The following is a 72,089-nucleotide window of genomic DNA, read 5'->3' on the forward strand; positions in this document are numbered from 1 at the left end:
GACGGTACATATAGGTAGTGACCTATATGTAGTGCGCACGTGTAATGGTGTCCCCGCACTCACAAAGTCCGGGGAAATTGCCCTGAACAATGTGGAGGCACCTTGGCTAGTGCCAGGGTGCCCTCTCACTAAGTAACTTTTCACCTAACCTTCACTAAGTGAGGGTTAGACATATAGGTGTCTTATAAGTTACTTAAGTGCAGTGAAAAATGACTGTGAAATAACGTGGACATTATTTCACTCAGGCTGCAGTGGCAGTCCTGTGTAAGAATTGTCTGAGCTCCCTATGGGTGGCAAAATAAATGCTGCAGCCCATAGGGATCTCCTGGAACCCCAATACCCTGGGTACCTAGGTACCATATACTAGGGAATTATAAGGGTGATCCAGTGTGCCAATAAGAATTGGTAAAACTAGTCACTAGCCTGGAGTGACAATTTTAAAAGCAGAGAGAGCATAAACACAGAGGTTCTGGTTAGCAGAGCCTCAGTGATACAGTTAGGCACTTCACAGGGAACACATACAGGGCACACTTTGTGAGCACTGGGGTCCTGGCTAGCAGGATCCCAGTGACACAGGCAAAAACAAACATACATACAGTAAAAATGGGGGTAACATGCCAGGCAAGATGGTACTTTCCTACACCTCCTGCCCACTAACGGCAGAGGAAGTGGAATGCTGGTCAATGGACTGGCTAGTGGTAGGGGCCCGCTGGTATGCTGTTGCCTCCCTCATGATGTTGGCCATGTCTGCCTGCACCCTGCTATGGAGGTCAGGGTGGTGTTAATGTCTCGCAAGTGCTCCCTGATCCCCTGATACTGTCCCTCCTGCAGCCGCCTGTTCTCCTGCTCGTTGTCCAGGATCTGGCCCATCGTGTCCTGGGAATGTTGGTAGTTTCCCAGGATCTCGAATGGGCCTCCTGGAGAGTTGATTCCCTAGTCCTGTCCTCCCCATGGAACACAGCAGTCCTCCCAATGTCCCTGTTGGCCTCTGCCTCTGTCCCCTGAACGGTGTGCCCACTGCCACTGACCCCAGATCCCTGATTGTCTTGGGGATGAGATATGGCCTGGGGTCCCTGTACAGGTGGGCACACTGCTGATTGACGTGTCCTGGTGGCAGAGGTGTGGCTACGCTGGGTGCTGTAGTGTTGGATCCTGATAGAGGAGGCTCTGTGGTGGTCAGTGAGTGGGTTGGGGTGACCGACTGTCCAGATGGGTCAGATTGTTGGTCCAGATCCTGAAGTCCAGAGTTACTGTCATCATTGGGGGCATCTTCTCTTGGGGGACTGGATAGTTGCAGAACCTCCTCTCTACTGACATTGGCTGGGGAACCTGTGGGTATGTAAGAGATGTATTATGCTTCATGCCTGTGACATATTGTACATCCCCATCTTCCCCTCTATGCTTGCTTTTGCCCTGCCACCTTTGATTGTGTATGGTGATGTATTGTGGGATTGTTTATTCCCCTACGCTGTGCATGCTTTGGTGATAGGTGTCCATGCAGGGCTGGGAGGTCTGTCCATGCATTGGTATGGCATGCAGGGCTTGGAAATGGGGTTAATCATCTGCGTTGGTGCAGTGTGTAGGATGGGGTGAAGTGATAGGAGTGAAGGTGAAGGTGTGAGATGGCTTGCAGGTATGGGGGGTGATAAGTGGTAATTATTGACGTACCAGTATCCAGCCCTCTGGCTACTCCAGTGAGTCCCTTAGGATGCAGTATTGCCAAGACTTGCCTCTCTCATGCTGTGAGCTGTGGGGGAGGAGATGGGGTTCCACCTCCAGTCTTCTGTATGGAGAGCCGGTACCTTGCTGCTATGGAATGTACCTTCCCCCGTAGGTCGTTCCACCTCTTCCTGATGTCGTCCCTTGTTCTTGGATGCTGTCCCATGTCGTTCACCCTGTCCACAATTCTCCGCCATAGCTCCATCTTCCTTGCAATGGATATTTGCTGTACCTGTGCTCTAAACAGCTGTGGCTCTACCCTAACAATTTCCTCCACCATGACCCTTAACTCCTCCTCAATGAAACAGGGGTGCCTTTGTGGGGACATGGGTGTTGTGTGGCATGTGTTGGTGAGAGTGTGTTGAGTATTGTGGTGGGGTGTGTAATGTGGGGTGCGTGAGGTGAGGGATGTATGGGTGTAAGTGGTGTGTGTCTAGTTGTCTAAGTGGTCCTGGTGTCAGTCTGGTGGCAATGATTTGTAATCGTAAAGGGTTGTGGGTAATGTGGGTGTGTGTTTTATAGTGCTTTGGGTAGGTGTGGTGTGTGTGTGTGTGTGTGTCAGGTGTGTGTTTTTCGTATTGGCCAATGTAGTGTTCTTTTGTATGTGGGTGTCCATTCTGAGCGCGGCGGTATGTATCGCAGGTTTACCTCTGTTGACAGTCTGCTGTGGTGATTCGTGGGTCATAATGTGGTGGGCTTTGTTCTATTGGCATAACGGTATGGGTGCTGAGACCGCCAATGTTGAATTGACCTTTGGGCTGGTGGATTTGTGTATCTGGCTGTATTCTGTTGGATTTGTGTTTGTGTGCCATAATATGGTGAACGGATATTCACCACCGTGGCAGTATGTTGGCAGCCGTCAGTGTGGCAGTAAGCAGCATTTCTGTTATTCCAAAGTTATGGAATGCAAATATGGACATACAGTTTGTTGCAGATAATTCGATTGCTGTTGCTTGCTACGACACTTTATACATCACAAAATCAGAGAAAGTGCAGATGTAGAAGTCCTGAGAGTAGATTTCTGCAGAAAATTCCCTCTCAAAGAAGTTATACAGTGTAAGTTTTAAAATGCTCTCACATAGGGAGATAAGTTCATTTGAGTGCTGCGATAGGTTGAACTCAGCAAGCTTGTACTCAAAGTATAGAGGAATTGTTTGAGTCTAGAACTTGTAAACACAAGAAAAAGAGTTTTAAAATATTTCCCAGAAAATCAGTATCTGTCAGAGTTTGATCCTGAGAGTACAGATATTATGAAATGAACATGTTGGACACCTACTATCCAAGAAGAAGTCCAAATCTTGAAAAGTTTGTCTTTCAGAAATTCCACAACAGCATATGTGCAGAGATAATGGGGGTCATTCTGACCCCGGCGGTCATGGACCGCCGGGGCCAGGGTTGGAGGGAGCACCGCCAACAGGCTGGCGGTGCTCCACAGGGTATTCTGACCGCAGCGGTTCAGCCGCGGCCAGAAAGAGAAAACCGGCGGTCTCCCGCCGGTTTTCCGCTGCCCTGGGAATCCCCCATACCGCCATCCTGTTCCTGGCGGTTCGCCCACCAGGAACAGGATGGCGGTATGGGGTGTCGTGGGGCCCCTGGGGGCCCCTGCAGTGCCCATGCCAGTGGCATGGGCACTGCAGGGGCCCCCGGAAGAGGGCCCCACTTAGTATTTCAGTGTCTGCCTTGCAGACACTGAAATACGCGACGGGTGCCACTGCACCCGTCGCACCTTCCCACTCCGCCGGCTCAGAGCCGGCGTCCACGTGGGAAGGATGATTTGCACTGGGCTGGCGGGCGGCCTTTTGGCGGTCGCCCGCCAGCCCAGTGCAAATCCCAAAATACCCTCAGCGGTCTTTCGACCGCGGAGCGGTATTTTGGAGGGGGGAACTCTGGCGGGCGGCCTCTGCCGCCCGCCAGGGTGAGAATCACCCCCAATGTGTTAGAGTGTATTGATGTACGCAGGTATGCTGTTGCCGAATGTGATGGTTGCTTGATATGGCATGCAACAGGTAACTTAGTTATCAGTAGAAAAATTAGGCCCAGATTAAAGAAAATGTAGTGCCGGTTTTGTGCCCTTTTTTTTACATAAATGTTTCACAGCATATTTAGATTTGGATGCTAGAGCAGTCTACCATCAAATTTTTAGACTTAGCATAATTTTTTAGGAGCGCCACCTCACCTTGCGTCAGTTTACGACAAAGTTATGCAAGGTAGAGGCTCCCTCCTAAAACATGTTGGTAGGCCGCTAGCGCCAAATTTACAACCAGATGGGAAAACGAGGCACGCAAAGGATCGGCTCCAAAAAAAGTCAGATTAGTGTCAACATTTTAACGCCTGGTCAGACCAGGCGTTGAAATAAGACCCACACACTACTACATAAGGGAAACACAGAATGAGCTTTGGAAAGCAACAGGACACCATGGAAGTGTTAATCCTACAGCTTGGCACCTGTAGAATATGACAGCGATGATTCCAAGTGCTACCAGCACCACCACAAACACCACCAGAGCACCCACAAATGCAGAGTAGAAGATGGGAGAGGATCTTTTGCGAGTTTGGAAGCATCCTGGCCCTCAGGGAAGAAAAGGCACCTACCTGGTGCAATAGTCTCAACATGAAGGATGCCATCGATAGACTGTGTAGGATAAATGCCAAATGTATGGTGCAAATCCTGCGCAGCACATGGGCCCACATTTAATGCAATGGTGTGCCCCATTTTTATGTCTGCTCTCTGCAGGTGTCAAAAGTACCAGCTAAAATATATGCTTTGGAACCTCTTCTATACCTCTGCACCATTTTAGCTTTAGCCCAGTGGGGGACACACTCTGTGCATACATGATGTTTTGCACAGGCAAGGTACACAGCATGGTTAGTGGCTCTTTCTAAACATGGAACAGTGATTATTTGCCTAGTTGGCCCACAATAGTGTCTACAAAAATTAGGATATTTTGGTGCAAGAGGTTCTAAGGCCTTGTAAATTTGGTCCACTGGCTTAAACATAGAGAACCCCGCACACATTTGGCATGAGTGAACTGTCAGACCAAAAATCCAATTACAATCACCATGTACCTAAGCCACAACCCATGATTGGAAAGTGCACCACCACAGACGAATGCAACCATACATACAAACAGTAATATACACATAACAGATTTAAGTCTGATACACCTCTCCACTCAAAACAAATATGGGCCATGGCACCTAGCGCTTAACTAATGTGCATGATTGACACATGTTCTCACATTCCTTTGCAGCTGACCAAGGTTACGGTATCTAGCCATGGGTCATGACAGTTATAGGAAATCCTACAACACATGCACAGCGGGCCTACAATGAAGCCCACATAAGGACCAGAAATGTCGTGGAGCGGACATTTGGCCTCCTTAAGTCAAGGTTCAGGTGCCTTCATCTTACAGGAGGAGGACAGTTCTATGCACTACCCCTTGCCTGCAAAATTATCCTTGTGTGTGCCATTTTGCACAGTATTTGTTAGCGCACACATGTCCCCTGGGATGACCAAGTAGATGTCCCCAATGAAGAGGATGAAGACAATTGTGTACAACTGAAGGAGAGAAAACAACAAAATACTTCTGCTGGAGTATGCAGAAGAGAACTAAGGGCTTCATTACGAACTTGGCGGAGGGGATTACTACATCCCATATATCCCGCCCACCCTTTTACAAGCTCCATAAGACATAATGGAACTTGTAATAAAGCAGACAGGATATCGGTCACGGGGTAAAGAAGAAACATACCCGGTTAACCCCTGCTCACTCCCTTCGTAGCTTGGCATGAGCAGAAAGATTTAACACAGAGGCCATGCGTTTAGTATTTGTACCAACATACACAGTAATACCATGAAAATACTACACAATGACTCAACGCCAGGTTAGAAAAAGAGCCAATATTTATCTGAGCAAAACAAGACCAAAACGACAAAAATCCAACATGCACATGCAAACTTATGAATTAAAAAAAAAAAAAACTTCAATATAGCACATAGAAACATAAACGCTCTGAAATGGTGGTATCACGGTGTCATGACAGAGTCATTCCCGTCAATCCAACGTTTAGGGTGCTGGTCACGGAGAACATAAACCCTCAGGTACAGTACCTTGTGAAAATGAGGAAACAAGCTGGTGCACGGAGATGGGGATCGAGGCGTCACTGGATCTGGTGGGGCTTCGGTTCCGGTGCTGTGGAGCTAGGGAGCAGAGGCATCACGAAGAGGTGTTGGGTCCTTGCTGCAGATCGGTGGAGGTGAGGCAGCTTTGGTACAAAGCATTGGACCCACGCACTTTCAGCAGGGTCGACATCCGGCGATCACAGCGCTGTGTGGGAAGTCAGGTGTCACAGACGTCGGTGATACAGCACTTCGGGACTCAAGGAGTCGTGGACTTTGGCGAGGCTTCTGCGGTGTCAGGCCTGTGGGGTCATCACATTCCAGTGAGAACCATGGCTTCATTTGCAGGTGGCGCGGAATCCAGCAGCGCATCAGTCTGTGGTTGTCCAAAGTTGGTGCACTTGGTTCTTTTTGGTTTTCCACCAGCTTATCATTTCAAGGGCCCAGGGACTGGATCAGGCACCACTTGACAGGGTAGGAGTCTCAGCAGAGAGTCCAGATGCTGACAGAGGAAGTATTTAATAGCCCTGAGACTTCAGAACAGGGGGCAAGCCCAGTCCAATCCCTTGGAGATACCTCTCAAGCAGGAATATACCACAAAGTCCAGTCCCCTTTCACAGGCAGAAGCAGCAACTGTAGGATAGCCCAAAAGAGCACAGTCACAGGCAGGGGCAGCACTTCTCCTTCAGTTCTTCAGCCCTTCACCTGGCAGAGGTTCCTCTTGAATCCTTAAAGTGATCTGAAGTCTGGGGTTTTGGGTCCTATACTTGTAGCCCTTTCTGCCTTTGGAGCTGCCCAACTTCAAGGAAAAGTCTTTGTTGTTTTACAGGATCCTGCATTGCCCAGGACTGGCTCCAGACACACACCAGGGGGTTGGAGACTACTTATGTGAGGGCAGGCACAGCCCTTTCTGGAGTAAGTAACCACTCCTCCCTCCAGCCTAGCCCAGATGGCCCATTAGCATATCCAGGTTACACCTCACCACCCTTTGTGTCACTGCCTAGTGTAGATGCTCAAACAGCCCAAAAGTCAGCCTGACTCAGACAAGGAATCCACAAACAGGATGGTTTAAGCAAGAAAATGCCTACTTTCCAAAAGTGTCACTTTCAAACTAACAATGTAAAACCCACCTTCACTATAAGATGTATTTTTAAATTTTTAAATCTGCTCTCAAAGGGAAACTGCATTTTAAGGATACTTAAAGGCAATCCCCATGTTAACTCATGAGGGAGATAGGCCTTGCCACAGTGAACACCGAATTGTGCAGCATTTCACTGTTAGGACAAGTAAAAACACCTTAGTATATGTCCTACCTTAAAAATACACTGCACCCTGTCCATGGGGCTACCTGGGGCCTACATTATGGGTGTCTTACATGTAAGAAAAGGGAAGGTTTAAGCCTGGCTAGTGAGTACACTTGCCAAGTCGAATTGGCAGTTTAAAACTGCACACATACACTGCAGTGGCATCTGATTTAGAGGCCCTGGGCACCTCTAGTGCACTTTACTAGGGACTACCAGTAAATCAAATATGCCAATCATGGATAAACCAATTACACACACATTTTGTATAGGAGCACTTGCACTTTAGCACTGTATAGCAGTGATAGAGTGCCCAGAGTAACAAAACAGCAAAAACAGAGTCCAGCACACATCAACAACCTGGGATACCGAGTTTAACAACTAGGGACTTACTAGTACATCAAATATGCCAATTATGGAAAAGCCAATTACACATATAATTTCACAAAGGGAGCACTTGCACTTTAGCACTGGTCAGCAGTGGTAAAGTGCCCGGAGTAACAAAAACAGCAAAAACAGAGTCTAGCACACAGCAACAACCTGGGAAGCAGAGGCAAAATGTTAGGGGAGACCACACCAAGGATGCCAGGTCTAACAATACCACATGAATGTGATGGTGGATTGTAGGGATTGTCTCTAGCTAATACAATTTACTTTTTCACACACATATCACACAAGTGTGTTGGCTTGACATATGATTGTAGCAATCTAGGGAATATACGTGAAGATTGCTGTACAGATATATGGGCTAGGTAGGAAAAGGTTAGCAAATAACTATAATGGCAGCTTTGTGTCTGTTAGGGAACCTAGCTAGTCTGAATGACAATATCGTACAAGAGTACTGAGAACAAACTTCTCAGTGCCACTTATATGTATTAGCAGGAGAGTGACATACAGGGGCCAATACACACACATGTCTAGGTGTATTACACCCAGTCAACTCAGAATGTCCATGTAAGTCAAGCAATGTACTAACAAATCACAGGCCCTTGCCGATTGTATGTGTGACGAATGGCATATAAAGCTTGATTGTGTCATTCCCTCTACTCTGACATGAGTAATCACAGTACCAAAATACACTCATTGGGGATTTTACATAGGTTGTGGAAAGCAAATGTGAGGATGTGACCATTTATTAAAAATGATGTGAAGCCACAGTAGAACAGTTGTGAGAGAAGTTGGAAGACTTGGAAAGCTGGTCCTGGTAAAATGATCTATGGATACTAGTGGTGCCTAAAAATACCAAGGGTCCAGCCATGGGCATGTTTGTGTACGATTTCATCCTGAAACAGCTGCAAACAAATGGACTCCAAAAATCTTTTAGGTGGAGGGACCCCAGGAAATCCCAGGTGCACCATGAAAGTCTGGAGCACACCCTTCGCCAATCTTTGCAAGACTAACAAACATCTGATACTGGGAAATGAGTTACCAAGCAGTAACCATTGCATAGAGGTAAAGCTTGGGTTTCCTTCATCCAGAGTTTCTATCTTTGAGTCCAGAGGCTGCGTCACAGTGTCCTCTCGATAAAGAAGGCTCTGAGGGAATAAGATCACAAGTAAACAATGACTTATCCGGAGAAGCTTTGATTAGTGGCAGCATGCAAAACTCACTTTTTAGCAAGCCCAGAAGCTGGTTGTGATTGGATGGACTGAATGTCAGGTGGCAGGAGGGTAAAGACACTGCAACTGCCCTAAGAGATGCCATGTTGGCTGCATGGCACAGGAGTATAGTGAAACACTTGAAGTGGAGGTGCGGGTCAAAACATATAACACCTAGCCTGGGGCACCGTCCAGATCACCCAAACAGATCTTGGGACCCATGGGGAGATGAGAGGGAGTCATGGGATTGTAAATGTGGCACTGTATATGCACCCAAAGCTACTTTTTGGTGGACTGGGAGCAGGCTGTGATGGTCCTAAATCTGTAATTTGGAGAAAGATTGAGATAGAGGATATGGGAGACCAACTTGGTAAAGACATTCCAGTAAGGGGCAGGGTGGGGGCCGGAAGGCAGTAGTGACGCATTCTAGTTAGCAGCATGTTTGGTTGGGGCAACAGGTGCTATGCACAGTTGGGGAGATGGGCAGTTTAGCAGGGAGGGGGGAATGATGATTGCAGAGGGTTAATTGGATAGTTGTAGTTAATGTTCAAGCAAGATACATACGGCAAATCAACATAGCTGAGGCACACATGATATTCACTCTCACAGTCTGAACCCCAACCATCTTAAGGCCAGCACCCCTGTGTGTGGCCCTTTAACCATACAGTGGGATGTCCAAAGTTAATATGCCAACCCTAAGGATATCATCCTGGGTGTCAATGGCCTACTCGACAAAGTCAAACGGGGAGTGGTGTTTCAATACATTTAACCAGATTCCTCTGAGATGGTTTTCCTACAAGAGACTCACCTCCTAGGTCATATTTGTAATACCCTTTAGCACCAGGGAAATAAAAAGGCTGCTAATGTGGGCCATTTCACCTTCTCTAGAAAAATAGTAATGTTTGTGAAGAGAACCCTGCCCCTGGTTGTTTGGCAAATATGACCTGATTCCCTGGGATGGGGGCATCTTAAACATACCTTCAGTAGATATCACAACATGACTTCATGACTCCGTACTACAAGCCTTGACCACTCTGCTACACAGTCTTCCAGATGGGGAACTGAGCATGTGAGGCGACCTCAATACAACGTCGAGTAATAGCATTCATCAAAATCCCCCCCATACTCCTGGACTCATTCAGACGACCATAAGCAGACTTCCTCACTTTGCTGGGACAGGCATATGCATGGTGTAACCCTTTACCCAGCAAGCCAGCACTTCATCCTTTTACTTGGGGGTACATAGTAGTCTCTCCTGAATTGATGACTTTCTCATGCTGACTCACCAGCTGTTAAAAGTCAGTGAAGCCACTAACTTAACCAGAGGTATTTCTGATTATTCTCCCCTGTGGCTGGTGTATGGTCGGGCCGAAACAACAAACACTACTCGCTTCATATTGAGCCCTTGGTATCTTAAAGAACCAAAAAATAGAGAATGTATGTTAGCCACAAAAGACCATTATTTTCAGGGAAACAGCAAGTCTCCACTTGCGTTGTAGCGGGCCTATGCAACAGTAGTCAAAGGGGTAGATCTCACTATGATGGCGCAAGGGAAATAACTAAAAAGTGACAAAAAATTGAAGGCTCTTGAATGTGAGTTTTTGTCCTTTGAGGCTGGCTTACCTGATGAGGAGGTATCAGAGGGAGCCCACATCCTAGTCCTGAAGAAAAGTCAATATTGAGAAGTGGCCCAGGAAGCTGAGAATATGCAACACAGCACAACATCAATGTAATGGGGGACTTAACAGGAAAAATATTGACCTGGCTGGACATATATGAGACAGTGGGTAGATGGGGCCCTGGCATCCAGAAGGAATCAGGGAAACTTGCTAGTAGTGGACAAACCATGGACCAAATGTCTGGCCACTACTCGATTATGCAAGGTATTTTGCCACAAAAAACAAAGCAGGATAGCTCCTGGGTGACATTCCCCACCCAAGCCTCACTACAGAGGATAGGGAAGACTTTCACTGGAGGAAACTGTAAGAGCCATCAGGGATGTGAAGCCTGTCAAAGCATCCGGGCCCAATGGGGTAACAATGGAACCCTATAAGTTGACATCCACTTAGCTTGCCTCACATCTGAAGCAAATGTATGAGAAGAGCCAGAAGTGGTGAGTACTCCCGTTAGACCAGTGCCAATCTTCCATAGTGGTCATCCACAAAGAAGGGAAGCCCAGATAGGACAGTATCTGTACCCTGGGTCTACAGACAAGAGACACTTCCAAAAAATATAAATGACCTAACAAAGCATCTAGGTAATAACCACATTGATTCTTGGCAAATCATGTGATACAATGGGACTGATGAGACATGTCCTACACAAACAAGCTGCCATCTCCTAGTATATGATAGGGCAAGCCTGACATCAAGTACCTCAAAGGCAACTGCACATACTTGGCCATGGGATCACAAATGTGCAGGTGTGTGTCTGCAGGGAACTGTGTACCGCAGTGCAGATGATCCATCATGAGAGACCCCTTAAACTCATGAGTAGTCTACAAGGACCCTTGACATGTTCAGGGGCCTGCTGAGCTGAGCTGAGGTGACCACAGTCAACTGATTTTCATACATTCAACCATGGCCCTGTAAGGCCATTCAAATTGCAACAGGAACTCTGATGACTAGGGTGCCATCATTGCATGACAGTATCCGAGTCTCAGATTGTATTCAATTTCTTCAATCTGCTAATAACATATATAATTAACTAAACTTAAAAAATGTATGTTATTAACACAACATACCTAATGTATCCACACATGTCCCAGCTAGGTGTACCAGGCTTTTTGTCAATTTGCAGATGGACAAATTAGTACAATTACATCCTAACATGTGTATGTCATATGATTACTTACAACTTATTATAACCAGTACAAATGTCCCCCCATTGTGAAACATGTTTTACACAGATATGAGTACACAGCTTTGGAACAATGGCCTACTTATGAGATAGCTGTATTTGAGATTTGGTATGTGTCCAATCCATAAAAACCCCACTGTATCATGCACCAATTATCAGACATGATACATATTAGCACACAAAATACATGTTGCCTATATAACTAACATGACACATGTCAGGACACCATCTCCAACATTTTGTATGCATAGGGAACCATACGTTACAACTCTGCTCATTACAACACAACAGAGTGTGCACATACATGCACACACATTTAAATGCCTGACAGGAGTTTAAGCTGGCCTTAGTCAACAGCATCCTTTGCTGAAGATTTGTTAGGGGTATGATGTGCCTGAACATGTATTTCACATGGGCCTTCTGATCTTACGTTGTGTGTAGTATTATGAAGTCAGAATTCTGACATGACAATGTGGAACACCCAGAACATAAGTAGCATCCCATATGTACACTCAGTTCACGTGTAAACGTATATGTGGCTAAGACTCTTCATGCACAGGCACATTTGCAAAATGTATCAGTCCTCACATGCATCACACACACATACATACATATGGTAAAGCATTCCTGTTACCAGTACACAATAAAATGCTCATGCAAACACATGTAGCCATACCATACAAACTACATAGATGCAAAGCTCCTGTAAAAAGGAATGTGAATGTGGGTGCACTGACAGCCTTTCCTCTAAAATCCATGTATGGACGTTATGGGTCAAAACGTTTGATGCATATGGTCTATCTCCATACAGCGCAAATCACTAAAATTACACCTGGCACCATGCGCATCTGAACTGTCTTCCAGTTGCAGCCTTCCTCAAAAATCTACGCATGTCGGGTAAAAATTTGGATGCATACCATTGTCCTACAAACATTGCAAATTCTAAAAATGATGACTGGCCTCTGGGCGATACAACACTTCCCTATTATCTGCCTCTAAGCTTTACATAATTAACAGTGTCCTGTCACTCAGTAAGTGTGACATATGAATCAGAGACATGTATGTATGGGTGAGTCACATTGCTATGTATGTTTTTGGGTGCTTGTAGGAGGCCGGCATGGTTTGTAGTGGGTACCCTAGGTACTTACACCTTATACCAGGTCCAGTTATCCATTATTAGTGAAATGTAGTCAGTGTTCTAGCAGCTTAGGCTGCTTAGAGGTATCTGTAGTAGAGCAGTTTAGGCTGAACTAGGAGACATGCAAAGCTCCTGCAATACCACTATAGTTACACAGTACTTATACACAATAAGACAATACCCAGTGTTACCAAAAATAAATGTACTTTATGTTAGTGACACAAGGCCAAAAATATCTTAGAGGCAATACTCCTTCAGGAGGTAAGTATTTTGCACAATATATACGCTAGAGACCAAAATCAGGTAAGTAAATAGTCACAGAATAGTGCAAAAAGTAGAAACTACAATAGAATGCAATAGGATGCAATAGGCCTAGGGGCAACACAAACAATATACTAAGAAAGTGGAATGCGAATCACAAATTCCCCCCTAGGCAAGTGCAGTGGGTAGAGGGGTGCTCGGACTGTAAGAAAACCACAAAGGTGAGTAAAATACCCCACCCCAGAGCCCAGGAAAGCGGGAGTAAAGTACTGCAGGTTTCCTCAGGTCACTCTATAAGTCGTGATAAGAGTTATTGCAAGAACTAAGCAAGGCTGCAAGCAACAAATGGTGGATTCCTGAACCTGAAGACCTGTGAAGAGAGGCAACCAAGCCCAGAAGTCGCAGAAGATTCCAGGAAGGACAGGAGCCCCTGCCAACCTAAAAGATGGTGCAAGCGAGGATTCTCTGGTTGGAAGAAGTCTGCAGAAGAGCACCAAAGAAGATGGCTGCGGGTTCCTGCATGATGCAAGAGATGTCCCATGTTGAGATGTTAGATGCAGGCAACCTGCAGTGCTGGATTTGTCCAACAAGCCTTGGTTCAAGCAAGGTTGCGTTTTGCGTCAAAATGGCACTGCCTGGACCCAGGAGGGACCTGGGGAGCTTAACTTGGACTGAGGAGGCAGAGTGGGCTCCCAACACTGGAGAGAGCCCACAGATGACCAGGCAGCACCCACCGGAGTCCCAGGACACGGGGACAAAGAAGGTGCAAATTGCAGTTGCTGCAGCACTACAAAAGAAGGTCCCAGCGAGATGTGCATCTCAGGATGGAGTACTGGGGACCTGGGCCACACTGTGCATGAAGGATTCTTGCAAAAAGTGCACAGAGCCCCAGGAGCTCGAGATGACACAGTACACAGGGGTACTGTCGCAAACCGGGAAGGCAAGCTCTTACCTCTGCCAAATTTGGAGAGATGGACCTTGGGACAATCCGGGTCAAAGGGGTCCACCACCTGTGTTCCAGGGAGCATGCTCATCGCCAGGAGAGGAGTCCCAGAGAACCGGTCGTCGTCTTTATCACTCCACAGGAGATTCCTTCGGTTTTTGTGGTGCAGGGTGAAGGCTGGGAGTCCTCAGAGCATGCACACCTTGGAAAATGTTGAAGTTGCTGGCTGGAACTGAAGTTACAAGGTCACAGTAACCTTCCTGGATACTGTGTTGCAGTTCCTGGAACAGTCTGTGGTTGATCTGATGGTCAGACGCTGAAACAGAAGTTGCAGAGGATTCCTAGAGGAAACTTGCAAGCTGAATCTTAAGAGGAACCCACAGGAGAGACCCTAAATAGCCCTGAGAGGGGGATTGGCTACCTACCCAGGTATGCACTTATCAGGATTGTTCTCTGAGGTCACCTTCTGGCACTGGCTACTCAGAGATCTCCATAGTATCCCCACACCTTGGAAAAAAGATGGCTAACGCCAGGGACACACAGGAGGAGCTCTCAGAACCACCCCTTGGGTGGTGATGGACTGGGGAGGGGTCACTCCCCTTTCCTTTGTCCAGTTTTGCGCCAGAGCAGGGACTGGGGGTCCCTGAACCGGTGTAGACTGGCTTATGCAAGGAGGGCACCATCTGTGCCCTTCAAAGCATTTCCAGAAGCTCTGGGAGGCTACCCCTTCCAAGCCTGTAACACCTATGTCCAAAGGGAAAGGGTGTAACACCCTCCTCCCAAAGGAAATGCTTTGTTCTGCCTTCCTGGGACTGAGCTGCTCAGACCCCAGGAGGGCTGAACCATGTCTGTGAGGTGGCAGCAGCTGTAGCTGCAGTGCAAGCCTCAAAGAGCTGGTTTGGCAATACTGGGGTTCCATGGTGGAGCCCTCAAGATGCATGGGATTGGCCCCCCAATACCAGATTTGGAGTGGGGGGACAATTCCATGATCTTAGACACCTTACATGGCCGTATTCGGAGTTACCATTGTGAAGCTACATATAGGTATTGACCATGTGGTGCACACAAGTAATGGTATCCCCACACTCACGAAATCCGGGGAATTGGCCTTGGACAGCGTGGGGGCACCCATACTAGTGCAAAGGTGCCCTCACACTTAGTAACTTGGCACCTAGCCTTCAGTAAATGAAGGTTAGACATATAGGTGACTTACAAGTTACTTAAGTGAAGTAAAAATGGCTGTGAGATAGTGTGTGCACTATTTCACACAACCTGAAGTGGCAGTACTGTGAAAGGGTTTGTCTGAGCTCCTTATGGGTGGCAAAAGAAATGCTGCAGCCCATAAGGATCTCCTGGAACCCCAATGCCCAGTGTACCTGGGTACCATATCCTAGGGACTTTTAAAGGGGGTTGAGTGTGCCAATTGGAATTGGAATATGAAGTCACTAAACTATAGTGACTAATTTGGAAGCAGAGAGAGCATAAGCACTGAAGCTCTGGTTAGCAGAACGTCAGTGACACAGTTAAACACTACTGACAACACACACATTAGGCCACAAACTATGAGGACTGGTGTCCTGACCAGCAGGATCCCAGTGAGCCAGGCAAAACACACTGACAAATAGGGGTTTAACTATGAACACTGGGGTCCTGGCTAGCAGGATCTTAGTGAGACAGTAAAAACACACTGACACACACACACAAACAGGACAAAAGTGGTGGTAACCATGCTAGAAAGAGGCTACTTTCTCACATAACCCACCCAAACAAAGGACAGTAAGGCTAACCTTGGCCAGTTGAGACTTTATTGTCTAAGTGGTGATAAGTGGAGAGTAGATCTGCAATAGAGTGGTTACTCCATCCACTGTATGGTTACTTCAGTGTGGGGATGTAAGTCACCCTATCTGGAGATTTTTACCTAACCAACAGTGTGAGTGTGTCGTATTTGGACTCTTGCTCTGGGCAAGGCTGCTGGTTTAAGGATGACAGGACTTATGTTTGTAGGTTACTATGCGCATCCTACAACAAGTCTCAACTGTAGTCCTAACCCTTCCGGCTCACTAGCAGTACCTCACCAAAAACCCCAAACAGTTAAAGGTGATTTGTGGTAGCCTTTATGCATGGACTCAAGAGTATGACATCTCAGGGAGTGTTGTGGTTAAACAGAAATTACCCCTTTCTCACAGATACATCATGTCTCAACCAAACACAGGCAATAACAAAGATGCAGTAAGGTTTCAATAGCTTTTATTCTACACAATCTGCGATAAACAATGATTATGATAATGAACAGTGCAAGATACTGATCGTAAAGACAAAAGTCATGAATGTAAAGACCTCCACCATCTTGCAGTAATACAGAAAGACATAGAATATATCATATGTCCTAATACCCTATCATAATAGGCCTAAACGTCTACCTAGAGGAGAGCTTGGTATGTTAAACCTAATCTGCCAAAGCCATGTCCCTGGAAGGAGCCGCCAACCCTTGTTTCCTTGGAATGAGGTCTCAAGCTCAGACTCTCTAGGAACGCGAAGTCCGGGTCAGCATCAAGGCGACGTGCAACATCGATTGCAGCAATGGTATCTGGTCGGAATACCTCTGATTATCTGTCTAAAGTGAGGTGTATTTATACAGATCTACTTGGACCCCTGAAGTAGGTTGTTCCCAAACAATAGATAACACAGCATGCTTGGGACGGTAATTTATATAAACAATTCCCTCAAAAGCGTGAAGAGGGAAAATACCTAATGTGAACACCTACATTTTGTTTGTATTTGTTGCTTGATTTGATGCCTTAGCGCAGTGGCACTGATAAACAAGGCAGCCATCTTAGAAAAATTAATTAAGTAAATGGGCTAAGATAGAGCAAAATAAGTACCTTAAAGGTCACTAGGTGACGGGGGCACGAGTCTGCAAGCCAAAGGCTAAGCTAACTCCTGTTATCCCATTAAACCAAACTAGGATTCACTACACCCTCCCCATTGCCGTAACAAGTATGACAGCCATTACTGGATGTCACCGAAGGTGAGGGAATCCAAAAAGCTAAAAAACTGCTCTGGACTAAAAACGAAGTATAAAAACAAAGTTAAAAAACATAGTTAATATTAATAGTTTAAAAACCATACAAAGAGACTTAGGCCCTCATTACAACCCTGGTGGTAAATGCCACCTACCACTGTGCTGACGGCAGCCAACATACCGTGACCGCGGCGGTATTGCGCTACGGGTATTATGACCCACACTGAGAAATCCTCCAAAATACAGACACCCACACAAGTCCGCCACACCAAAGTCAGTGATGAACTGGCGACAGCGAAACCCACACTGTTATGCCACCAGGAATAAGCCCACAGTATCACAACCCACAAATCAATGCGGTGGTCTTTCAAATGCGGTAAACCATTGGTGGTACACACCGTCGCGCTCAAAATACACACACATTTACAAAACACCACCACATTGGACAATTCAAACTACACACACTTGACACACATACACACACCACACCCACACACTCAGACCACTATAAAACACACACCCAAATTACCCACAACCCTTTACAGTGAAAAAAATGATAGCACAGAGAGAGAGACAAGGTAGGAGCACTCACTCAATCAGAGGCAGAGAACACCATTAACCATACACCATCCACCCACATCACAGCATACACCACAACACATCACCCCACACATCTTCACACATTTCACACACACAACATCCATGGCACCCCAAAGACACCCCAGGAAGTACTGAAGAATAATATTGGTTCTGTTGTCAACATCTTCTTCCTCTGCCTCCTCTTCCTCACTGTCCACAGGCTCCACCGCTGCCACAAGACCATCTCCAGGCTCATCCTCCGGCAGAAAAGGCACCTGGCGGCTTAAGGCCGGGTTGTGCAACATGCAACATGCCACGATGATCTGGCACAACTTCTTGGGTTAGTAGTACAGGGATCCACCTGTCAGATGGAGGCACCGGAACCTGGCTTTCAGGAGGCCGAAGGTTCTTTCTATAATCCTCCTTGTACGCCCATGTGCCTCATTCCTCTGCCCTTGTCCTGGCATTCCTCACAGGGGTCAGTAGCCATGAGAGGTTGGGGTAACCAGAGTCACCTGCAAATATCGAGGGACAACAGTTAGACACACACTAACCCTTAGGGACAACCCCATACCCAGTCACTTACTCATACTGAGTGGGGACCTTTGGCTCACCTATTAGCCACACCCGGTACCTCTGGAGTTGGCCCATCACATATGGGATGCTGCTGTTCCTCAAGATATAGGCGTCATGCACAGAGCCAGGAAATTTGCCATTCACATGGGAGATGTACTGGTCCGCTAAACACACCATCTGCACATTCATTGAGTAATAGCTTTGTCTATTCCTGTAAACTTGTTCATTTCTCCGGGGGGGGGGAAATGCCACATGTGTACCATCAATGGCACCAATGATGTTGGGGATATGTCCCAGGGCATAAAAGTCAGCTTTCACTGTGGCCAAATCCTCCACCTGGGGTAACACAATGTAGCTGCGCATTTGGTTTCAGCAGGGTATACAACAATCTGGTCAACACGTTAGAGAACATTGGCTGAGACATCCCTGATGCCATGACCACTGTTGTTTGGAAGGAACCACTTGCCAGGAAATGGAGCACTGACAGGACCAGCACTAGAGGGGGGATACCTGTAGGTTGGCAGATAAAAGACATCAGGTCTGGCTCCAATTGGGCACACAGTTCTTGGATTGTGACACAATCTAGTCTGTAGGCAATGATAATGTGTCTGTTCTCCATTGTTGCTAGGTCCACCCGGGGTCTGTACAATGGAGGATGCTGCCATCTCATAATCTGCCTCAATGGTTGAAGCCTATGGAAGAAAATGGTGAGCAGAGGGTCATATTCACACCTATATTGCACTAATGATGATTTGTTGACTTTACAGAAACAGTATGTGAACTCGAAAGTCCGTTGATGTGCCAATGTCTGCTGTGATGCAGTTAGGTGCCATGCCCTGTGCCCACCTGAAATGGCGGCTGCTTGACCTGTGAGGAAGGACAAGTGGAAATTAGGTAATTGCGCTGGCATTGTGCGCCGTCGCTGTAGGCGGCCGATGACCGCCACGCAAATTCGCATTGGCTGTCATTGGGCCCTAAGGGTTCCAGAGCCAATGGTGATGTACGCCAGCAGTGACAGTACACACCGCCGCGGATGTCACTGACATTTTCTATCTAATCACTCACTTGCTACCTGGCCTTCAACAGGAGAGGACCTACACTGCAAGTGCTGCTGTGATCTGTGTCTGGAAGCTACAATGGCTCATGTGTCTGGAGAAAGGGCCCCTGCCTTCACTGCGGAGGAGTTGGAGAAACTGGTGGATGGGGTCCTACCCCAGTACACGTGACTCTACAGTCCTCCAGACAAACTGGTGAGTACACTGTGAGCATGATGCGTGGGCCATGAATGTATGGAGTGCTGTGTGTGTAAGCCACATGTAGGGGGGGGCAGAGGGGTCCTGGCCAGAGTGCAGCATGTAAGGTGGTCAATGTATGTGCGTCAGGGGATGTGTGGGATCTGGTGGGCAATGAGTATGATGTCCGAACGGGTGAATAATTCCCTTTTCTGCTGTCTTTTCCCTGCAGGTCAGCACCCACCAGAAGAATGGTATTTGGCGTGTCATCGCCAAGGAGGTGTGGACCCTGGGGGTCTTTGACAGGCGGAGCACCCACTGCCGCAAGAGGTGGGAGGACCTGCGCCGCTGGGCAAAGAAGACGGCGGAGGGCCAGGTTGGGCTTCCTCCCAACGAGGAAGGGGTGCCCGTCGCACCATGACCCCCCTGATGTTCCGCATCCGGGTGGTGGCCTATCTGGAGTTGGATGGGCGCTTGAGGGCATCAGAGCAGCCACAAGGGGGTGAGTACAGAATCTGAAACATGACTTTGAATGCGTTAGAAGGTATCTGGGTGGGGGATGTGGGCTGTGGGTTCCCCTAGGCCAGGACGAACATGACAGGGTAGGTCCCTTTTTGGGCAGGCTCAGTATCACTCCTACCCAATAATAGTGTTGGCGGTCATCTACTCCTGGGCAGGGTCCTGTGGGTTTCAGGTGTGCAGATAATGGCGCTAGGCATTGAACCCCACGGGCTGGTGCCCGTCTTAGTAAATGGTTGGGCATGGCCTAGTGCATAGGGCTGCTCCCTGTGTGTTGTGTACGCCAACGGTAGTGATGTTGCTGGCATTGACCAACTGTATCCTCTGTCTCCCCCCCTTTTCTGTTTTGTCACCCTGTCCTTGTGTGCATTAGCATCATCTGGCAGACAAGCAGAGGCACCGGCAACGGAGGGAGCTGCATCCCACATGGCACATGAGGCCGAATCCACCTAGGGTAGGGCACCAGTGGGACGGAGGGCGAGGGGTGCACCACAACGGGGACAGGAGTGGAGACCACAGACAGCGACTCCTCCGATGGAAGCTCCCTGGCGGTGGCTGACACCTCTGTGCCCACCCCAAGAACAGGTACAGCCGCCACCCCCTCTACCAGCACCGTCCTCTAAGCAGCCCCTCAGTGTGTTTCCCGTGCCCGCTCACCCAGGAGGGTGGGCATCTCCTTCGCCCCAGGCACCAGAGGCCATGCCCCGGTCAGTCCCTTTGCCCTGAGTGAGGAGGCTATTGACCTCCTGAAATCCCTCTCTGTTGGGCAGTCAACTATACTGAATGCCATCCAGGGTGTAGCAGGGCATTTGCAACAAACAAATGCATACTTACAGGGCATTCATTCTGGTGTGGCAGCCCAACAGAGAGCATTTCAGGCTCTGGCCTCAACACTGATGGCAGTCCTTGTCCCTGTGTCCAGCCTCCCCTCCAACTTCCTCTACCCAGACCCAATCCCCTCAACCCCAGACTTTCCCAGGCACACCTTCAGACCACCATTCACCCAAATCAACACACAAAGGTGGCTCAGGCAAACACAAGCACCACACTTCATCTCACAGACACTCACACAAGCACCATACCCTTGCAGATACACCAACATCCACTGCCTCCACTGTGTCCCCCTCCTCCTCTTCGTCCACCTCCCTCCCAGTACCGTCTCCACTTACACCTGCATGCACTATATTCTCATCCACTACCTCCATCACCAGCACACTCATCACAACACACCCCTCACTGGCAGTCACCACCCCCACAACCATGTATACGTCCCCTGTGTCCTCTCCCAGTGTGTCTGTGACCCCTCCTCCCAAAGTACACAAACGCAAGCACCCACCCACCCAACAGACATCCACCTCACAACAGCATACAGCCCATGCACCTTTACCCAAACTCAGCAGAAAGACACCTCCTACAACCACTCCCTCTTCCTCCACTCCCACACCCTTTCCATCTTCTCGCCCCAGTGTGTCTAAAAAACCTTTCCTGGCAAACATTGACCTATTCCCTACCCCTCCCCCTTCGTTCTTCCCCTCGGGCAAGGGTGTCTAGAACCCAGGCCAGCACATCAGCCACCAAGTCGACGTCCGCTGTGGTACCTGCAACTCCCAGGGGCTTCAAGGGGGCACCAGTCAGGCCAGCCAGTGTGCCACCGACCCCTGCAAAGAACCATACCATACCTCCACCTGCCAAGGTGAAGAAGGGGACAGCATGCACCAAGGGCAAGGAGCACGACCCACCCAGCAAGGCCTCCTCCAAAACTGCAACTGCCAGAGCCAAGGTCCCAACAGCAGCTGCCAAGGTGAAGAAGGGGAAGAAAAGCCAAGTTAAGGCATCTCAGGCGTCGGAGCCTGCAGGTGGGGGCCTGGTGGCCACCATTAGAACCGACAGCCCAGCCACCTGCACCGCGGACAGCACCACCAGCATCCCCGCCGCAAGCACCGCCACCTGCACTGCCACCTGCACCGCCGCTGCCATCACTACTGTCAGCGGCAGCATCCACAGTGGCCAGCCGTCAGAGACTGCAGGAGAAGGGCTGGTGCCTCCCTTCACCACTGGCAGCACCAGCACCTGCACTACAACCAGCACTGCTAGCATCCCTGCCGCAAGCACCGGCACCTGCACCGCTGACAGTAGGGCCAATAACAGCAGCAGCAGCCCCAATGTGTGTCCGTCCGAGGCTGCAGGTGACGGGCTGGAGCCTCCCACCACCACTGGCAGCACCCCCACCAGTACCGCAACAACCACCAGTTTGCAGCCTTAGTTGCCGCAGGATGGAGTCTGTCCCTGCCTCCATGGACTTTCCTGCTACCTGTCCTCTGCAAATCTCGTAACTCAGACACCCAGGTGAGGGAATGTGAACTGCCACACCCCATGTGCTGCATCACTGGGCACCAAGCTCACTCCAGACCCAGTGGAGAAAGGCATCCACTCACCCAATCCTTGGCAGGATGAAGCAGACTGGGCACAATGCCTCCTCCAGAACCTTTGAAGAAAGGCATCCAATCACCCAATCCTTGCCAGGATGAAGCAGACTGGGCACAATGCCCCCTCCAGAACATGTGGAGAAAGGCATCCACTCACCCAATCCTTGGCAGGATTGAAGCAGATTGGCACCAAGCCCCTCCAGAACCTATGAAGACAGGCATCCACTTGAGAGACTGTGGCCTTGCACTCCCCAGGACCACGCAGTGGGCAAACCACCCAGTTGAGAGACTGTGGCTTTACACTCCCCAGGACCAAGCAGTGGGCAACCCACCCACTTGAGAAACTTGAGAGACTGTGGCTTTGCACTCCCCAGGACCACGCAGTGGGCATGGAGCCCCCTCGAGGAGCAGTGGCATTATTCCATCTTCCGGCTCAGGTGCCCCCTCTTCCCCTTCCCCCTGAGGTGCCTGTGTGTTTTCGTCCTGATTCCCCTGCAGTGTTCTCTCCGTATTGAGGCAGGAGTCAAGTGTGGGCTTGGCCCATGTTTTTTGGCCCAGTGGGCCACGGACATTTGCAAAGGACAATGTACGACCTCATGTACATATTGTATATTTTTGTAAATACTGTTTTTTGAATCGTTACGTATATCTGACTATTTATAAAATATCACTGCTTAACTCTCCTTGCGTTCTTCCAGGGTGTATATGTAATGTTGTGTGTATGGTGTTGTGGGTGAGGGTGTTGTGTGGTGCGTGTGTGTGTCACTCTCTTTTTCCTCCTCCCTCCCCTGTGTGCGAGGTGCAGTACTCACTGTGGTCGTCGCCACCACCTTTGATATTCCTGATGTATGAGGAGGTATACCAGCATGGGGAGGACCTGTAACTCGGGCTCCATAGCGTTCTGGTTCTTCATTGAGTGACAAGAGGTGAGTGGTTTCCCTTCCAAACACTGTTTCCGCTGTTCTTTTGATGGCTTTGGTACCACCCTGGGAAAAGCTGGTGGATTGGCGGGTTGTAATGGGGTGGGAGGTACATTGTCTTCCGCCTGTCTGTTGGAGGTGGCCTCCGCGGTGTTGGTCGCTACTGCTGTGGCAGTTTGAGTGTTAAAGTGGCTGTCTATGATGCCATTTTCCGCCGTGGTCTTGATCCCATTTCTTTTACCACCGGCCTGTTGGCGGTATTACTGCCGCTTTAACAACGACCACCAGGGTTGTAATGAGGGCCTTAATGTCGACCATGAGAAGCACAGCAGGCCAAAGTAATGAAAAAAAGCACACTTTGAATTTTAGGGCCACATGTATCAAGCGTTTTTGCATTCGCAAACGGTGCGAATGGCCATTTGTGAATGTAAAAATGCCTTTCATTATGTATGAAAGGCATTCGCTATGCAATGTTAAGGAATCGCTACAATGGCAATTCCTAAAAATTGCGAGCCCATTTAGAGAATCGCAAATTGCAATTGTCTAAATAAGAAATCACAAATAAGGAATCTTTATTTGTGATTTCTTAAGCACATCTATCAAGCTTTTCCTTAATGCGAATTAGGCATTAAGGAATCACAATTACCACAAAGTAAAACTTGGTGGTAACCATGTGCAAATTTTAAAAAAGTATTAAAAATGCATTATTAAAATTGGCATGTAGCGCACACATGCCCCTTTGACATGTGTGCCTTACATGACCTGAAATATTTTTTGGGGTGCAGCAGATGGGACCTTTGGCCCCCAACACCCTGGGGTTTTGCATTTCCTAAATTGCAAAATCCAGTTAGGAATTCGCAATTTGGGAAATGCAAAAAATTAGCAAATATGGGCCTACAGACCCATAGGTGCGAATGGGCTCAGAATCGCGATTTGCGATTCGGTAATAGCATTTGTGATTTTTAAGAAATCGCTATTACCGATCGCGAATATGATACATACCATTTTTCGAATCAGAAATTCTTAAAAATCATTATTAGAGATTCGCATAGTGTTTTTTTCATACATCTGCCCGTTAGTTTGGTATAAATCATTATTTTGGGGAACTATAGTCATGATCTTGAAGAGTAGCTCCGAAGTCACCAACTAAAAATTCATCAAAAAATGAGACCAAATCATCAGGTGTAAGGTTGATCATACGGGGGGATGGATTCAGGGCGAAAAGTGTGCAGTAGTCTCTCGTGCAGTTCCACCTACATGGAAGGGAGTGCAAAGTTCCCTAGAGTAAAGAGCCTACTCATTCAACATTGAGTGTTTGTACGTGGCCTCACGGATCAGCCTTAGTCTCATGGGGCACAACCGTGTATGAACCCACATCGGGGACATCAACAGTTCTTGGTCCACAGGAGGCACTGTTGTGACAGCAAGACACATTGTCGGCAAATGTTCAAAGAAGCACCATACGTAGCGAAAGACATGCTGCACCCACCAGAGAAGTGGTCGGAATGACAATTTACCAATCCCACTCTAGTTCCACCAACAAGGAAGCATCGAAGATCTGAACCATGCGGTCATGGCACAGTTGTGCTGGTGGCAACTGCTCCATTGCTCCATGTAGCTTTGAAGAAACAACCACTGCAAATCAGAAAAAGCAGCAGTATTCCGCCAGTTAATGCCAAAATTACTGGAAAGCCACCAAACACACTTGAAAGAGTGAATGGATGGCTGACGGGGTCACCCTGAAGATAGTCTGGAAGACTGATACAAATCCAGACCCTACAGCCTTAAAGAAATAGACAATCCCAGTAGTGCTGGAGGCATTGAAAATTCTGGATACCAGCTCACCAAAGTGCTTGGGGAAGTTGGAATTTATTAGGGATTGTATCTCGGCTGATGATCTCGCAATCTGGAGAGCATACATCTCTCTAGCGGATGTCAACGTGACCTGTTTTTGAAACAGTAGGCCCTTTAGTCTGCTCAGCTTGTCAAAATTTACATTAATAGTATCAATGTGGGGTCACATTTCTGATACCTTTATCTCTTGTGTGTGGGGGGGGAATAAAACATGTCCACAACACGTCACAACCTTAGAGACTGAAATTGTGTAGGCAATTCCCGGTTGCATACCGCAACAGCTTTTATCGCTCAGCACAGCATAACTGCCATTGAAAAGTACATGAAATGCTGGTCGAATCAAAGAGATGGAAGTACCCTTCAGAAAACAGGCCAACTTCGTGACCCACGCATTGCAAGGGCCGTGAAGGGACACCTGCTTGCAGATTATTGAATGACTAACAGTAGTCTCACATTCGCTTCCGCTAAGAATAAGCTCTGTTTCACTGCAAGATGTTTCAGGCATTTCAAAAAATGAAAAGTGGATATTGGCAGATTAATGATGCCATGTAGGAGCCATACTGTCGAAGGACTCTCTGCTATTGTAAAAGCCAACTTTTCTATCCTCTCTATATGAAGCATGGTGCAAATTGCTTCTTTTTTAGCAATTGTCTGTTGTTCCCTGGATAAATTAAAAGCAGTGACCAACTCACTACTTTTAATGTACCTCCATGGAATAAACCATTTTTTAATGTTTGTAACTTCCAACAAAGCTGCATCATAGAACGCAGTTGACTTTGTCCATGGTATAAACGGGACCTGTCTGTCTGAATGATATCAATCGTGGATGACACTATGGCCCTCATTATAACCCTGGCGGTCGGTGTTAAAGCGGCGGTAATCCCGCCAACAGGCCGGCGGGAAAAAAAATGGAATCACGACCATGGCGGAAACCGCCAACATAGACAGCCACTTTAACACTCCGACTGCCATGGCGGTAGAAACAAACACTGCGGCGGTCACCACCAACAGACAGGCGGAAGACAAAGTACCGCTCACTGTATTTCAAGACGCTATCCGCCACCTTTTCCGGGGCGGAACCAACACAATCAAAAGCATGGCGGAAACACTACACAGAAGGGAAAACACTCACCTCTCGACATCCAACGAGGAACCAGGGCGCCATGGAGCCCTAACTACACGTCCTGCCCATGCTGGTGTATCTTCCAATCTACCAGGAGTTCGAATGGCGGCGACGACCACGGTGAGTACTGCACCTACAACACAGGTGGGGGAAGAGAGTGGCACACACACACGTAAAACGCAATACCCCAACCCCCACCCTCACCCACAACAACATACACACAAATACATGCAGCAACATTACATATACACCCCCTGGAAGAACGCAAGGACAAAAGGAAATGATTGTAACCAGTGTAATCATGAAAAATCAGATAGTCAAAAATCAAAATTCAGTATATACAAATATGTACACCAACTACACAAGTCCGGATAGTGTACCAATCATTGTCCTTGGACCACTGGGCCCAAAATGCATGGGTGAAGCCCACACTAGATACCTGACTTGAAATGGTGAGAACACTGCTGGGGCATCAGACCGAAAATATACAGGCACCTCAGGGGGAGGGGGAGGGAGAGCACCTCAGCCAGATGAACTCACTACACCACTGCTGCACGAGGGGGCTCCATGTCCATTGCTATATCCTGGGGAGTGCAAAGCCACAGTCTCTCAAGTCCTTCCAGTGGGTGGTTTGCCCACTGCTTTATCCTGGGGAGTGCAAAGCCACAGTCTCTCAAGTCTTTCCAGTGGGTGGTTTGCCCACTGCTTTATCATGGGGAGTGCAGAGCCACAGTCTCTCAGGTCTTTCCAGTAGGTGGTTTGCCCCTTTCCAGTGGGTGGTTTTCCCACTGATTTATCCTGGGGAGTGCAAAGCCACAGTCTCTCAAGTCTCTTTAGTGGGTCGTTTGCCCACTGCTTTATCCTGGGGAGTGCAAAGCCAGTCTTTCAAGTGGATAACAGTCTCCACTGGTTCTGGAGGGGACTTTGTGCCCAGAGTGCTTCATCCTGCCAAGGACTGAGGTAGTGGATGTCATTCTCCACTGGTTCTGGAGGGGGCTTTGTGCCCAGAGTGCTTTATCCTGCCAAGGACTGAGGTAGTGCATGTCATTCTCCACTGGTTTTGGAGGGGGCTTTGTGCCCAGAGTGCTTCATTCTGCCAAGGACTGAGGTAGTGCATGTCATTCTCCACTGGTTCTGGAGGGGGCTTTGTGCCCAGAGTGCTCCACGTGCAGTGTGGCCAGTACAATTCCCTTACCTGGGTGTGTGTGCCACGAGACTGGCAAGGTACAGGTAGCATGATACGCCATGGAGGCAGAGACATACCCCACACTGCTGCGGCTTCGCCTTCCACCTGCAGGTGCAAATAGTGATGGAAGTCATGCCTCATGGAGGCTGCCCAGGGTCCAGGAACTGTCAAAGCCCAGCTCACCTGAGTCCTTGTTCAGTTCTGATGGAGGTTGAAGACAATCCGACCCCACCCTGAAACTGCTTGTTCCAGCACACTAGTTTTTAAAACAGTGCACTAAGAACAGAAGCTCAAGGGAAGGGGGGAAGTGGATAAAATAAAATAAAGAGACAACAGCGTTCTTGCGTTTCCACTGTTGAAGTGCTGCACAAATCTGCGGCCCTCTCTGACTTCGGTAGAAACTGGTGCCTAATGAAACATAAACAAAGAACAGATAAGTACATCCTATTCCTAACTGGGTCCCTGACTATCCCTTTATTTATTAGAAATTTTCTTCTAAAAGTACCTCTTGGATCCTGGTCTCTAGTTTCCAGGTTTGGAATGTGTTACTGCTCTGGGATGTGCTTTCTATTACTCTAAAGCTTCTAAAACATTAAACAAATACCGTTATCAGAATTATCAATATCAAACATTCATCTTAATATAACTAAAGCCTAAATTGCCAATAGCAGACTCACTTTTCCCATATTTCCAGAATCTTTTATAAAACAAATACTGTACTTTTACGTCAAAATACAGCATGTAATTTGTGCAAGTCCTTGATTTACTGTTTGCCTTGCTGTTAATGGTTTCCACGGTTCGATTCTTAAAAGTTCCATAAAAAAATGTTTGCTTCACAAAGTTCCGCAAAGTATTATTGTAACAAAGAGTTTGAATCACAATGTTCGTGGAAGGTATCTTGTTTCAAATTGTTTATACATGAATCCAGAAATTGTTGTCAAAGTTCTTTCAGGTAATAAAAGTTTTGCACTTACTTGTTGCTGGCAAGAGATACTGATCAGTCTAACCTTGTCTTGTTTCTCTTTTGCAGGTTGCTTGTAGGAGAGAGGCTGAGGCAAGGAGGAACCGGAAACCGGAAGAAGGAAGAGCCAGCAGCTGCGCCCATTGAAGCCAATGAAAGTCTGTAGAGAGCAGGAGTGCCAGCGCCGAGGGATCTGTCCTCAGGTAAGCGGGAGGTAGACGAGCACAAGCACTGGGCGAGGCTCGAGGGCTGCCTTTTATAGACAGGGCTGGGTGTGGTCCTCACATGCTGCACATGTTCTTGAAAGGTGTGCAGAGCTGGGTGTGGTTTGAAGAGCTGGGTGTGGTCCTCACATGCTGCACATGTTCTTGAAAGGTGTGCAGAGTTTCAGTTATTATGCAAATGAGTTAAATTAACACATGGCCTAGAGAGGAGTGTTTTAAAGAAGCCTTGGTAAAAGCAAGGCCCAATGTGTAAACAAAACAGCACATTAAACAACATACACAGAAGCCTAGGGGGGGGGGAGGTGAGATAACAAGAAAGGCTTTCAATAGTAAGTTTAAAAGGGAGCTATTACAGAACCCACTAGTGCAGTGAGAGGGGACATGCTCTTTGCTGTGCACAAACCCTAACAGGAACTCTCCTCCAGCCTTGGACGACTGACTACTGGGGATGGTAGACATGTCAGCAGTGGTGCCACTGTCCGAGTACGTCGCGGGGCCGGTGGCGGTGCTTGAGGCGGTGTCTGTAGCGGCGGTGCTTGCGGCGGTGTCTGTGGCGGCGGTGCAGGCAGCGGTGCATGGGTCAGCACCTGCTGAGGGACACAGCTGGACGTCTCCTGCAGCCTCGGACGGCTGCCCGCTGGGGAAGAGGCTGGGGACTATCGCTGAGGCTGTAGACGTGCCAGTGGCGGTGCAGGTGGCGGTTGTGGTGGCGGGGCAGCTAGCGGTGTTCGCTGCCGTACAGGTTGGTGTGGTCATGGACAGAAGTTGTGACACTGGTCCCTCAGTCGCGCCACCATGACCTCTCCTGGCTCTTCTGCTTTTGGCCCTTCCCCACCTTTGATGGTGCCGCAGTTGTCTTGCCACTATCCCCTTTTATTTTTGCTGAGTCCTTGATGGCTGGTAGTTTCGGCTTCTCCCTCCGGGATGTGGGCACCTTTTTCACCTTGGCAGGTGGCGGAATGTCCTTGCCCTCACTACGTGGCACACTGGCAGCCCTGATGGGTGGCGCACTCGATGACCCCGCAGTTGCTGGCACCACTGTGCCTGGGGATTTGGTGGCTGAGGTGCTGGGCTGGGACCTGGCCCTAGGGGAAGGACTGGGGGGAGGTGAAGGGAAGAGGTCAAAGTTCGTCAGGAAAAGTTTTTTAGACACACTGGGACGGGAAGATGGAGGGGGTTTGGGAGTGGAGGAATAGGAAGTAGTTGTAGGAGGTGTATGTCTGCTGAATTTGGGTGAAGGTGCATGGGCCGGAGGCTATTGTGAGGTAGATGGCTGTTGGGTGGGTGTGTGCCTGTGTTTGTGTACTTTGGGAGGAGGGCTCACAGACACACTGGGAGAGGACACAGGGGATGTGTGAATGGTAGTAGGGGTGGTGAGTGCACCTAAGCGGAGTGTGGTGATGGGCGTGCTGGTGATGAGGTAGTGGCTGAGGATGTAGTGCATGCAGGTGAGAGTGGAGGTGAGACTGGGAGGGAGGAGGAGGACGTGGAGGAGGGACACAGTAGAGACAGTGGATGTTGGTGTGTCTGCATCGGGATGGTGCTTGTGTGAGTGTCTGTGGGATATGTGGTGCTTATGTTTGCCTGAGCCACTCTTGTGTGTTGATGTGTGTGCATGCTGGTTTGATGGTGTGCTTGGGATAGGCTGAGATACAGGGGATTGGGTCTGGGTGGAGGAAGTTGGAGGGGGGAAGGCTGGACACAGGAACAATGGCTGTCATCAGTGCTGAGGCCAGAGCCTGAAATGCTCTCTGTTGGGCCGCCTGCCCAGAATGAATGCCTTCCAGGTATGCATTTGTTTGTTGCAAATGCCTCTCAACAACCTGGATGGCATTCACAATGGTAGATTGCCCAACAATGAGGGATCTCAGGAGGTCAATAGCCTCCTCACTGAGGGCAGCAGGGCTGACTGGGGCAGGGCCTGAGGTCACTGGGGAGAAGGAGATCCCCACCCTCCTGGGTGAGCAGGCACGGGACACACGCTGAGGGGCTGCTGGGAGGTCGGTGCTGGTGGGGGGGTGGTGGCTGTACCTGTTGATGCGGTGGGCACAGAGGTGCCCGCCACCGCAAGGGAGCTCCCATCAGAGGAGGAGTCGCTGTCACTGGTGTATGCTCCTGTCCCCGTCGTGGAGCTCCCCTCGCCCTCCGTCCCACTGGTGGCTTCAGACTCCGTTGCTTCACCCTCCAGGGCCAAGTGGGTTGTAGCTCCCTCCTGCTCCGGTGCCAATGCTCCTCTGCCTGATGATGCTATTGCACACAAAAACAGTGAGACCACAAAAAGGGGGGGGGGGAGACATAAGAAAAACATGTTCAGTGCATGCAACACTACTACTGTTGGCAGACACAACACACAGGGAGCAACCCTCTGCTCTACACCATGCACTAACAGTTCCTAGAAATCTCACCTGACCATGGGGTATGAGGCCTAAACTCAATTGCTGCACACCTGGAAGTCACAGGAGCCTGACTAGGTGTAGATGGCTCTTCCCACTAGTGGGGTTGGGGTGCCACATAGCCTGCCTCACAAGGGACCTTGCCTACCAACTGCACCCTTGCCTAGGGGAACCCACTGCCCACCTCCCCCACCCAGACACCTCGTTATGCATGCAGAGTCAGCTGAATGTGAGTATACTCACCCCCTTGTTGCTGCTGTGATACCCTCAAGCGCCCATCCAACTCGGGATATGCCCCCGCCAGGATCCGGGACATCAGGGGGGTTATGGTGCGACGGGCACCCCTTCTACGTTTGGAGGCCATCCCCAGCTGGGCCTCCGCCGTCTTCTTGCTCCAGCAGCGCAGGTCCTCCCATCTTTTCCAGCAGTGAGTGCTCCGTCTGTGGTAGACCCCGAGGGTCCGGACGTCCTTGGCGATGGCATGCCAAATACCCTTCTTCTGGTGGGCACTGACCTAGAGGAATGGTTCAGGGGGAAAGGAAATTACTCACCCGTCTGGACCGTCATAGTCATTGCCCACCAGTTCCCACCCATGCCCTGACGTACATACACTCACCATCCGCACATGCAGGCCTCAGCCCCCCCCATATCTTCCATCCACACCACTCAAAGCAGGCATTGCCCATTCAGCATGCTCACAGTTTACTCACCTGCTTGTCTGGAGGACCGTACAGTTACGTGTACTGGGGGAGAACCCCATCCACTAGTTTCTCCAAGTCCTCTGAAGTGAAGGCAGGAGCCCTTTCCCCAGACACTGTAGCCATTGTCGCTTCCAGACACAGGTCACAGCAGCACTTGCAGTGTAGGTCCTTTCCTGTCGAAGGTCAGGTATCAAGTGAGTGAACAGACAGAAAATGGTTGTCACGTCCGCGGCGGTGCGTACCGTCACCGCCGGCGTACATCGTCATTGGCTCCTGGGACCCATAGGGCCCAATTTTAACCAATGCAGAATTGCGCCGCGGTCTTTGACCGCCCACCGCGACGGTGTAGAATGCCAGCGCAGTTGCCTCATATCCCCTTACCCCACCTTACAGGTCATGCAGCCGCCATTTCAGGGGGCCACATGGGATGGATAAAAACTGCGTCACACTTATCTAGGCCAGGAATACAGACAGATACTGGTGCATTGCGGAATAATAACGTTTCTCCAAATAACACATTGTGATACCTCAGTGTTGGATGACTCTGTGCTTGCTGTTCTGCTCCATAGGGCACGTTCGCTGGGGCAGGTGATGAGATGGCGGCATCCTCCGGTGTACAGACCCCTGGTGGACCTGTCGAAAATGGAAGAGACACATCATAATCACATACAGAATTGATCGTGCAACAATCCTGGAACTGTGTGCCCAGTTGGAGCCAGACCTGGTGCCAGCTATCTGCCATCCCACAAGGATGCCCACTCTAGTGCAGGTCCTGTCTGTCCTCCATTTCCTGGCCAGTGGCATCAGGGATGTCCCATCCAATGTTCTCTAACGTGTTGTCCAGAGTGTTGTCTGCCCTGCTGAAACACATGCACAGCTACATCGTTTTCCCTCAAGTGGAGGATTTGCCCACAGTGAAAGGTGACTTCTATGCCCTGGGATATATCCCCAACATCATTGGTGCCATTGATGATACACATGTGGCATTTGTACCCCCCCTGCAGGAATGAACAGGTGTACAGAAACCGGAAGAGCTACCATTCGATGAAAGTGCAGATGGTGTGTTTGGCGGACCAGTACTTCTCCCATGTCAATGCCAAGTATCCAGGCTCTCTGCATGATGCTTACAATTTGAGAAATAGCAGCATCCCTTATGTGATGGGGCAACTCCTGAGGCACCGTGTGTGGCTAATAGGTGAGGCCAAGGTCCCAATACAGTTGACATAGGTGTCGGGGTTTGGGGCTGTCCCTAAGTGGCCTGCTGTATGCTACACAATCTGGCTTTGCAACGCCAGGTGCCTTTTCTGCAGGAGGATGGGCCAGATGGTGGTCTTGTGGCAGCTGTGGAGCCTGTGGACAGTGAAGAATAGGAGGCAGAAGAAGAGGATATCGACAACCGAAACAACATCATCATGCAATATTTCCAGTGAGACACAGGTAAGAAGATGTAACTGCTTCCCACATCTCATACTATTGTTGAAGCTAGCACAAGTCTGTCATTTTCACTCAGTGTATTGACCCTGACTTTACACTTTGGCTTTCAATTTCACAGATCTGAGTCCCACTTTGTGCCCTCTGCTATGTTTACTCATGGCCTACAGCTGTGTTACATTGGTATGTGAACAAGTAAATTGATATTGCTATATTCCATAGATATTGCAATTACACAATTGTGAAAGCACAGACTGACTCCAGATTGTTTTGTGATTGAAGTGTGTTTATTCCAGTGCAAATAAGTGAAGGGGGTTGTAAAATGGGCTGGGGTGATCGTGGATGTATGTCCATGGCAGAGTCCAGTCTATTTGTTTCACAGGTGCATTGTCCAAAGGGGCATAGGAAGTGGAGCAATGGCAGTTTAAGGATGGACAGGGTGACATAGTGGGACAGAAGGGTGACATTCAGGGGGTTCTTAGTTCCTGGTGGGGGGTCTTGGCAATGTTCTTTGGCTTGTTCCTGGATCTCAGGGACCGTTTGCGGGGTAGTTCTCCATCTGCAGGGGGTGGGTTGCTGATGTCCTGTTGTTCCTGTGGCGGTGCCTCCTGTCCACTAGCGGCGGCAGAGGTGGAGGGCTGTTCATTGTCCAGGCTAGTGTCAGGGGCCTGTTGAAGTGCCACTGTGTCCCTCCTGGTGTTGAGAAGGTCTGCCAGCACCCCTGCAATGGTGACCAGGGTGGTGTTGATGGACATCAAATCCTCCCTGATCCCCAGGTAGTGTTCCTCCTTCAGCCGCTGGGTCTCCTGAAACTTGGCCAGTACCGTGCCCATGGTCTCCTGGGAATGGTGGTAAGCTCCCATGATGTTGGAGAGTGCCTCGTGGAGAGTGGGTTCCCTGGGCCTGTCCTCCCCCTGTCGCACAGCAGTCCTCCCAGCTTCCCTGTTATCCTGTGCCTCTGTCCCCTGAACCGTATGGCCACTGCCACTTCCCACAGGTCCCTGATTGTCCTGTGTTAGTGGGGTTGCCTAGGTTCCCTATAGTGGTGGACACACTGCTGATTGACGTGTCCTGGGGACAGAGGGATGGGCCCGCTGGGTGGGTGCTGTGCTGGTGTTTCCTGAGGGGGGAGCCTCTGTGGTGGTTTTTGACTGTGTCAGGGGAACTGACTGCCCGAGGTCCCTGATGGGCCGGGCTGGTCATCTTGATCCAGGGATGCAGAGCTGCTGTCATCACTGTGCGTCTCTTCTGTGGGGGGACTGGATATGTCTGGCACCTCCTGTCCGGTGATGTTGGGTATGGGTCCTGTTCGGGTGTAAATGCATAGTTATTGTATCTGTGTGTGCCATCTTGTGCAATGGGTGAGTGACCCTCTATTCCTGTGCTTGCATTATTGGCTTGGTCCTTGTGTGATTGGTGATTTTTGGGACAGGAGTGAGTCTCTGTACTGGACATTCTTTGGTGATGGGTGTCCATGCATTGATGTTACATGCAAGGCTTGAATGAATTTGGGATGTGTGAGTTGTGTTAGTGGGGTATCTGTGTGTTGTTGCGGTGATGGGTGTGAGGGTAAGGGTGGCGGTATGTGATGGCATACAGGTGGGGTGACAGGGATTAAGTAGTAAAGATTTGACTTACCAGAGTCCAGTCCTCCTGCTACTCCTGCAAGGCCCTCAGGATGCAAAATTGCTAAGATTTGCTCCTCCCATGTTAGTTGTGGGGGAGGAGGCGGGGGTCCACCGCCAGTCCTCTGACCAGCAATCTGGTGTATAGATACCACGGAACGTACCTTCCCCCGGAGGTCGTTCCACCTCTTCCTGATGTCATCCCCTGTTCTTGGATGCTGTCCCACTGCGTTAACCATGTCAACAATTCTGCGCCATAGCTCCATCTTCCTTGCAATGGATGTCTGCTGTACCTGTGATCCGAATAGCTGTGGCTCTAGCCCTGACGATTTCCTCCACCATGACCCTGAGCTCCTCCTCAGAGAACCTCGGGTGTCTTTGAGGTGCCATGAGGTGGTGTGGGTGATGTGTGAGGTGGTGTCTGTTGTGATGTGTGAGGGGATGTGTTGGTGTGTGTTGTTTGAGGTGCGTGGATGTTGTGTAAGTGATGGTGTTGTGTATCTGTGGATGCTAGTGTTGTTTTAGGTAGTCTCTCTCTGGCCTTCTTTCAAATTTTGGTTGTAAGGGTTTGTGGGTGATGTGGGTGTGTGCTTTATATTGGATTGGGTGTGTGGGAGTGGTGTGTATATGTGTATCAGTGTGTGTATTTCGAATTGTCCAATGTGGTTGTGTTTTGTAAATGTGTCTGTATTTTGATCACGGCGGTGTGTACCGCCAATGGAATACCGCGGTTGAAAGACCGCTGCGTTGATTCGTGGGTCGTGATAGTGTGGGCGTATTCCTGTTGGCGTGACGGTGTCGGTTTTGGTATCGCCAGTTTATCACTGACCTTTGGTGTGGCGGACTTGTGTGGGTGTCTGTATTGCGGTGGATTCCGAGCTGTGGGTCGTAATACCTGTAGCGGAATTCCGCAGCCGCAGTGGTATATTGGCGGTCTTCTGCACAGTGGAAAGCCAGATTTACCACCAGGGTTGTAATGACGACCTATGTTTGTTAGCAAATAAATCCTGTTGGACAGAGCGTTCTTGCCGTTATCAACAACTGCTAAAGCCTTCTCTAAGTTTTCTTTATCTATTTGCCTTACACGCGCAGCAGCTTCTCTCTGAGAAAGTTTCCATACCTTATTATACATAGCATAGATTAATCTTTTAGAGAGCTGTTTCCTAGGACCTAACAAAAAGTACTGCAAGTCTATATCTTCAGAAACTGTGTTAAGATGTTCTTTAACTGCCGTTAACGTGTTAGACTGTACCAATTGTTGGCACAGTTTACCTACAATGTATGTAGTAACTATCCCCGTGTGTTTACCTGAGATAAAGCAAGGATCTGGCTGTCTGATCTTGAAACTCCCTGAGGAGTTCAAAACACAAGCCTGACAGCTATTGGCGTCTACTGGCCAAATTAACCACCCACTGGGATTGGAAAGTGAAGAAATAGAGGTACCAGCCTGAATCTTTGCATTTAGCACTTCCTCTGTGTTATTCAGGAAGAATTGCCAGTCATTAAACTTTGCCAGTGTGGGAATACTGGGCGTGTTCATGTCTTTTATTTTTGTTAACCCTAGGCAGGACTCTGTCGAATTGTGTCATTTAAAAAGATCATTTGCACAGGAATCAGGCAAACTCTAAATAAAGCTTCCATACCCTGTATCTGCCAATCATGTCTTCCCCATACACTTTTTAAATCAATAGTGTTCTTCCAGTGATCGTAACCTTCAACACCAAGAAGGGAAACAAAGGAATCTGAATAAATCAGTTTTGTGTCTGTTAGCAAAATTTTCCTAATTTTTGAAGGAGGTAATTTGAAAAAACATGGCCAGAAAAATAAGTGAATTTCTCTAAATAACTTTTCGGGCTCCCCACAGGTGGTGTTTGACAATGTTCCCACTGTGTGTAGTTAAGTACTGGTCTATGTCTAGTTGCACAGTGCAGGTAGTAATGTCCCCAATTATTATAGCAGAACATTTCCCTATAATTCATTGTATTTACATATACATTATCACTTTCAAATACTGAATAGTCCTTCATTTCAGTTAACATAGAATCAACTGTCTGGACATCCCAATCATGAGATACAACACTGAGTGTAATAACATCTGTCATAGATATTTTAAATACATATGGTATTTGGATAACCTCAGTAGGCCCATTTATTTCAATTGGAACGTTGTCCCACACAGTCCCATCAGAAATGGGTACAGCTGAAATGTTCACTGGAGACAAGTCTCTGTGTACCTTATGGGAGGAATGATATGGAGTTAAGACCTCATCCACAGGAGCTACAGAGGCGAGTTCGGGAATGTAATGACCATTTCTAAGCAGGTAGAAAACAGTCACGAAAGCAATCCATAGAAATAAGGTAGAAAATGTCAGGCAGAACCATAAATAGTTCCAGGGGTATATGAAGTTATTCGCTATAAGCTATAGATATAGCTTACATGTCTTTGGAACATTTTCAATCACTGGAGTGGATGAGTCTTAAGAAAAGTCATTGATATCGATGAAATAACCAGAGGCAGTCTCTGCAAACACAGGAGCAAGTGCAGTACTTGTAGATGGGTCCACTTCAAGTGGAGGCTCATAGTAGATGGTGCCATCTGTCTGTGTTGTATTGGTGTATAAAATGGGCAAAACTTGGACAAGTGTTGTCGTTGAAGTGGTAAGAGGAACCAGCAAGATCTCATGGTCGTGGAGGAAGTTGTAGCATTGTCCACAGTAGTGTTGTTCACTCTATTCTGAAGAGGTATGTCCCATTGGGTAGTGAGAGGGGATCGGGAACTACCCAATGGACCTCTGGGTCTACTGTGCAGGATAGGCCACATGGTGTAGTTTGATGTTGTCAATTGAAACAAATCTGTGTCCTCGTGATCCAGGCAGTGGTGGCAAGATAACAGTTCTGGTACCTTGTGCTCCTAGGACCGAGACCGGTGTTCTGTAGGATGGACCAAATTCCTTCTTCACAGCGATCTTTTCACAAACCAGATCCCCAACATTAGGAATCCAGCCAATGGAAGTTGTTGATATATCCCTTATTCCTAAGGTGGCAGCACTGATGGATGATTTATCATCACGAAATTGCTGAAGCTTCTGTAAGACAGTGAGACTTTCATTTAAGTCCAAAAGTGTTTCTGCTGCCACCATATCAGAACCATCAAGATCTTGGACATACATAGGTATCCCAAAAGAGCCTTATAGGTAGTGCATCCCCCCAAGGACCATCTTGGCAGATTATTCAGTGGTCTCTGGACCCCATGTAGGTGATGAAGCCAGCTGCGACCAGAACCTAATACCCTAGCTGTTAATGACTGTTTAGATCATTATTCCACCTCTCCATGACCGAATTTCCCTCGTGATGGTATGGTGAGGAGTAATGGAGTTTAACACCAATCGTTCCCATGGTGTCCCTGAATGCCTGAGAGGCAAATGCAGGGCCGTAGTCCGTATGGAATGCTGCAACCGCAAATTTACCAATAAAGATCAACAAGTCTTTTATAACAGTTTGAGTGTCAGCCGACGGCTGCGGCCATACCCACACGAATCTAGAACAAGAATCTACAGCGACTAAAATGTATCTGTATGCACCGTCAGGTTGGAGTGGACAACAATGGACCAGGTACACACATTGTAATGGCCTGCTGGACACTACAAGGGATGGCTGCCGAGGTCATTTGATATTGGAGCCCTTTGTCTGCTGGCAAATGTCACAACAAAGAACGTATTGCTTTGTCTGTTTGTAAAGACGTGGCCACCAGAATCTTTTCTGCAAGAGTGTTACTGTGGCAAAATACCAGCATGAGCAGAAGCGACACCCTCGTGCGCTGCTTTCACTAAATCTAATCTCTGGTCTTCGTTGGGGATCGCTCGGTCTCCAATCCCAGGAAGTGTTGCATGGGCAACATTCTGCACAGTGATTTGGTAAGACTATTTTGTAGGGTATCCTTTTGGGAGAGAAATGCCCTCAGCCGAAGCTTTCACGGCAGTCAGAATGTCATTATCCAATCTCGTGTGAGAACGAGTCACTGCAGCCACTGAAGCTGTAGCTACTGCGGATTTGGCTGCTTCGTCAGCCAAAGTATTACAGACAACGTGTACTCCTACACGTTGGTGGCCCAATGTATGTACTGCATGGACACACAGTGGCTTATCCTTAAGATCAGCCATCCTCCCCCACAATGTCTTGTGTTTTATGATATTCCATTTAGAATCTCTAAACCCGTTCAGCTTCCAATGATTAAGATAATCATTGTAGGACTGCACACAGTAATATGAGTCGCAAACTATTAAGGTAACTCTTCCTGTCTCTGTTTTTTTCTAGCGCTAATTTAAGGGCTTTGAGTTCAGGCAACTGAGCTGTGCAGTCCACTAGGGTCTGCGTGTAGGTATTGTGAGAGTGGAAGACTCCATCCTTCATTACTCCACTAATGGCTGCGCAAGCGGCTGAACATTGATGTTTGGTACCTACAGCTAGTTGTGCCGAAAAACCCGTTGGATATATCCAACATTGTTTTATATTTTTTGCGCACTATGGGGGTCATTCTGACCCTGGCGGCTGGTGACCGCCAGGGTCACCGACCACGGGAGCACCGCCAACAGGCTGGCGGTGCTCCCAAGGGCATTCTGACCGCGGCGGTTCAGCCGCGGTCAGAAAGGGTAAATCGGCGGTCTCCCGCCGGTTTACCGCTGCCCCATTGAATCCTCCATGGCGGCGGAGCGCGCGGATTCAGACACCCCCTACCGCCATCCTGTTCATGGCGGTAAACCCGCCATGAACAGGATGGCGGTAGGGGGTGCCGCGGGGCCCCTGGGGGCCCCTGCAGTGCCCATGCCAGTGGCATGGGCACTGCAGGGGCCCCCATAAGAGGGCCCCACAAAGTATTTCAGTGTCTGCTTTGCAGACACTGAAATACACGATGGGTGCTACTGCACCCGTCGCACCCCTGCAACTACGCCGGCTCAATTCTGAGCCGGCGTCCACGTTACAGGGGCATTTCCGCCGGCCCAGCGGAAATGTTTGAATGGCCGCCGCGGTCTTTTGACCGCAGTGCGGTCATTTGTCGGCGGTACCTTGGCGGACGGCCTCCGCCGTCCGCCAAGGTCTGAATGACCCCCTATATTGTTTATTAGTGCTGTGCTATGTGAATTTTGTATAGCGTGTGTACATGTATGGCTATTTAAATGTCTGTAATCTAAGACTATTCTATAGGAATGGTCTGGCTTCACAACCAGGAATAATTTGTTATTCATTGCAGAGCCACAGGGCTCAACTATCCGCTGATATTGTAGCCTCACTGGAGCTTTAGCCTTGTGTATAACTGGATATTGTGTCTGAGGCTGGGTGTAGACCTGATAGGTATTATATGACATGGAGAATCCCTGTCCCAACTAACATGATTGCGGTATAACGCAGGTGCCTGCGCTACAGCCCATTTGACAGCGTAGGCTTCCTTTTCAGCCTCTGAAAGAAGATTAGAGAAAGAAGGCAAAATGAAATTTTCCCCATGTGGGAGCTTACGGATGAGTTTGGACGGCCAGTCTCTTTTGGCCAATAGGATGTCACAATTAAGTTTGTCCCAAAAGATCACACCTATGGTGCGTTCTACGCCTCCCTCAATTTGAATCTTCAAATCATAAAGTCTATCGGGTGGGAACAGGTGCCCTTCCATTGTTTCAACTGCAATAAATCGCTAGTTCCTGTCGCATCCAGATGATCTTTCAGACTCCGGCAACTTATCGTGACCTCTGCTGCGCTGTCTAACAGTGTCATTGCCCACGTCTTGTTCTTCAGCAATGTTCTCAAGTGTACTGGCATTTTTAACTGATAGTTTATTTTTAAACTGTGGCTTTTGTTGTGAAGTCTTCTCTTCTTTTTTGACTGTAGACTGTATGGAGTCTTTCTTTGTTTCACGTATTCAGGGCGTCAGTCAGGATGGCCCCCTCTCTCGCTACGCCTATCCGGTGCGTCCTGAAAGGAACGAGAGGGACGTCAATCAGTATATCTTTCAGGAGTTTTTATATTCTCCCTATTTCTGAGAGTGTATCTCCTTTCGGAGTTCTCCAGATGTGAAGAGTCTGTTCTCTGCTTCTGTCTGTCTTTAAATTGTCTTGGCTTATCCCAGCACTTTTTAGAACCCTCCTGTGTCTGTTTCGTACCTTCCTTAGGGGCGGTACTCAGTACTTCTAGCTTCTTTGGCTTGGCTCCCAGACTATCCCATCCTATACTAGTTTAGGTATCGGAAATATTTTTCGGAAGCTGTCTCTCTTGTTCCAAATGTGGAGTTTCTCAGAGATGCTGACGTATAGCCAGTGCTACAGCTACCTCTTTAATGTTACTGAGTATTATTGAGGAAACTGCGTCAAAGTTACGCATTAGTTTCATCTCCAAATCTCGGGCAGGTGCTGCCCCATGCTCATTCTATATTTGTTTTAACACTTCCGGTAAATTGGCAAGTGTTGGGGTACCATGTGTGGAAGTATATATTGCAGCGAAGACCGTACCCGATGTGGCACAGTTATCCACCAAGGGAACCATCCCAAAGGGCAAGCACATTGTGAGAATTCCATGTTTCTCCTGTGGTCCCGTATGGGGAAACACAGCTTCCAGCTGATTTGTTTTCTGGGCTATCGAGTATAGTATTTTCTCTCGTTTTGTGGGTACCTTACCCATGATAGTATGCACTGTTTGTGGATTAATACCAGTAGCCAATTGGTATCCATCAGGTGCTGGTGGTGCTGGACGTGCTGGTGTTGTGTTCAAAGTCCGCATTAAAAACTGAAAAAGCCGTCTGTATAGTGTTACTATCTCACTGCATAAGTCTTGCAGATCTGCTGCCTGCATATTTTGTATGCCTGGGTGTGGTGTGTATGTGGCAAACATGGGCCACATTGGTCCATCATTACCTAAAGGACCTAACCTCACTCATTGTATGACATGTGGTAGGGCACCTTCAAACCAGTTCTGATGCTCTTGAAATGTGAGCTGTATTTCATGGTACTGGTATGCTTGGTACCGTTGAGGTACGTTTGCAATTTTATATGTGTGGGATGTGACTGACCTGTGGTGTTGCTCAGGAAAGGTGACCCAGGAGTAGAATGTTTCTGTTTGGTAAGCTTCACTAGCTTGAACTATGAAAGTGACATCCCGCCCTATTCTGTTAAGCCATGCACTACTAGATGTAATGTTACTGCTTGTATAGCATTCTCAGGAATGTCTATGGTGTTAGCCATATTGAAAAATGGATGAAGAGATGGAACACCAAGTGGGGAGAAAAGTCCTTTTTTAAGAGTTTGAGCTCAAACAACGTCCAGCCTAATTAGGTGTTCCCTGTTCAGCAGAGGGGGATTTTCCCAAAGACCACAGACGTCTCCGTGTAATGGTACTGTGTCTGTGAGACAGTGATCATCGGGGTACCTGTAGATTAGTGCCTAAACACCTTTGTTGGTGGCGCCATGTCGTAGTTGGACTCTTGCTCTGGGCAAGACTGCTGGTTTATGGACAACAGTACTTATGTTCGTAGGTGACTATGCCTATCCTACAACAAGTCGGCTCACTAGCAGTACCTCATCAAAAACCCAAAACAGTTAAAGGTGATTTGTGGCAGCCTTTACGCATGGACTCAAGAGTATGACATCTCAGGGAGTGTTGTGGTTAAACGGAGATTACCCCTTTCTCACAGATACATCATGCCTCAACCAAACACACCAAGTAACAAAGATGCAGTAAGGTTTCAATAGTTTTTATGCAATGATTATGATAATGAACAGTGCAAGAGACAGAATCGTAAAGACAAGAGTCATGATTATAAAGACCCCCACCATCTTGCAATAATATAGAAAGACATACAGGGGGTCATTCTGACCCTGGCGGCCGGTGACCGCCAGGGTCACCGACCACGGGAGCACCGCCAACAGGCTGGCGGTGCTCCCGAGGGCATTCTGACCGCGGCGGTTCAGCCGCGGTCAGAAAGGGTAAACCGGCGGTCTCCCGCCGGTTTACCGCTGCCCCAATGAATCCTCCATGGCGGCGGAGCACGCTCCGCCGCCATGGGGATTCAGACACCCCCTACCGCCATCCTGTTCATGGCGGGAAACCCGCCATGAACAGGATGGCGGTAGGGGGTGCCGCGGGGCCCAATGGCATGGGCACTGCAGGGGCCCCCGTAAGAGGGCCCCGCAAAGTATTTCAGTGGCTGCTTTGCAGACACTGAAATACGCGACGGGTGCAACTGCACCCGTCGCACCCCTGCAACTACGCCGGCTCAATTCTGAGCCGGCGTCCTCGTTGCAGGGGCATTTCTGCTGGGCCGGCGGGCGCTCTTTTGGAGAGCGCCCGCCGGCCCAGCGGAAATGTCTGAATGGCCGCCGCGGTCTTTTGACCGCGGTGCGGTCATTCGGCGGCGGAACCTTGGCGGACGGCGGAGTCTGAATCAGGCCCACAATGTATAATATGTCCTAATACCCTATCATAATAGGCCTAACCTTCTACCTAGAGGAGAGCTGGGTATGTTAAACCTAATCTGACAAAGCCATGTCCCTGGAAGGACCCCCCAACCCTTGTTACCTTGGAATGAGGTCTCAAGCTCAGACTCTGTAGGAACGCGAAGTCCAGGTCAGCGTCAAGGCGACATGCAGCATCGATAGCAGCGATGGTATCTGGTCGGAATCCCTCTGATTATCTGTCTAAAGTGAGGTGTATTTATACAGATCTACTTAGACCCCTGACATAGGTTGTTCCCAAATAATAGATAACACAGCATGCTTAGGATGGTAATTTAATTTAATTTATACAAACAATTCCCTCAAAAACGTGAAGAGGGAAGGAAAGTGTCTAATGTGAACACCTACAGTTTGTTTGTCTTTGTCGCTTTATTTGATGCCTTAGCGCGGTGTCACTGATAACATAAAGCTAAACAAATGGCCTAACTATAAACAAGGCAGCCATCTTAGGAGAATTAATTAAATAAATGGGCTAAGACAGAGCTAGCTAAGTAGGTTAAAAGTCACTAGATGACGGGGGCACGAGTCTGCAAGCTAAAGGCTAAGCTAACTCCTGTTATCCCATTAAAACAAACTAGGATTCACTACAAGTGTAAATTCTCAGAGTTTCTATTAGTATGTTTTAAAGATGGGCAGTGGGATTGGTCCACTGTGCCTAGGTCAAATGAAGAGAATGTTAGGCAGGGATGCTGTCTCAGCAAAGCCATAGCTGGGCAAAACGTTTTTCTATTTGGCTGTAAGAGAGAACAGGGTTGCTGTTTCTCTTGAGTTAGAGCAGGGCAAAGCTGCTGTCCTAAAAGGTTCACACAAGGGCAGTGTTTAGAGCCAGTGCAGGGCTGTTGCACTAAGGTTTCTCTGGGAGAGCTGGGGGGTTGCTCCTTATTTACTAAAATGGTGCAATTTTGCACATCTGCTTTAGTGGTTCCACAGAGAGGTACTTTTACCTCTGGGAGTCCAGCTGTGGTAGCCGAGGGCTTCCTTGGTACAGTTTGCACCCCAGGAGAGGTTTCTCCCCTAACAAAATGAAATGGTATCCTTAGTGGCAGTGTGGGGAAGGGATACTTTGATACCCTTCTTACCTGTTGGTAGAGAGGGATCCTGAGACTTCTGGCCTTTGTGTCTCCTTTGCTATTTCATTTCACCAGAAATGAGAGGAAGCAAATCCTCAGGGATACCCAGTATGGATGCATGGGTCCCAAACTCTACCTCAGCCCAACCTGAGGCTTCTAGGTCATTTCCTAAGAGACAATCTACAGGTAAGCTAGGTGATACCACCACCTGCTTTTGGCCAGTAACTCTACCCCAACTAAGTTGAACTACAGCTATGGGAAGAGACTGAGTGGAGGTATTGACATCAGTAACTTGGTGCTTCTGTCCAAGGAGGTGTTGTGCAGGTGACACCAAGTTTTCAGTCACCAAAGTTATACTGGCTCCTGTGTCCCTGTAGGCTTGGGCCTCATCACCATTTATTAATATTGACTACCTGTACTTATCCATGTTAAGGGGACAAGCAGCCAAGGTGGCAAGGCCAATGCCACCAGGTGTGACAGAAACTGTCTTGGAACTGTCTACCCCAGTTTCTATGATGGACCCAAAAGTGAACCCAACTACACCCTTAGTTTGTCTATTGACAGTAGTCCCACCCCTGTTACCACTACTACTAGGGGTACTAGAGTTTGATATCTTAGTGGTGGTATGATCAGGGGCTTCACCTGGGCAGGACTTATCCCCTGGCCAATGTCCTTTACCTCTGCACACATTACACCAAGGCTTTTTAGTGTGTATAGAGTGAGAAGAAGATGAAGAATATGATTTATCCCCACCCCCGGAGAAGTGTTTTGAACCTGAAGAAGGATCTTTGTGCTTACTTTTACCCCCATGCCTATCCTGAGATGTTTCACCATCTTTCTTTTTGCTGTCCTGTATAAGCTTTTCTGCTCACCTTTGTTCTGACCCAATTGTCTGCCTTCTTTCCCAATTTTTGGGGAGAGGTCAGATCTGAGTCCACAAGATACTGGTGCAATAAATCAGACACACAATTGTTCAATATATGCTCTCTGAGAATATAGTTATACAGGCTTTCAAAGTCAGTCGCATTACTGTTTTTAAACAACCTTCTAGGGCCCTCATTGAACAGTCTACAAAGTCTACCTAATCCTGTGAAGATTCCTTTCTGGTCTCTCTGAACTTTATTCAATATTGTTCAGTGGTTAAGCCCGGACCATCCAACAGTGTACTTTTGAGAATGTGATAGTTGTCTGAGTCATCCTCACTGACAATAAGGAGTCTGTCTCTCCCCTTGCCAGTGAAAGACAACCGCAGGATAGCAACCCACTGTGCTCGAGGGACCCTCTGAAGTTGAACAAATCACTTATAGATGTCATCCCCATCCTTGTAAGTGGGAACAACCTTGTGCAGATTTCTGGAATCAAATGTTCAAAGTCAGTCACATTGCTGCCATTTAACCAACCTTGTAGGGCCCTCATTGAACAGTCTACAAAGTCTACCCAATCCTGTGAAGACTCCTTGCTAGTCTCTGAACTTTAATCTATATTGTTCAGTGGTTAAGCCCGGACCATCCAAGAGTGCACTTTTGAGAATGTGATAGTTGTCTGAGTCATCCTCCCCGACAATAAGGAGTCTGTCTCTCCCCTTGCAGTGAAAGACAACCACAGAATAGCGGCCCACTGTGCTTGAGGGACCCTCTGAACTTTACAGGCCCTCTCAAGTGCAACAAACCACTTATAGATATCATCCCCATCCTTGTAAGGGGGAACAACCTTGTGTAGATTTCTGGAATCAAATGTAGGTTCCCTAACACTGGAGTTCCTGAACTTACTGCTGCTGCCTCCATGGGGAACTAACCTCAAACCATGTCTTTCCCTTTCCACAGCCAGGGATTCCTTGTCTAAGGCCAACTGCTGCTGCTATAGCCTCAGTCTGGCCTCCTCTAAACTCATCTTTCTGAGTTCCCTATCTAGGGACTGGTCCTCAAGGTTAGATGTGTGTGGCACGTCTGAGACAGAAGTGACACTGGAATTGGCAGAGGCAGATCTTTCCCTAACTTGAGTCACCCTAGTTACCTGGCCTCTAGGTGTGAAGGAGCCCTACTTGTGTGTGACCCCTTCCCACTCCCACCTACAATAGGGGGGTGTTGAGGGAAAGATTGGAGGAAGGAGCCCCCAACCCCAGGATTATCAGAATGCTCTCCTGAGTCTACCTGGTTGGAATCTTCCTCTACCTCCCCCTCTGACTATCCCTGACCAGTGCTAAGTCTCTGGTCATCCTGCAGTAGGAGATTTAAGAGGAATTCCTTATTTGGGTTCTTCCCAAGACCTAAACTTCTTTCAATGCAGAGACCCCACAAATTTTTAAAATTTAAACTTTCTTAAGTTGTTTTCACAACTCTGTGGGTAGCCTCTACACCAGACATGTTGACAGAAAGAGTTTCAAAAAAAGAGTAAAAAGTTAGTAAACTATTAGGACTTACTTTTTAGAGAAAAGAGAAAAACGTTTCAGAAACTTCTAGAAAGTTAGAAGTGACTTCTAGGTACAACTGTGCATAGCTCTAAGTATTGGAGTAAACCTTTCTTGTGAAAAGCACTAGTAATAAAGTGGTAAAGCAATTGCAAGTACTTATTCCACCGCTGCACCACCAATGTAGGTGGCTTGCCTGGTTTGTAGTGGGTACCCTAGGTACTTACTCCTTATACCAGGTCCAGTTATCCCTTATTAGTGAAATGGAGTCAGTTTTCTAGCAGCTTATAGTGCCTAGAGGAAGCTGTGGAAGAGCAGCTTAGGCTGAACTAGGAGACATGCAAAGCTCCTGCAATACCATTATAGTTACACAGTACCTATACACAATAAAAGACAATACTCAGTGTTACCAAAGATAAAGGTACTTTATTTTAGTGACACAAGGCCAAAAATATCTTAGAGGCAATACTCCTTCTGGAGGTAAGTATTATACACAATATATATATACACTAGAGACCAAAATCAGGTACGTAACTAGACACAGAATAGTGCAAACAGTAGAAAATACAATAGAATGCAATAGGATGCAATAGGCCTGGGGCAACACAAACCATATACTAAGAAAGTGGAATGCAAATCATGACTTCCTCCCTAGGCAAGTGTAGTGTGTAGAAGGGCACTTGGACTGTAAGAAAACTACAAAGGTGAGTAAAATACCCCACCCCAGAGCCCAGGAAAGTAGGAGTAAGGTACTGCAGGTTTCCTCAGGACACACTATAAGTCGTGATAAGAGTTATTGCAAGAACTAAGCAAGACTGCAAGCAACAAATGGTGGATTCCTGGACCTGAAGACCTGTGAAAAGAGGAGACCAAATCCAGAAGTTGCAGTACATTCCAGGAAGGACAGGAGCCCCTGGCAACCTAGAAGATGGTGCAAAAGAGGATTCTCCGGTTTGAAGAAGTCTGCAGAAGAGCACCAAAGATGATGGCTTTGAGTTCCTGCGTGATACAAGAGATGTCCCACATTGAGATGTTGGATGCAGGCAAGTTGCAGGGCTGGATTCGACCAACAAGCCTTGGTTCAAGCAAGGTTGTGTTTTGCGTCAAAATGGCACTGCCTGGACCCAGGAGGGACCTGGGGACCTTAACTTGGACAGAGGAGGCAGAGGGGGCTCCCAACACTGGAGAGAGCCCACAGATGACACGGCAGCACCCATAGGAGTCCCTGGGCACAGGGACAAAGAAGGTGCAAATTGCAGTTCCTGCAGCACTATAAAAGAAGGTCGCACGCCGCCGGAGAACAACTCAGCAAGTTGTGCGTCGCAGGATGGAGTGCTGGGGACCTGGGTCACACTGTGCATGAAAAATTCTTGCAAAAAGTGCACAGAGGCCCCAGGATCTAGAGATGACGCCTTGCATAGGGGTGCTGTCGCAAACCGGGAAGGCAAGCTCGTACCTCTGCCACATTTGGACAGCTCGACCTTAGGACAGTCTGGGTCAAAGGGGTCTACCATCTGTGTTTGAGGGAGGACGCTCGTCACCAGGAGAGGAGTCCCAGAGAACCGGTCGTCATCTTGGAAGGTGCCTGCTGGAGCAGGAAAGTGACTCCGTCACTCCACAGGAGATTCCTTCAATTCTTCTGGTGCAAGGTGAAGGCAGGGAGTGCTCAGAGCATGCACACCTTGGAAACTATTGCAGTTGCTGGCTGGAGCTGAAGTTGCAGGGTCACAGAAGCCTTTCTGGATACTTTGTTGCAGTGACAGCAGTTTCTGGAGCAGTCTGCGGTTGATCTGACGGTCAGTTGCTGAAGCGGAAGTTGCAGAGGATTCCTGGAGGAAACTTGCAATCTGAATCTGAAGAGGTACCCACAGGAGAGACCCTAAATATCCCTGAGATGGGGATTGGCTACCTACCCAGGTATGCACCTATCAGGAGGGTTGCCTGACATCACCTGCTGGCACTGGCCACTCAGAGATCTCCAGAGTATCCCCACACCTTGGAAAACAAGATGGCTAATGCCAGGGATACACTGGTGTAGCTTTGGGCACCACCCCTGGGGTGGTGATGGACAGGGGAGTGGTCACTCCCCTTTCCTTTTTCCAGTTTTGCACCAGAGCAGGGACTGGTGGTCCCTGAACCGGTGTAGACTGGCTTATGCAATGAGGGCACCATCTGTGCCCTTCAAAGCATTTCCAGAGGCTCTGGGAGGCTACCCCTCCCAAGCCTGTAACACCTATTTCCTAAGGGAGAGGGTGTAACATCCTCCTCCCAAAGGAAATGCTTTGTTCTGCCTTCCTGGGACTGCGCTGCTCAGACCCCAGGAGGGCAGAACCCTGCGTGTGAGGTGGCAGCAGCAGTAGCTGCAGTGCAAGCCTCAGAGAGCTGGTTTGGCAGTACTGGGGGTCCATGGTGGAGCCCCCAGGATGCATGGGATTTGCCCCCAATACCGGATTTGGAATGGGGCACAATTCCATGATCTTAGACACCTTACATGGCCATTTTCGGAGTTACCATTGTGAAACTACGTATAGGTATTGACCGAATTGCAGTGCACACGTATAATGGTATCCCCTCACTCACGAAGTCTGGGGAATTGGCCTTGGACAGCGTGGGGGCACCTTTGCTAGTGCAAGGGTGCCATCACACTTAGTAACTTTGCACCTAGCCTTCAGTAAATGAAGGTTAGACATATAAGTGAATTATAAGTTACTTAAGTGCAGTGAAAATGGCTGTGAAATAGTGTGTGCACTATTTCACGCAACCTGCATTGGCAGTCCTGTGAAAGGGTTTGTCTGAGCTCCTTATGGGTGGCAAAAAAAATGCTGCAGCCCATAAGGATCTTCTGGAACCCCAATGCCCTGGATACCTAGGTACCATATACTAGGGGCTTATAAGGGGGGGCCAATGTGCCAATTGGAATCAGAATATGAAGTCACTAAGTTATAGTGACTAATTTAGATCAGAGAGAGCATAATCACTGAAGTTCTGATTAGCAGACCTTCAGTGACACAGTTAGGCACTACTGACAACACACACATTAGGCCACAAACTATGAGCACTGGGGTCCTGACCAGCAGGATCCCAGTGAGACAGGCAAAACACACTAACACACACTCACAAACAGGCCAAAACTGGGGGTAACCATGATAGAAAAAGGCTACTTTCTCACAGTTCTACCTCTGTCTGTGTGACTGACATGTTGTGGATGGCAGTGGGTCATTCATTACACTTAGTTGACTAGGTCACTCAGCTAAACAAGTGCAATGTATAACAGTTGTCCATGCTAATCTTTGTTCACAAATCTTGAAAGCTATGTTTTCCTGTCATGTCTTGCAGGGAGACCTCCAAACTACACCATAGGAGAGGTTTCCACTTATGAAGACCCTGATGTAACCAGTAAGTGTCACCTTGTATGTCACATATGTACATACAGTGTTGCGTCTGTGAGGATTTGATGTGTATTAAGCCATGTACAAATGACATTTGTGTCAATTTGGACACCATCATCTATCCTTGGGTATCAACATCATGTCTGATGGTATGCTGAGGATGTGGAGTATGTAGAATGTTGCACAGGTGCCAACGTGTGCTGCCATGGATTAGTGGGTCTCAGGAAATGTTTTGTATGGCCACAAACACACTGATGTCAGTCACAATATGTGTCAGAGGTGCTGGCTCACTGCAATGCATGGATGTAGCAAACATATGTTTTCACAGCACCCCTTCCAGCACTGTGTGCCACAGGTTGCACAAATTTAGTCAGGACATGGTGCAATATATGTACCTGGATAGACCTCTCCAATGGCCTTTCGCAAGGAGACACTTGTACCCCTGGTGCTTCACTGCTCTTCAATAATGAAGTGAGGCACCGTACGTACAAGGAGCTCTGTTGAGAAGGACAACAGTCAGTTGAATATACATTGAGATTTGCACTCTTCTCCAGATGGATGTGGGCCAAGTCCATGGATTGTACCAAATAAGATGTGTGCTAATGAAATGACAGGTTTTAGCCTTCATGACAATTGTGAGCAAGCATACCTGGTAGTTAGGAGGTGTATCAAGTTTGGGGACAGATAGGGGCAGATATGAGTAAACAGGCACTGCACCCAGTGCTGCGCCACATCTCTTGCGGTCCTTAGCTCCCTCCTATTCTCCATGTGCACTGTATATGAAATACGGTGCACAATGGCGCTGTGTATGTGCCAATTTTGCTTAACATCTTGATGGACATGATGTACTATTCATGGTTAGTGCAACCAATCTAATGCTAAACCTGGACTGTACTAATGGTCCCATTGAGACCAATGGTGTTCCCACTTTTAATTCCAGCTCTGGGCAGGCATTATACCTAGGAGAAAAAAATGAGGCAGCTGAATCTCTTAGATTGGGGCGTGCCATTTTGGTAGTCACCCTACCAGGTTAACGCAATTGTTGTATACATCATGCCTTGGACAGGCCTAATGTGGGGCAAGGTGTGACAAAGTGGCACAATACAGGTATTGCACAACATTGTTGACATTCCACAGGCCATACGGCAATGTGTGCCTTATTAGCGTTGTATTGCTTATGACGTTAATGGGGTGGAAGAAGCTCTTAGACCCTTTCACATCTTGGACTTAACGTGAAACTTTGGAGAGCCACAATGCCTGTGACAAGTACTAAATACTATATGTGCCTGCTTGGCAAATTTGTATGGACTTGGGTCTTGCCCTTGTTGTTAGCTTATTGCCTGACAGCATGTGTCATCAGAAAATGCTGTTTACAAAGCATGCCTGTTCTTCCTCTACTCAATGCAGTTATTGGTGACATGTTCTCCTCATGTGGACCCTTCTTTCCACCTTTGACCACTCATATGCTTGCAGCTCATTTCCCAGCAGACACTCTACTGGGAGGGCAGGAGCTACCAGGATTTTTTTAGGGCCAGTCACACCTTTCCATTCCGGGCTCACAATGGCCATGGGATGTAGTTTGGTTCCGCTGTCTGCATGTCACCTGGTGGAATACACCAAGGAAGACCTTTTCTGGAGAAACCAGCTTTTCTGTGACCATAGTCACACTGGCTCCTGTATTTCCATCTCAGTCCCATTGACTTTCAGCCTCTGCCTATACCTCTCCATGCTGGGAGGTAAGGTGGTCATGGCAGCAATGTCCACCTCACACACGGACAGTAGGGTGACCTTGGTGTATACCCTGATCCCAACCCTAGGCCAATTTCCACCCTCACACCTGCACTAGCAATCCCATGGGACTCCCCACCAGTGGAAGGCCTCTTGGTGCAGACATCTTCGCCCCTCTTTTGTATCCAAGCTGGTGACACTCAAAACACTTGCCATCCTTAGCAAGCTCCTGAAACGTTCCTGCCTTAACAGGATCATATCGCTTTCCCTGGTACCACTTACCTTTAGAAGTGTCATTGCTCGTGGCTCCCTCACCCTAAGAAGGTTTTTGGGGACTCTTGTGAGGACTCCTTGGACTTTTTATCATCTTTCCCTTGGTTCTTCCCCTGAGACAAAAGGTGACCTCCTTTTTTCTGATCACCCCCTGGGTTTTCTGGTTAACTATGGTTCTCAACCAGTCATCTGCTGCCTCCCCCAGCTCTCTTGGGTTGGTCAACTAGATACTGTTGTAGGTCCTCTTAGGCATAATTAGTTAGAAGGTGCTCCCTCATAATCAAATTGCAAAGCCCCTCAAAGGTACTTACCTTGTTGCCCTGTAATCAGCCTTCTAGTGTCTTAACTGAGATGTCCACAAAATCAACCCTGGATTGGGTAGCTGTCTTCTGGGTGTCCCTGAACTTGAGCCTCTACTGCTCTGGGATCTCACCAAACCTCTTGGTTAAGCACCTCTTCATACTAAAGTAGGAGTCTGTTCCTCCCCACCTAAGGTCAGGAGCCTATCCCTCCAAGATGTTGGGACCAACTCCCTCAGACTTGGACCCCAATATTGGGGCTTAACCCTTCCCATCTGGAGAGCCTTCTCAAAGGTCCCTAGCCATTTATCTATGTCATCCCCCTCTGCATAAGCAGGAACAACCCACTTGGGCAGTCTGGGACAAAGCCCCCCACCTTTGGACACCTCAACTTCTCTGTCACTGCCACCATTTATTTTGTTCCCTTGCCCACTTTTCTTCTCCAGGGCCAGCTTCTCTGCCTCCAAAGCTATGTATGCCAGCTGGGCTTCCAGCTCTCCATCTTTAAGGGACAAGTTCTCTCCTTCTGAAGGGACCCCCTTCCCCCAACTAGCTTTGGGTATGGCCCTGGTGACTGTGTGTAGTGAGGGCCAGTTTTCCTCCTCCTCACTAAGGTTCCGATGCCATAACTCCCCGGAAAAAAACATTCTTTCTGAGGTTAGTGGCTGCAGGCAACCCCCCTTAGTACACAATCCCCTAAACTGGAATACCATCATTGTGACCAGAACAATCTCCATTGTTCCCTAGTGTTGTGTCAAACAAAAAAACCTTAGCGAAAATTATCAATCAAGAATTTAGAAAAAATCACAAAAATGCAATAATTAAAATGAGTCCAAATTAAAAATCAAAAACAATTTTGCACTACGACAATTTAAAGGAATTTGTTTTACTTAAAACTGTAGTGTGATACTGAACACGAGGCTTGGATCCTACCTCTGGCACCAAAAATGTTGGAAAATAGATTACAGGTAAGGACAGGTAAGAACCTACTTATAGCAATAGGCCACTAACCCCAACTAGGTCCAGTTAGGTCTCAATAAATTAACCCCAGCTCAACCCTCGGTAGCCTGGAAACAAGCAGCAAGGCTTAACGTCGGAGGCAAGGGCCCTCATTATGACTTTGGTGGTCTTTTTGCAAGATTGCCAAAGACACAGGTGCCAGAAAACTGCCCCCCATATTACGAGTACTGCTGGATTTCCACTACGTTTTGGGTGGAAATCCAGCAGTAGTCATGCTGGCAGGTGGAGGCGCTGGGGTGGTAGCACCACTGGCCCCACCACTCCAAAAGGACTCTGCCTGCCGCATTACGAGCTGTAATACAGCCTCGCGGTGTCCTGACTGCGGGGCGCTGCGGGCGGTGGAAGCACCCGTTCCCTGCTGGACGACCTCCTCCCCAGACCAGGTAAGTTGATCGTCCAACATGGGAGGGGGTGGGAGGGTTGGGGGTGTTGTGTGTGAGTGGCCTTTGTATGCGTTTGTGCATGTATGTGGTCAGCTGGTCAGTTTCTTCAGGAGTTATAGCAGAGGGACTCTGGTTAGCTATTTTCAACCTGTAGCAAGCATTCAGTCCCTTTTTGAACCAGCTGATGCCAGGAAAAGTCCTTTTCCTTTGAAGCCCAAGTGTGCAGCTGCTGCAGTCCTTCAGAGTTCAGTGCCCATATTCAGGTCAGGGGTCCAGCAGGGCAGTCCTTCTTCTTCTTGTCTTGTTCCTTGTAGGGTTCTGAGGTGTGGATGCAGCTCTGCCAAAGTTGTCCTTGATCCTGTGGGGGAGGGGGTCAACTGCCCAATCACAGACAGGCCACCACCCTCTTGGATGACCACTTTCTGGGAAGTGTGGCAAAAATCAATCCCAGGGAGAAACATTCTTTAAAAAATCCAAAATGGTAGAAACTGAATTTTGGAGGTTAGGGCTGGCTGAGTCCACACACTGCTGTGGCTAAAAATCCTGAAAAACACACCCCTTTCTTGTCCTCTCCTAATCTAATCAAGAGGGCACTTGTCTGTCTAGGTTTGCAGGAAATGGGGGCAGTCCTGATCTGCTCCAAATGTCCTTCCCTCCTTTGAAGTGCAGTTTGACTGCTCTCCCCCCATCTTGTTTTCCCCATCTGCTGAGGCAGGTCTCCTCCAACAGGCACTGCCTTTGTCTTTAGCCCAGGCCACTTCACACCTTCTCAAGTTAGCCTTGTCAAACTGCCAGGGGTTGGCCATTCAGAGAAGGGCACTACAGAGATGAAGCTGGCAACTTTCAGGTAGAGTTCTAAAGCTCTTTCCGTTAATTGGTTATATTAACTTCAACAATGGCAAGTTCTTGGATTTGATATAACAATAAGTTTGATATCAGAAGTGACATATTTAGCTCCTTTTGGGACTTTATTAGTTAAAATAAAGTCTCCCTATTGCAGCCTATTGAGCCCATTCACTAGGGTGAATGAAAAGCAAATTTGGCAATTTTTCCGCAGCAGGGTTTATAAAGCAAATTTTATAAGTTCCCTACTTATAGTTACATAGCACCCATCCTTAGGAGCACTTAGGGCACACCTTAGGGGTGACATATGTAAAAATAATGTAGCTGAAGACTTTGGAAGTACTTTTAATTCCAAAGTCGAATTTGCGTGCAACTGTAGTTTAAAAGCAGCCAGAAAGGCAGGCTTGCCTTTAAAATGACACTGTGTACCTTAGCAGTGCACATATGGATGCATTACCTATGCTAGGTTCCCTAAACTTACATGCCCTACCATATACAAGCGACTTATAGGTAGGTTGACATAGACAATTATAATTAGCCTAATTTGCATATCGACTTTACACAGAGCACTGTTCCTGGGACTGGTAATTAGCATCCAGAGCACAGCCAAGAGTATCTGTCCTAAAGGTTTAGGGGTGAACATAGTGAAAAGGAGGACTTCCCTACACATGTAGTAAGGTTCTGGCACATTTGCTGGGTCCAGGCTGGTTACAGGAAGATGGCAAGTAGATACCGCAGGGAAAAGTCGTCTGGGGCGTGGAAGGCCTTTCCTAATGGTGGACCAGAAAAACAGCCTAAAACCACCTCAACTAAAGGAGTGTCCTCAGCACCCAAAGTCCTTGGTGCACCTTCAGGTCCGGCACCCTCAACATCTGCAGCACATTAGAGAGTTCCTGCACCACGACAGCCACTACCATCTGCTGCTGAGTCCAGTTGCCAGGCAGAAATGCAAAAAGCTGAGATGAAGGCTAGGTTGTCCTGACTTGAGGCACACAATAACAGAAATTATAAGTTACTGAAAGTTATCAAGAGAAAGCATAAGAAGCTGCGTGTGTGATCACTCACGACTCCCATGGAGTATGTTCAATACATGCTTGTGAGGCTCAGTAATGTGTTTGCAGTCCATAATACTATTGGTCACTTTTATCATGTTTGAATCCTAGTGTGTACCTTTGTGTGTGACAGTAAGCCACACATGTCATTTGGTTATGTTCTCATTGATATTGCTTCACACAGTTCAGACATTTATATAAGCTGATTAAACACTAAATAAAGTGCATGATATATGTGATTATGGTGATTTATTTACATGTGCAAGTTTATTTTCCAATGCAGTACAATGTCCACTTTGCTGACCCCTCAAGAGATCCTGAGCCATTTGATGTACATTCAGAGTCCAAGGTTGAGGGACAAGTCATGAGACACGTGTAGGAGAAGTGTGCATTAGTGAGGCGGTGTCCAAATTGACAATAGGTAGGAATGGAGACAATGAAAGTTTATAGAAGATAAGTCAACAGTGGTTGAGTGAATAGAGCACTTTGCCAGCTGTCACAACACTGGCAAGATCTTAAGCACAGAACTAAGGAGATACTGTCCATGTGGCACAGACTTGTGCTACCGGGTGGATGTTATTCCTGCACCATCTTCATCCTCTGATGTGTGTGGGGCCTCCTATGGCATGGGTGGTGCTATTGTTGAAGTTGAGGGGGCCACACACACATCAGGGGATAGAGATGTGGAATCAAAGGTCTCGGCAGCTGCCATTTGTGGGAACACATCAGGCATCACTGCAGCACTACAGCAAGGAGGACCTTCTGATTTCTCAATACCGCAGCTACATCACAGTGGTTGGCAGACACATTTTCCCTGAGGGAGGCCACTTGCCACTGTATGGACTCCAGGGCATTTTGTATAGCCTGTGACTATCATGCTACTGCCACTTTGGGAGGGCAATTGTTCAAGCCTCTGCCTCATGACAACAGCTATGTTGGCCAGGGACTGCTGGAGTCCACGTAGTGGGGAGTGTGTGCCTCTGATGGCAGATGAGTTGTCCTTATTCAGACTGAGGGACCTCTGCACTCCCTCTAGACTGCCTGCCATGGTCTCCATGCACCTGTTGTGCCAGCTCCCACAGGACTCCTACCACTGTCCTCTAAAAGGTGATGTCTGGGTCCTGAGAGTCCAGGTCTGTGGCAGGACTGGTTGATGTTGTGTGTTGGTAGTTCGGTGATTCACATGGAGACCCTGCAATGCTGGGTGTCCTCCCTGTGACTGGACCTGGTGTCTGGAAGGAACCTAGGACATCCTGGACAGTCTCTTCATTGATGGGCAACAGCTGGTCATCCATGACATCTGTAAAAGCCATGACAGGCAGGTCAGCAGGAGGTAGGCATCATCCTCTGCAATGGGATAGTGAAATGTCAGTCTTGTGCACAACGCCAACCATTCCCACAATACAGGCAACCTTCTTACATAGTGAAATTGAAGCTACCGATGCAGCAGCACAAATGATGATCACAGACATGCCCCATATGTTGTATATGTTCACTTTTGTGCCCATTCCCAAATGGTGCATGGAGGTGTGTGAGAACTGTTGTTGGGCCACCCTGTGTGACTAGCGTTGGGCATGTTGCACACTGAGTCCTTGATTTACTCAAAAGTGGTGCAGCACCGAGCTGCACCACTTTTGAAACACAGGGATGTATCTAATTTACAGGAATATGGCGCACGCTGCATTTCCCACTGTGCTGGCACTGATTTAAGCTCTCTGTACTAACGCAGGGATCCTTGCACCATAGTGCAAAGATGCCTGCATTGAGGGGATAGATTGTTAATGTGTAGCAAGATGTTCCTTACGGCAAGTAAACACTCTATAATTGTGATTTGGCGCTTTTATGTGTGCTGCAGAAGAGCACTGACATGAGGAGGAAGGAAAGCATTTTGTCTCGTTGCAGCATCCTAACACCACCCCTGGGGTGCTGTTGGATTTAGCCGTGCCCTCAGGTTAACATGTAGTCTTGATTCTGGGGCAACAACAATATGCAATGAGTGTGGCTGTTCCATGGCAACAGCCACACTGATTGTAAGCCCCTTCCTGGTAAAGTGATTCATGTGTAGGGGACCATATTTACAAGGTGGTGTTAAGCCACAGTAAGTGGCTTAACACCACACTGTGTATCTCGGAGTGCATGGGGCCTTTTGATTCTGACCCTATGTGTCCTGATGCAACCCTTTTGCATGCATTCAGTGTGTCTTGTGTACCTCCCCCTTCTGCCATTTGTAAAAGTCCAGATAGTTCCCCCACAACTTGCAATGCATTTGTGGTAGATCTTGGTATTCTGCGCTGTCCTGTCCTGGGATTCCAGTGACCAGCTCCTCCATGATGATCGATGCCACCATCTCCTCCAGCTCATCCAGGTCCTCCTGGGCTGCAGGACTTCCACCTCCAGTGTGCAGTGCTGCCTTTTGTTTCCTTCCCAGTTTCTCCTTAGTTCTGCACTCGCAATCATGCCAGCACTTCTTACAATTGGTGACAGTTCTCTTCACCTGTGCCATGCTGTTGAGTTTATGTATTATTGCCTGCCATATACCCTTTCTCCTACCTACTGGCAATTTGGAGGTAATGAAGAGCTGGTATTGGTGCTCCGTCACTTCTCTGACCAAGATGTAATTCTCCTCCTCACTAAAGCGACACTTCCGCTTCCTCTTCTCCTTCTCCTGTGACTTTGCTGGTCCCTCCTGGCTCGTGCTAGGCCCATTGGGATCTCTTTGGGGTCTCTCCTGGCCTGCACTCATCATCTTGTCTCCCCATTTTTTCCTGCTTGTGCATTATTTTAACGGTAATACTGTTAAACATGGCACTAACATGATTAGCATAAAAAAACATTCTAGTGCCAATTTTTCAACATTAGCGAAATTGTTCTTTCCAGCATGTCGCAATGGTTAGCGTCAATTTTGTTTTATGCTAACCTGCGCTAGTGCAGTTGTGACATTTTTCTTAAATCAGGGCCTTACTTATCAAACTACTGAGAAAAGATAATATTTCTACTTAGCGCTCATTCAACTCTGCAAACTTTGCCATTCTGAGACACACTTACTTGGAGATTATGACTGCTATGAAGACTCTTTCAATGTTATAAAAGACAGCATTGAATGTCAAATATTTCTGAACTATCTAAAAATGTTGAATGAAGAAATGGAAGAGGAGACAATTGCTGAGATAGCAAAAGACAGCTCACGAAGCAGTCAGAGTTCTGCACCTCTCAGTCAAGTACCTCTTGGACAGCAAATTATTGAGAATGAAGCGGCTATAGCAATGAATGAGGTGGAGACAACAATGCAACAAGCAACAGAACAAAATGTTGACTTCAAGCAGCTAGTAGCATAACTGAATGATGAGCAGAAACAAATATATGTAGAAGTCAATGCAAGTGTTTAAGTTTTAAGCCAATTCTTTTATATACTAGTGGACAAGCAGGCACCGGAAAACACTTTTTAATTCAATCTCTAAGCAGATATCTACAGAAGACTAGACTCTATTTTGTCATGTGCTGTAACCACCCCTACTGGATTAGCTGCTCACAACTTCAAAAGAGTTACCTTTCATTGTCTACTTATGCTACCTGTTGAACACAATAATGAACTGGAGTATCAAAAGTTATCCGGTGAGGCTTGTCACGAAGTTTCCAGAGTGTTGAAGAAATTAAAGCATTTGTTCATTTATGAGGTGCGCATAGTGTCAAACTTAATGCTTGCCTTTGTGCATTTGAGAATGCCACAGATATTGAAGACAGAGTATGATGCACTTTTTGGAGGAAAGCACGTAATTGTTTTTGGTGATTTATTACAACTTACTCCTGTGAAAGGACAGCCTGTATTTAAGACACTCTTACATGAAGAAACTCCCAAATCCTTAGTGGGCATTGTAAATGTGAACATTGTGTTGAATTTCCAATACAAAGAACTAGTTATAAACATGCATCCAGCCTCTAATTTACTATAAAGAAATATTCTGAGGGATATCATAGTAGGGATACTGTCAGTAGAAGGGAAACATTGTTTGGAAACACGACTCATAAAGAATATACTTACTTGTAAGAAATCTGCAGCACAGCTCATGTTTGAATTTATTCAACAAGAAATATGTACTGTGTGTCTAATGCTACTGTGAGAAAACAGGGCTGATTGCAGAGCCACCCCTAACTTTTTGGACCCATTTTTTACTTTTTGCTGGTGTTTTCCTGACTCTGAGGGTGCCCTGGGAACTGCTAAAAAGTCCCAGGGCCTGTGCTCTGTGTAAAATCAGTATGGAAATTAGGCTAAATATCATTGGCTAAGTCAACCTACCTATAAGTTCCTAGTATATGGTAGGGCATGTGGGTTTCGGGACCGCAGCATAGGTAGTGCACCCATAGGTGCACTGCTGAGGTGCCAAGTGTCACTTTAAAGGCAGGCCTGCCTTGCTAGCTGCTTTTAAATTAAAGTTACATGCAAATTCGACTTTGGAATTAAAAGTAGTTCCAAAGTCTCAAACTACCTTATCTAACATATAAGTCACCCCTAAGGTGTGCCCTATGTGCCCCTAGTACTGGGTGCCATGTAGCTATAAGCAGGGACCTTATAAAATAGTTTTATAAGCCCTGATTCTAGTGATTGGTCTCCATAGGCTAGAATAGGGAGACTTTATTTTAATTTACAAAGTCCCCTTAAGTGTCAGATACCTTAAGTTTGGTATCAAATTAATTGTTATATTAAATCCTACAACTTACAATTGTTGGATTTAATACAACTTGTTCAGGTGAAGGGTTTTAAACTTTAACTACAAAGTTGCCAACTTCAGCCCTGTAGTGTTTTGCTGCTTTGCTCTGATTGGCCAGCCTCTGGCAGCCTGGCCAGGCTGCCTTGATGAGGTGTGAAGTGACCTGGGTTCAAATCAAAGAGATGTGCCTGGGGGAGGAGATCTTCCCTCAGCAGATGGGGAAACAGGAAGAGGAGAGGGCTGCCAAACTGGTCTTCAAAGGCAAGGAAGGACATTTGGAGCAACCCAGCACCTCCCTCACACCCTGCAGACACAATCAGGTGCCCCCTTGATTAGATTAGGAGAGGGCAGGAAAAGGGTGTGCTTAAAATGTGTAGCCACACCAGTGGGTGGGCTCAGCCAGATTTAACCTCCAAAACTCACTTTCAGCCACAATGGATGTTTGAGAAATGTTGCTCCCTGGGATTGATTTTTCCCACACTTCCCAGAAAGTGGTCATCACAGAGGGAAGGACCTGCACCTGACTGGAGAACCAGGAGCCCCTGTTTTTCCCCCAGGAGCAAGGATAAAACTGGACCTGCATTCACACCTCAGATCCCTATCAGAGTCCAACAAGGAAGAACTACAGAATAAGAAGCGCTGCCCTGCTAGACCCCTGACCTGCACCTGGACACCTCACTCTGGAGGACTGCACCAGCTGCACACTTGGGCTCCACCACAAGAAGGACTTTGCCTGGCTTCAACTGGTTCAAGGAGGGACTCCCTGTTTGCTACAGGTGAAAGATTGCTAACCAGAGTCCCCTGCATCAACTCCTGAGGAAACTGACCAGCTGACCACTGTTCCATGGCTGTTTTGGAGTTTGAGCCAGGTGCATTCTGGGAGTTGTAGTCTGCACCCTCAAGGAACATCTCAGAGCTTCTGGAACCTTTGGATGAGCTGTGGACAGCAGACGAACCTTAAAAAAATATCTGGTAGAAGATCCAGATGTTTAGAGAACTTTGGATAACTTTTGGAAAAAAAGCTCCTTAAAGGGACCGACCTGCCATGGCAACTCTAGTCGGCTTGCCTCAACCTTGACCCGGCCTGACTTGCAGGTTCGTCCCGATGAAAAAATCTCCAAAAAAGTGACTAAGTCCGAGTGTAGGAAGTTGACCGGGACCTCCCATCCAGTGTATCCAAAGAGGGCTCCAGGGACATCAGATCAAGATTCAGGTTTGGCCAGTTAAGGGACTTTCACCTCGAAAAAAAAATGACTAAGTCCGAGGGCTCCCATGACACGTATCTGCAGATGAGTTCCAGGAGGTTGGATTGGACTGGCGACTTGGTCCCACTGAAGAAACTCTTCAAGAAACTGACTAAGTCAGAAGGTAAACTTTTGACTGAGGGCTCCTGTGAGCTGTAGCCAAGCAGGACTCCATCGCAGTCACCCTCAAACTTTGACTTTGCCTCAGTCAAGGTATGACCAGATGACCAGATTGGCGCTATTTGTTTCTAAGCGCTAAAAAGCATTCATTCTTTAAAAATTCATATCTCCGGTTCCCCTTATCTGATTTTATTCGTTTTGGTGTCATTTCAAAGATAAAATTATAATATATTTTTATGAATTGGTGTTGGATTTATTTTGTGTTTTGTGTTTTACTTATTCACTGTTTTGTGATTTTTAAATGCTTAACACATATGTCTCCTAAGTTAAGCCTTGTCGCTCGTTGCCAAGCTACCAAGGTTTGAGCTGGCTTTAATTTATTGCGACCTAACTGGCCCTGAAGGGAGGTTAATGGCCTATTGCTAAGTGTAGGTACTTACCTGCCCTTACCAATTTTCCAACACCCATTTTCCAACACCTACTCTTTAAGAATGTATCTCTTTTAAGGAAGAACTGGTGCAGGTGGAGAAAGAACAAATACTAAATCTTACAGCAGTTGATAAAATGGAACATCAAGGAGTAACAATAGTCTTGAATGAAACAAATGCAGTCTTAATTGGATTCTCTAGAAAAGTCTGTTTCGAAAACTGTGCGATTAGAAAAGTGTCTACATGTTTGCAAAAACTGCAGGGTGATTTTGCATCACAACTTAAATGTTGAAGAAGGACTAGTTAATGGATTCATGGGAAAATTAACTGATTTCATTTTGTATCCAAATAGAAATGAGGTTCAATTTTTAGCAATTAAATTTGATGATGTTGAAGGTGTAAAACAGGAAGGTATGTTGCACGCTTCCTGCTTGTAAAATACCTGTATGTTCAGAGGCTGTAGTTTCCAATTTGTTTAGCATATGCTGTAACAGTTCAGAAGTCTCAAGGTATAAGTGTAGGCTCAGCATTTATTGGCATTGGTAGTACTGTATTCAATGAATCAATGAAGTGTTTTCATATGTAGCTTTATCACAGGTTAGAGCTCTGTCTGGTTTGTTTCAAATGGCATTTGATGACAGTAAAGTAAATACTGATTCAAGTTGTGTGATAGAGTATAACTGTTTGAAAAAGATGTATGCACCCGTTCCTGAGGAAAAGAAACAAAAACAAAACAAAGAAGTATTGCAGAAAAGCAAAAGCAGCAAAGTTGGTGAAGTTGTAGGTTATCAGTTTGTAAACATATCTAGAGTCAACTGCTATGCCAATGTTGCCCTCAGTGCACTGTTCTCTTTACCTGCTCTAGTTCATGCAATTAAACAGAATAACAATAAAAATCTATGCTCTGCACTCTTTATACTGTTAAAACACTTGTCTAGTGCAGAACTAGAACGTATTCTACATCTCATATTAGAGAACTTGTTGATGTGTGCACTGGATCTGTAAATTTCACAGAAAATACTCAGGAAGATATACAGGAATTTTTGATGGTCGTACTTGGCATCTTAGAAGAAGAGATGGCACCTATTAATGATCTATTTGAACTAAGTTACTCATGGCAGCATGACTGTGAAAATTGTTCCTTTTTGTCAAAAGCAGACATAGAGTTAGAACAATTTATCTATTTGAGTATACCAGCCCGTAAAACTGTCAGTTTTGACAAACTGTTTGAAGATGCATCACAGAATAATACCATCAGAAAATGCAAGTCCGATCTGCTGTCAACTCTGAAGATAACAAGAACTGGCAAGTATATCATCTTAATGCTACAGCAATGCAATGCAGATGGAACTTATATAGAAACTCTAATGACAAATTTTAAAGCAGGACACATTTCAATTCATAGTGAAACATATAGCTGTAAAGACATTATTTTCCATGAAGGTATAAGTGTTACATCTGGAGCTACAAAATCTATATAAAAAATGCAACTGGATGGACAGAGTGCAATGATATTAAACTTACATTTAAACAGAGATTACCCTATAAAATATGAAATTCTTACCTTCTGTTCCGTCAACGAAAGTTTTAAGGAGGATTACTATTGGAGAAATGCAAAAGTATATGTGCGGCACTTTTTATATGACAAAATAAAGCATCATGCGGCCTAACAAGGGTGATGTATTTCTAAAGAATTGTAAATGTTCAAATGTTCTTACTCTTGGATGAAAACCCATTTATTAAAGTAAACTGGAAATGGAGATTAGAAACATTCAACTTTCATCTACAAAATATTCAAAGCAAGGCTGCTAAACTTCTGATTCAAGAACAGCTGCAAAATAATTAAAAGAAGAACACTAGAGATAAACTGTTTTGCTGTTGAATGGATTGCTGTACTTTATGATATCATATAGCCTGCCAATGGTGATGTCTTTAGGTACCTTTTTAGTACTAGTATGATTCATACACACTAATTATATTATAAAGGTACAATATACTTTATAAAATTTAAGAAGTAGACCAAATAGAATTTCATTAATACTTGTAGTGAGTGTCATACATAGTAATGTTAATATTGGAGAACTTATTTTGGTAACTGAAACATAAGTAAAACTAATTAATAGTGGTGGCTGTTTACTTTTTCTAGCATATTGATTATATTTGTTTTTTTTTAAGAACAAGTTGTTGGCACTTGCTACAATGGATCACCATCTACTTGCGCTCATTGCAAATTGCTAAAATAGATATAGTTTGCAGAGCTGGAGCACCCAAAGAATAATATGGACCTAGCACAGAAGCATCTGCAACTTTATTTGTCATGTAACAGGCAAATTCTCACTCATGATGTGTTTTAAAATGTTTCTACATAGTGCAAGTGCCATAACTTTACTTTTTCTCTGTGCCTCTAGAAGGCATATAGAGTACACACCACATATCTGTCATAGGTTTTGTTTTGACAAGCAGGGATAATACATATATGAATGTTATACATAGTAATGCTCATTTAAATAACATGCTATGTATTTATATATTTTTTAAAAGTCAATATGATTGTTTTTCCCCCTACTGTTCAAGGGTGAGTATCTACATGTACTTAATTTATAATGCAAAATTATTGAAGCTGAGAACAGTGGAGAAGGGAATGTGAGATGTTTAAGTAAAGTTTGTAATTTTGATACATAAATATAAAATTCTTCTATCTTGCAATTCATTATATCATTTATATTACAGGTTGACAATTTTTAATACGTAAATTATGAATATGAAACTTTATCTTTATTCATTTATGTTTTCTCTTTTTATATAGATTAAATTAGCTATTCACTGTGCTTATGTAAGTAACAAATTATATTTCAAATACCCACATACACACTTATGAGTACAGTAACACATCCAGGCACACATTGATGGACATACAAATATATTCTAGCAGACACTCATGCATACAGTGACACATCAAGAACTGATGCATATACTACATACCCAGTCACACACTTAAGCCTATGGTACCACACCCAGGCACACACTGATGCACACACTGACCCTCAAGCACACACTAATGTGTACAGAAAGCCATTTGTGCCTACACTGATGCACAGACTACACACATTGATGGACATACAAAGATATTCTAGCAGACACTCATGCATACAGTGACACATCAAGAACTGATGCATATACTACATACCCAGTCACACACTTAAGCATATGGTACCACACCCAGGCACACACTGATGCACACACTGACCCTCAAGCACACACTAATGTGTACAGAAAGCCATTTGTGCCTACACTGATGCACAGACTACACACATTGATGAACATACAAAGATATTCTAGCAGACTCTCATGCATACAGTGACACATCAAGAACTGATGCATATACTACATACCCAGTCACACACTTAAGCATATGGTACCACACCCAGGCACACACTGATGCACACACTGACCCTCAAGCACACACTAATGTGTACAGAAAGCCATTTGTGCCTACACTGATGCACAGACTAACATATGCAACACACTGATGAATACAGTCACAGATCCAGTCAGACATTAATGGATACACTGAGAGATCATGGTACATACTGATACATACACCCATAGGTCCAGGCACACAGTGTTGCATACACTAATATAGTCGGACAGATGCTGTTGTATTTACTAGGACATCCAGGTACACACTGATGCATACACTGCCACACTCAAGCACACATTTATGGATACAGACACATACCCAGGGACACCGTAACTCATACTGCAACATATCCAGGTAGACCCTGATTTACATACTGACACACACATGAACATACTCATGAATACACTGACATAGCCATACAAACAATTATGTATACAGTAACCCATTTATGCAAAAAGATATCCATACACTACTACTTCCAGAGACACACTGATGGATACACTCTCAGACCCAGGCACACACTAATGCACATGATGAGAGATCCAAGCGCATACTAATAGATAGACTTACAGATCCATGCACACAATGATACATACACTGACACAGCCAGGCATATACTGCTTTATTCAGTGACACATTGATGGATACAATACCACACCAAAACACACACTGATGCATACACAGACACCCAAGGACATACAAATGCATACTCCAGCATATCCACGTACACATTGATTTATACAGTGACATAGCCAGAAACACATTGATACATGCACTGTCACACCCAGGAACATGCTGATGACAACCACACACACAATGCTGCATACACTGACGCATTCATGGACACTCTTATGCATACATGACCATGTCCAGACACACTCTGATGAACACACTGACAATCCAGGGACACAGTCATGAAGATGATACATACACTACCACACCCAGACACACACTGACACATACACTGAGATTGCAAGGCACACATTCATGCTTACACTAACACATCCAGGCACACACTGATGCATACAGTGACACACCCATGCACATTCTGATGCATACACTGACACACTCGGGGATACACTGATGCATGCACTGACACACACAGGCACACACTGATGCATACAATAATGGACCTAGGGAGACACTGATGCATACTGAAAGACCTAGGCACATACTGACGCATATACTGACACAACAAGGTACACCCTCATCCATAAGCTACAAAAATAAGAACACAGACACAGATCTTTGTAGTAAATATGGCCATTCTGAAAATAACCTTTTTTTGAAGTTTTAACAAAGAAAACATTTTCTAAATGTTTTTGGAAGTAGATTTTATTTTGTACAGAAATGGCTTAAATAACCAACTTTTACAAACAAGAAAATGATATGCAAAACTGTTGCATACTCAAAAAACGTGTTTTTCTAACTAAAAAATAGGTAAAATAAATTAATAGTGGTGGCTCTTCACTTTTTCAAGCATGCTGTTTATGTCTGCATTCTTTCTAACAAGTTTCTGGCACTTGCCACAATGGATGACTATCTCCTTTAACTCTTGTGGAATAGATATATTTTGCACAGCTGGAGCTCCAGAAGAATTAGATGGTCTTGGTGCAGAAGGATCAGTAGCTCTCTCACTGATGTAATGTAGGTATACACGCTCATGGTAAGTTTTGAAATGTTTCTACATAGTGGAACTACCATAGCTGCTTTTTTTCTCAGTGCCTCTGGAAAGTTTTTTTCCACACAGAGTGCACTTCCCATATCTTGCTGAAGCTTGTGTCTCAGAAGTGGGGCTAGTGAACCATCTCCACATATCAAATTCTGTTCTATGACCTCCATGCACATCTTCATCCTGTTACTCCATGCTTGTAGACCTACCAGGATCTCCACCTTCTGGCATTTGAAATACCAAAATGCACCTTTCTTCACCCAAAGATAACAGATAAATAATACAAAGCTTTTATGAGGTGTGGAATCTATATCTAATGTTATATTATATTTGAATTTACACAGTAATACATGCAAAAATAAATTTACAACATAAATCTGTGAATCTGCTGATCAGAATCCAAAGTAACACGTGGTTGGAGAAAAAAAGATAGAGTTAATTCAAACAGTAGGTTGCTGGTCAGTGGAAAATCCACAGATCCACATTTTTTCACAAATGAAAATGTATATAGCTATGGAATAAATCTTTATCATATCAAAACATTTAGTAAAAATAAACGTTATTGCTTTTACATACTGTTTGCAATATCTTTAACTTACTTACTGTTTTTAAACAAGCAAATACATGATGATCATATCATTTAAAAAAATAAATACAAAAGCAGCCACCATATTTTTGTAATATTTGAAGGACCTTATATCCTCATTATCAGTGATGTCATCAGTGATGTAATCTGAGATATCATCAGTGATGGCATCAGTGATGTCACTGACCATGTCATGAGTGATGTAATATGTGAGGTCATTAGCAGTGCATTATGGGAGCTCACATTAGTTAACTCAAGTAACTATAACTGCTGAATTTCTTAGGTTTTGTATGAGAAAATTCAGAACATAATCATAACATCCCTGTAACCTTTGTTTTTTTCAGTGAATACATATATATATATATATATATATATATATATATATATATATATATATATTATATGCAAAAAGATTCACCACACTCCAAAAACTCCCAGTATAACATCTTTATTCAAAGATTCAGCAACCACCCACCAATATGTTTCAATTCCTTCCGAGTCTTGTTCATTGTCATTGAGTCCTACTATTTTCTTTAAATACAAAACTCTGTCCTGCTGGCAATGAGGCATTCTGGTTAACGTAGTTATAAAAGATAATGAGGATATGAAGTCTTTCAAATATTACAAAACTCATCATAGATATATTAAAAAAACATATAGCATATGGAAATGTCACTAAACAGCTGTCAAAAATAGTAACTCAATGTTGTAAGTTAGGATATAATCATATGTGCCAGGAACTGTGTATGTAATGTTCGTTAGTTACTCAGTTCGACCTTTCTAAAATATAGATTATCAGGCAGTGATACCTTGTTGAAAATGAACAATTATGACTGTTCAACTAAAACCAGTACCAGCTGAGTGCCTGTTGGCATATAATATAAATTAATTACCATCATAAAAGGAGAACATATCCTTGGTTCCAAGTAATTGCATCCAACATCTAAGCTAAATGCCATTGGCTTAACAGAATGTAATATTCTAGCATAGTGCACAAAGAAGGACGTCAATTTTAATCCCTTCCTTGTAAAATAGACAATGCCTAATTTACGTTGGTCTACAAAAGTACAAGTCATAACCGCTTGTACCATTGACTCATTCGCACAGTTACCAAGTATATATTTGCACAATATCTCTGATGATAACTCCTAAAACTATTTGGACCTAACTAATAATTTACTACTCTTCAAACCTGAATATGTTGCTTATTATAAATGAACAAAAGTGTCCTTGTCCTTATTCAACTGTGAGGTGTCTTAGTTCGGAGTCAGATAATGTATCCACTCTCAAGTTGTCGCAGTTAAGCGCCTGTTTCCACCACATTCATTTTTATTAACATGAGCAAGGCCAAAAATCTTGATGCTTCTCCAATTGGTAGTGTGATATCTATTATGAGGTTTAGCAACAGCATAACTTTAGTCATGGTGCTGCATTGCTCTAATATATTCCAATAGTCTTTTCTTCAAAGGACACATCACACTACTTATGTATTGTAAGCCACATTTACATTCAATTAAGTAAACAAAATATTGGCTATTGCCTGTTATTCTATGTGTAATATATATTTCTCTCCCCTTCAAAGGTTTTCCAGTTTCTTGCTACTTGACAGGCTTTGCAATTCTTACACCTATAGAAATCTATTGATTCCTTATTCAGTCAATTTTTTGTTGTTGGTGTAATGGCTTTTAACCAACATGTATTTTAGTGAACACGATCTTCTGTATGTTACTTGGGGTCTCGGGCCCACTATTTGAGCAATATCTTGATCACTCCTCTGGGTTTTCCAATGTTTTTTAAAGATATTTACAATCTCTTTACTCTCCTTGCTGTAGGTAAGTATTAGGTGTGAACTTTCCTTTTCATCCTTTGAAGTGGCTGGTGTTCTGTCAACTAAGGTTTGTTGACGAATTTTAGATCTAGCCTTTGTGGCTCCTAATTCATTGTGGACTCTAGGTTATGCTCTCCGAAGGTATCTCTGGGTTACATAAACAAACTGGGTTTCCATCTCTCCATCATCTGAGCAATTCCTTCTAGCACATAAGAATTCCCAAAAAGGAATACTCTTGAGTAGTGGTTTAGGGTGAAAGCTTGTCCCATGTAAGATGATATTTGTAGTGGTTTCCTTTCTATATATGGTCATATGTAACTGCCTATTTTCCACATAGATCCAAATGTTCAAAAAATTTATCTAGGTCACATTAATATTATAGGTGAACTGAAGTCCACAATTGTTTTGATTTAGCTTTTGAAAATATGTAACAAATTCTTCATTTGAGCTGTTCCATATTACAAACATATCATCTATATAGCACAGCCATAGGACAATATTGTTGAGATGTTCAAAGTGATCATCCTACCAGGCCACCTCTCTCTCTCACCACCCGATGGTAGGGTTTGCATAGCTTGGCTATAGAGAAACGCCCATGGCAGTTCCGCACACTTGTTGGTAAACCTGATGGCTAAATAGAAAGATATTATTTTGGAGACACATTGCGACCATTTCCAAAAGCATCATTAAGGGGGTCATTACAACATTGGAGGTAAAAGCCGCTTACCGCCGTGCAGAAGACCGACAACACACCACTGCGGCCCCGGAATTCCGCCACGATCATTATGACCCACAGCTCGGAATCCGCCAAAATCCAGACACCCACACAAGTCCGCCACACCAAAGGTTAGTGATAAACTGGCGATAACAAAACCTCCACCGTCACGCCAACAGGAATACGCCCACACTATCACGACCCACGAATCCACACGGCGGTCTTTCAACTGCAGTATTCCATTCGCAGTACACATCGCCGCGCTCAAAATACAGACACATTTACAAAACACTACCACATTGGACAATTCAAAATACACACACCTGATACAAGTACACACACCACTCCCACACATCCAATACAATATAAAACACACACCCACATCACCCACAAACCCTTACGTCAACAGTTGCGACTGAAGGCCAGAGAGAGACACCACCATCTACAAACTAGCATCCACAGGCAGTCAACACCATCACTCACACAACATCCAAGCACCTCACACAACACACCTCTAAATATCACCCCACACATCACAGCACACACCACCCCACACATCACCCACACCAACCCATGGCACCGCAAAGACACCCCAGGTTCTCTGAGGAGGAGCTCAGGGTCATGGTGGAGGAAATCATCCGGTAGAACCACAGCTATTCGGAACACAGGCACAGCGCACCACCATAGCTAGGAAGATGGAGCTAAGGCGAAGAATCGTGGACAGGGTCAAAGTAGTGGGACAGCACCCAAGAACTAGGGATGACATCAGGAAGAGGTGGAATGACCTACGGGGGAAGGTGCATTCTGTGGTCTCAAGACACCGCCTTGCGGTTCAGAGGACTGGCGGCGGACCCCCACCTCCTCCTACTAACAACATGAGAGGAGCAGGTCTTGGCTATACTGCATCCTGAGGGCCTCGCAGGAGTAGCCGGAGGAATGGACTCTGGTAAGTCAAACCTTTAACTACTTCATCCCCCACCCACCTGCATGCTATCACACCCCCATCACTCCAACTCCTCACGTATGTCCCAATATCACAAACCACACATCCCAAACCAAAGCCCTGCATGTAACACCAAAGCATGGACACCCATCACCATACACCACCCCAAACCATTATCACACAAGGTCCTACACAGGAATGCAAGCACTGGGGTACAGGGTTACCCACCCATTGCACACCATGGCACACACAGATGCAATAATTATGCCTTTCCACCCCTACAGGACCTCTACCCAACGTCACCGGACAGGAGGTTCCAGATAAGTCAACTCCACCCATAGAAGAGGCCCACAGTGATGACAGCAGCTCTGACCAACTGGATCAAGATGACCAGCCCGGCCCATCTGGGACCTCGGGACAGTCGGTTCCCCTCAGACTGGCACAGGCCACTACAGAGCTTCCCCGCTCTGGAAAACACCAGCACAGCACCCACCCAGCGGGCCCATACCTCTGTCCCCAGGACACATCAAGCAGCAGTGTGTCCACGACTACAGGGAACCCAGGCTAACTCACCACCCCAACAACACCAGGGACCTTAGGGCAGTGGTAGTGGGCACACGGTTCAGGGGACAGAGGCACAGGAACACAGGGGAACTGGGAGGGCTGCTGTGCGACAGGGGGAGGAAAGGCCCAGGGAACCCACTCTCCACAAGGCCCTCTCCAACATCATGGGAGCCTACCACCATTCCCAGGAGACGA

This window comes from Pleurodeles waltl, chromosome 1_1, assembly GCF_031143425.1.
Source record: "Pleurodeles waltl isolate 20211129_DDA chromosome 1_1, aPleWal1.hap1.20221129, whole genome shotgun sequence".
NCBI classification, from domain to species: domain Eukaryota; kingdom Metazoa; phylum Chordata; class Amphibia; order Caudata; family Salamandridae; genus Pleurodeles; species Pleurodeles waltl.